This window comes from Gossypium raimondii, chromosome 2, assembly GCF_025698545.1.
Source record: "Gossypium raimondii isolate GPD5lz chromosome 2, ASM2569854v1, whole genome shotgun sequence".
Taxonomy (NCBI): domain Eukaryota; kingdom Viridiplantae; phylum Streptophyta; class Magnoliopsida; order Malvales; family Malvaceae; genus Gossypium; species Gossypium raimondii.
The window spans coordinates 8,489,103-8,559,819 of record NC_068566.1 but is presented as its reverse complement, the minus strand read 5'-3'; the positions used below and the strand labels follow the sequence as shown (position 1 = coordinate 8,559,819).

General features: G+C 35.9%; 1 protein-coding gene, 1 long non-coding RNA gene, 3 other non-coding genes and 1 pseudogene across 5 annotated transcripts; 5 read left to right on the top strand and 1 right to left on the bottom strand.

The window, feature by feature from the left end:
• The first annotated feature begins 6,711 nt into the window (after positions 1 to 6,711).
• TRNAG-UCC (transfer RNA glycine (anticodon UCC)) lies at positions 6,712 to 6,783 on the top strand. Its single transcript has one exon. It is a non-coding gene; the product is annotated as a tRNA-Gly (tRNA).
• A 3,479-nt stretch (positions 6,784 to 10,262) lies between these two features.
• Positions 10,263 to 13,017, top strand: LOC128035556 (uncharacterized). Its single transcript, XR_008192007.1, has 3 exons — positions 10,263 to 10,360; positions 10,830 to 10,896; positions 12,721 to 13,017. It is a non-coding gene; the product is annotated as an uncharacterized LOC128035556 (long non-coding RNA).
• Positions 13,018 to 31,556: 18,539 nt separating this feature from the next.
• On the top strand, positions 31,557 to 36,110 carry LOC105787956 (receptor-like protein EIX2). The gene has a single exon (XM_012614589.2). It carries the CDS (start codon positions 31,717 to 31,719, stop codon positions 34,843 to 34,845), a length of 3,129 nt encoding a protein of 1,042 aa, XP_012470043.1. The 5' UTR covers positions 31,557 to 31,716; the 3' UTR covers positions 34,846 to 36,110.
• A 6,321-nt stretch (positions 36,111 to 42,431) lies between these two features.
• LOC128039300 (5.8S ribosomal RNA) lies at positions 42,432 to 42,587 on the top strand (annotated as a pseudogene).
• A 231-nt stretch (positions 42,588 to 42,818) lies between these two features.
• LOC128039515 (28S ribosomal RNA) lies at positions 42,819 to 46,131 on the top strand. The gene has a single exon (XR_008194016.1). It is a non-coding gene; the product is annotated as a 28S ribosomal RNA (ribosomal RNA).
• A 22,099-nt stretch (positions 46,132 to 68,230) lies between these two features.
• Positions 68,231 to 68,337, bottom strand: LOC128039539 (small nucleolar RNA R71). Its single transcript, XR_008194039.1, has one exon. It is a non-coding gene; the product is annotated as a small nucleolar RNA R71 (small nucleolar RNA).
• Positions 68,338 to 70,717: the final 2,380 nt, after the last annotated feature.

The following is a 70,717-nucleotide window of genomic DNA, read 5'->3' as shown; positions in this document are numbered from 1 at the left end:
ATTTTTCTAACTTTTTCCTCAATGTTTCAAATGTTTCTGATTTAGTCTCAAATTGTTTCTAAAGTGTTTCTAGGGCCTGGAAGGCTCTATTAAGGGATAGTATACATTTGTATGAATGGACTTTGCTATGTTTAATGGAATGATTGGAAATGTATGTTTTTTTTATGTTACTGTTTTGCGGTAATGGTCTGTAACCTTATTCTAGCGATAGATATGGGTTAGGGGTGTTTCAATGTTACTTATGATGATGTCTAGTTGAAATGGCACATTTTAATTGATAAGCTTGAAATGTGTATGGGTTAGAAATGGTATGAAAGGAGATGGTAAGGCATGTGAACAAGGCAAGTTGAAATGTGCTTGTGACATGTGGTTTATTTTTTGATAGCTAATTGTTATGTTTAATGTTTAAAAGCAATATATATGTATATATGTTCATAAGTGGTCATAATGTAAGGAAATGGCATGTTCCAAAATGATTTGTCATGAGTAAGAACTAGTATATGAATGGTTATTTAGTTGGCTTGGATTGGCATATGAATGGATGTATTGTAATGGAATATTTTGTATTAGGTTGAGTTCATAAGGAATTGGTTTGACCATAAATTACTAAATGGGTTTTTTTTTTGCATGTCTTAGTTTTTTTTTGAATCATTTGAGTTTGGTATTTGGTATACAAATTGGTTAGTTTGTTTAGAAACTTAAAATAGGTACCAAATGGCTTAAATTTTACCAAGTATAGATTCCTCGTCCTAACGAGCATCTTTCCTCGTCGCAATGTCGACTGATAGTAAGTGACGTCATGACGTCGATTGGCTTAACATCATGACATGACATACTGTTTTGAGTACGTTCCGACTTAGAATTGATGATGTCACGATGTTGACCTTAAACTTTTAAAACTTTAGAATTTGGTCACATTTCGTGCTCGGATCAAGAAAAGAGCTTTCGTAAGCTTAATTAATACTTGGTTTTGATTATTTAACCATAAATAAATATGATTGGCATTGAATTATATGTGCATGTGAATATTTTGCTGTAAATTGATTGTAGTTGCTCCGGTAACGAATGTAGCATACTGGCGCACGAAGCGCATATCTGGCACACGAGGTGCATCCTGGCATGTGAGGTGCATCCTAGCGCATAAGCGTATCCTCTCGTACATAAACCAATCCTATGGCATGCCAACTATATTCGACACAGCTCGACAACTAATAAGGTACCAATATTCAATTCATTTACAATTTAGTACATATATAATTTCTCAATTATATTCACTATCACAATCCATTATATCATCAAATCACATATATTCCATGAAATTCAATATATTTCCACTCAATTCTATAGCACGCATCATTTTTCAAAATAATTCATGCAACTCTACATTATATTCATTTTAGTCATCTATTTCAGCAATTCATATTCAAGCTCAATCCAAGGGTTCATATTATCACTATCTACTCACCTTGACACTTTCAAATGCAATTAATATGTTTATGCAATAATCAGAATGATCCCAAATCATAAATGTACAATTTGTGGTCTTGCGTCACTTGTTGACAACTCTGACTTTTCCTTTCCCTCTCAAAGGTTCTACGTCGACGTTAGCTACAAATAGTCATAAAACATAACACATTATCAATTACTAGTCAATTCACAACCAAATATCAATTTATACATATTTTTATTAATTTAATCCCTAAATCCGAGACAAGCATAACTTTCAATCTTGAGCTTTGGATTAAAATTTGATTTCTATATATTCATTAGGGACCCTCTATTTTCTATTCCTACCAAAATTTCATAACAATTTTGTATTTTATTCTATTTGGTCCTTAATGTACGAAACCAACTAAGCTTTACAATTTAATCATTTTCTCAATCTAAGTTTAACTTTTAACAATTTCACACCTAAATCATTCAATTCTTAACAATGACAACTTTCAAAAACTCTAATAGTTTCACAAATATGGGCTAGCTAAATCAAGCTCCTATGACCTCAAATCTATAAAAAAAATTTTAAAAATGACTGGGGACTTACTTGAATTTTCTAGCCAAATTTAAACAAGGGTTTTAAAGATCCCTTAAATGGAGGATGACATAAAAAGGATGAAGATGATGATGCTTATCATCTTTTTCCACGAACTTTACATATATATACTTAAATTAATCTTAATTAAATTTATTTAATTAACGAAATTATGATTAATTAGACTTAATCTTTAATTAACTTAATATAACTATAATCAACATCACATCCCACTAAAGTTCATCTCAAGTTGGTTTATTTTCCATTTTGATCCTTTGGGTAATTGCTATCTAAGTCCCCAAGCATTTTCCTAATTAAAAATCTATAGCGATTAAACATTTACAATTTAGTCTTTAGGCCTTGACTAACCACATTTTCAATTAAATTTCTTAACCAAATCTCAATTCATCAATATAATAACTCCATAAATAGACTTGGTTTACGGAAACAGGGTCCCGAAACTGCATTTTTCGACAACACTAGAAACTAGGTCATTACAGAATCTCCTCAATCCACCAGACTTGGAAATATTTTTCATGTTTTATTTAAGTTAGTTAGAGTGCTTAGTTGGCATTTGAGTTGGCATTTGGTTGGCATGCTTATTTATGCCCTAGTTTTAAGCTTTGATGTTTATCCTTTAGGGGCTATATATAGATGGACGGCCACCCCTTTGTTATTCACTTCACTTTTGCTTATTAATAATAATCGTTGAATTTTTTTCTTTGAGAATTCTTTTAATTTTTTTAGAAGTTGTTTTAGCAATTTTTTAGATTGTGGGAATTATATTCAACTTCAACTTGCTAAGAACTCTTTCTTGGAAGAGAAATTAAAGCTTCTCGAAGGGAGTTGTGGAGTCAATCGAATCCAAAGCTTCTTAGGACACTATCTTTCATGCTATAACCAACTTTCCATTCTTTATTTCCTTAGTTTCTTTTGATGTTTCAATTTTCTTTATTTCTTATTCTAAATCTTTACTTGTTTAATTTCAAATCTTGTTCATCCATCAAGATCGCACAAAACGATAGGTCTGTCTTTATCTTTTCACCCGATTCTTTCTTTAAACAAGAAGATTGTTTTTGCTTCAATTTTAATCCTTCTAACAATTTATTTTTGTTTCTCAATTTTAGATTTGAATTTGCATTCCTTGGGGTACAAGATAGGTTTCTTTCAATTCAAGAAACTCTAGTTCTCCCTAATCTTGGACCTCCCATTAGCCGCCTCTTTCCCTTTGAAATCTTCATGTTCTTTTTTCATTATTTTAATCCGATTTCAAAAATATTTTGCTCATTTGTTTCAGATCTGGTTCGAAATCTCCCTTATGCATCAAGATTCGTTCTAGGGTTCATCAAAAGCCCTAAATCTAGAGTTCTACTTGTTGGCCGAATATCCCTACCCCTTTCTTGATCTTTTCGTTCATTTTTGTTGTTTATTTGACTGGTTCAGTCTCTAATAAATTGTTTCGTGTTTAGCAGCCTTGTTTGAAAAGAAAATATCAAGAATGAACTCTCATTTCAAAACTGAACCTTTTTCTTCAATATCCATCGACTTCTTTTGTTTATTCGTTCTTTCTTAGTTATTTACTTTGGTTTATTTGCTACCTTTAAATTTGATGCTGACTTGTGTGTTTTGGCGTTTCAGGTTGAGTTGAAGCACCAAGTTTCCTTTGAGCCATTGGTCAAATTCGCAATTTGGGAACATATGATCCTATCCCATGCGTTCTACTATCACAAAGTGTAATTATATTGTAGCTTTTTATATTGTATTTGGTAGTACAAATTGTAATTATATAATTACATATTTTAATTTTTTAATATTAATGACCATAAAAGTTATCAATAATTCTTGAGAATAAAATCAAAATAAGTGACAAAATTAAAATCAAATCATTGTTTGTTCTATGTTAGTCCAAGAAAGTAATTGACAATAGAATTACAAATAAAATAACAAGAAAAATAAACATCATTTGCAATTTTATCTAACTACTCTAACATTTCATATTCGTTAGGTTATTCCTTCTCTAACATTTAACATATACCCATTAATATTTTGGTCCTTGACCAATTTCATGTTTAAAATAAACATTTTATCTACTAAAAAGTACTTTTTGACAAAGAATGTTAAACACTCAAATTTTAAACTAAAATTTTAAAAGCACTTTCACACCGCACTTTTTAATAACACTTTACAAATGCAATGAGAAACTAATGGTATGTTTGATAAGTTGAAAATTTAAGTGTTGAAAATTAGGTACTCAATTTTTACTGCAAAATTTTATAAGTACTAAATTTACATTAGAAAACTGTTTGATAAATTAGTAAATATAAGTATTTAATATAATTATGTTGCTTAGTAAAAGTAAATATTTATTTTAAAAGATTATTTATTTTAATGTTAATCTTATTAATATAATATTTTATATTATTTTAATAGTTTTAGATGAAAATTTATAACAAAAAGATAATTTATTTTAATTTTAATAAAATAAAATCAACTTATTATTTTTTGCGTTGAATGATAAGTATTTATCTTATTCAACATTTTTTATTAAAATTTTATATTAAATAAAAATTAAAATGATTATCAAACACATTTAAAATATTAAATGTTGAAATTTTTTAATGATTTGCCAAGTCACCCTAAATTCTTGTTTAATATAAGTAAATATTTGAAAGATAAATTTCATAAGCAGAATTACCTTGTTTTGGGTGGTGAGTTTTTTATATTAGTGAGAGATTGTTTAGATGAGATGCAGACATCAGTGGCTTGAATACGTGATGCAATGATGTATGTTTCGAGCTCTAGAAGTGGTGCTGAAAAGTTCAAAAGGTGTATTATGAAGGAACGAAGTACTTCCAAGAGTTGTATTCGTTTAGATATTTAAACGAGATGGGGTTCAACATACTTTATGCTCAAGTCTGCACTGAACTTTCAGAGGGCATTTGAGATGCTGCAAGAGGATGATCCTGAATTTCTAGAAGATCTTGATGATGGGGCTCCCACTACTGATGATAGGAATAATGCACGAATTTTGGTCAAGTTTCTAGAGGTATTCTATAACACTTGTAAGTTACTTCTAGTTTGTACTTCAAGTAAGTTTGTTCCATCTTACTGGCTTTGGAAGAATGGACCAAGAGTTCAGAGCTGCATCTTCAGTCCATGGCCTTCAAAATAAAGGAAAGATTTGATAAATATTGGGGAACTAATTTGTTGCTGTTGGTCTCAATGGCATTAGATCCACGTTGTAAGGTGAGGTTTTGTTGAACTAAAGTCTATCCTACGTTGATAGTTTGGTTAATCAGGCCATGGATGTGTTGACTCAATAAGTCGAGATGAAACTACTAAAGGCACAAGATGATAAATTTAATGAGTCCGAAAAGCTTGACTTTGGTAAACATTTCTTCACCTTGAGCTGCTGATTTCAATTATTTTAATGATCTGTTAGTTCTGCAAGTTTCTATGTAAAATGGTTTCGAAAATGAAGGAAATTCTGCTTCCTGAGAATATCATTCAATTGTAGCATTCTTGCTTGTTGATGAAGGAATTGAGATTTTTAGTAAGATAAATAGAAAGGGTATTTTAAATCAACTTTAAAGAAGCAAGAATTGTCCTTTTATCTTTCAAAGTCCAGTCTTGAATCTGAATGTACAGTATAGGGGCAGTCCTCAGGCAGATAACTAGTTGGAAAGATGAAGCGTCAAGGCAATAGGATGAGAGCAGCATAAATTTGGTTCAAACCAACTGAATTGTGATTCATAGTGCTGGATGACAAGGATAAAAAGAGGTAACATTTGCTTGTTTGAGCTTAATTTAAATAGACCTTACCATTTAAAGTCCAAAAGTGCTTGTAGTCCAACGGTTAGGATAATTGCCTTCCGAGTAATAGACCCGGGTACGACTCTGGCAAACGCAGTTTCTCTCTCGTTTTAACTTTGTTTTTCAACTACTGAGAATGAGAAACTGCATTTCATGTCTCTTGTATGGTTTCAGGGAATTAATTATGCAATCATGAAGATCCATAATATCCCTGATCCTAGCAAAACATTCAGATTGTTTAGTAGTTTCTGAAAAATCCCATATTCGCCTTTGATTGTCGCATACCAACATCAGCCGTCACTTCTGCCCATATACCAAATATCAGTCTAAATGTTTCTCATTCAGAGGTTCTGGTATGGCAGTTGTGCATTTCCTCTCACCTGCTTAAGAGGGATCAAACCAAAACAATTCAACTCAAGACTGCTCCATTCCATATAAAGAGACCAAACCAATCTTTTTCAGTAAGCGGTGGCATGTGAAGTGGCAAAGGACTCCTTAGTTGTACATTTAGAAAGCATAACGGTGACAATGTTAAAGAGGTATGAGCAGATCACAAAGTTAGACTAGGATTGACTATGGATGATGGGGTCTTTATGATTCAGGAAAGGGCTTTGGCTGTTGAGTTTGTAACTGAAAATAATATATTTCAGTAGTTGACGATGGCTCAGGATTGACTAGGATTGACTATGGATGAACTTTGAGTTTGATGGAATCACAAAATCCTTTCTTCTTTTTGCTATGTGAGTGTTGTAATGACAGGAATAGGAAAAAAGAAATCGAAAGAAGTTTAAGGTGGGTGTGGAGAGAATGGAGGAAGAGTTGTAAAATTAAACTTTATAACTATAAATCTTTAAATAATGTTTCATTCAGCGTTTGTAGTCCAACGGTTAGGATAATTGCCTTCCAAGCAATAGACCCGGGTTCGACTCCCGGCAAACGCAGTTTGTTATGGATTTTTTGCGAGGCTTAGTTAATTTTCCAACTATTTAGAAACTGCATTTTAATTTTTTTTATAGAAATATTTGAACATTAAAATATTCTTTAAAAAATGAGTATGAACAAATAGAAGAGAAGTAGGAGTCCTTAGTAGCTAATTTTTCATTTTATATCCCCACCACCGCTTCAACCCGCTCTTCATTCCCTCCAACTGGGATTTTAAAATCACGAAGAAAAATATAAAATTTAGAGGGAATGAAAGCCAGGATTAGATGGATTGACTAACCATTCTTGACCGCTCAACTATTTGAGAAGTATCGTTACTATTTTGTGTAGGAAGCCATAAAACCAATCGGTGCTTAAGAAAAGGAAGAGAGACTAATGAAAAGATGGATTTGAACTTCAGCCATTTGAGAAGCTCTAATTAAATTTCAACCACTCCGAGTTTTTAGACACAAGATGTAGGGATTGACGAGAAGTTTCTTTTAATATTTTATAACTAGATTAATTTTAAATATAATTGATGATTAATTATGATTGATTTGTTTTATTTCTATCTTTTCGAGGATGATGAAAGATTTTATTTCAACATTGGTTTTGAATCTTAATCTTAGATTTATCGACCAAATTTTAGATTGGTAATGAGCTTGACATATTTTTTAATTAATGTATGATTATGATTATGATTATTTGCTTTAAATCGATTGAATTATTGCGATAAACTTTTAAGATATTGGTTCCTTTAAATAAAGAATATATTGAGACATTTAGAAGTTTATCCTACTAGAGTTGTCGCATTCCCTGAACTGAATGTAAGCATTAAGTGGTATAATAATAACCACTAAAAATTGAAACATAATAATACATAAGAGAACAATAAGAGTTCTCGAGATGACCTTTCAAAAGGTATAGATATGTTATCAATATGATACGAAAGATCATTGACTACATATCTGTTGAAATATTGAAACAAACTAGTGTTATTGCGATATTTGGTTGTACAAAACTAGTTGAAAGCTCTAAATGAGCTAATATATCGTACCTATTGTGGTATTGAAACAAACCAATATTATTGCAATATTTGGTTGTACAAGACTAGTTGAAAGCTCTAGAATAACTAATATATCAATATCTGAAAGAAGAAAATTTGTAATTGTTAATGCATTATTTATTCTACAGATATTCACCGTAATGGATCTCATATTGAAATGTGAATGAGAAAAAGGATTGTATTTTTATGAGAAAGATTCAATTATTGAATTATATCATGTATGATCCCTGAATGCTTAAAGATTTGATATGCATGTCAGAATGACAATTGCGACATTTCTTATATGAGAAATTTAACTGACTATGATCATTTGCCATGATCTTTTTTCGCCATCATCCCCACGAAGAGTTGAAAGTAGAATATTTAGTTGGAACACTTAACCATATAATATCTACTTAAATTGTGGAATAATTTTAAGAGAAAGATATGACCATCAGAATATGATAATCTTATTTAATGCTCGTTATGATTGGATGCACTTAAAGTTGCAAGATTTTAAAACTATGATTAGTATAATTCTGCGGTATTGAGTTCTCAATTAAAATTATCTAGGGATAGAGAAAATTTTCAATTTTTCATGCTTCAAATGTGTTATAAAATAATGAGCTATTAAATGAAAAATCATAAAATCAGTCATATTAGATTTGCTCCATTCCCTGAAGTGAATGTAGCAATATATAACGACGTAATTTTTTACATAGATGTAGTAAGCAGCTATATAATAATCCTAAAATGGATGGTCATATTAATTATCTTACCACCAAAAGTGAAAAAATAAAGATAAATAAGAGAATAACAAGAATTCCCGAGAGAGCCTCTTAAGGAGTGAAGATAACTTATGTTAGTGATGTGATATGAAAGACCATTGGTTGCATACCTATTGTACGCCTAAACATATTGCTACAAAATTAATTTAAGGCTCCAGAAGAGCTAATATATTGTTACCAATATCCTATGTTCAATGTGGTAATGGAATATGCTAATCTTTCATAGTACAAAATTAATTCAAGGCCCCGCAAGAGCTGATACATTGTTATCTGAAGAAACAAAGCGATAATTAATGCACTATATTCTAGTTAGTCTCAAATAAATTATTTTGTTTTAAAATGATATACTTTTAACATATATCATATTGAGACGTAGATGAGGAGATGATTAATTAAATCTACTACATAAGGTAAGAATTTTGTATTGAAAGCTATCGCATTTTTCGCTAGTTGGTACTATATATATTAGTATGATTAAATCACATAAGATGGTATAGTGAAAATTTATATTAGTATCATTAAATCACATGCATAGTAAACCGGAAGTTTACTCGTTCAAATATACTAATTAGTTGACATGATCTGTTAGATCATCCAAATCAATAATGATGCAACAAGATAACAATTAACATGGATAATTATTAAAGAACCTAAAGGTTTCTCATTTATCAAGTGTTGCTTGTTCTCAATGAAGATTTTTAAACCTCATTAGCAAAAGCTAAGATTGAATTTCTTATATTTTTAAAGAAACATGGGCTCGTTTATTAAACAAGTGAATGTTTTGATATAATTTTGGTAGGTGTATCTACAATTTAATCACATGTAAGTTATCAACTCGCAACCTATAGTTTGCTATATTACTTGTTTAATGATTTATTTAAGAATAATTTTTTAGATTATGCAATCGAGACAATTCTTGTTAATGTTGGTGAGTTTATTTCTCAGGCTTTCATTTATTATTGTATGATAGATTGTGAGTGTGAGTAAGTATCGCAAAGCCTATTTTTTATACATATAAAATGGTTTAGCAGAATTATGAATTAAATGTCTCTAGGTAGTGGCTAAACCATATCTTTTGAGAACAAAACTTGTGTTTATGTATAAGGATATTTTTTATATGAATCGGCACTTGTGCACATCATGCTAATAAGTTATGATAAATACTCCCTATTACAATTGGTTTTTGGTCAAGAGTCTAATACAACCCATTTTAGAATTTTTGAATGTGTGATATATGTTAAGTTGCTCCACCATAATGTACAAAATGGGTATTCGAAGAAAGTTGATAATATATTGTAACAGCCCAAAATAGGGCCTAGTCGGAACAGTAGTTTCAAGACCAAAAAAAAAAAACTCGAAGTAGAAATATTTAATTTATAATTATTTTAGAGTCTATGATATGTTTGGGTGATGGTGTGCAAATTTTGTTAAGAAATTTTATCGATTAAGTGCCCAATTTTATTATTGGGATCCAATTGTATTAATTTCAAAATATGAGTTCTAGAACATAAGTACTTGTTTTAAATGGGGGTTTAAATTAGAGGTCTTTAAATGACAAATAGACCATCATATTTCGTTATGGACAAAACTAGTCATGGAAGGGTAAAAAATTGAAGGTATAGTAAAAAGGGCATTTTTGTCATTTGGGTGTTTTAAGGCATAAAAGACAAAATTGAAACCCAAAAATCTGCTCATTCTCTTCTCCATGCTGCCGAAACTTTCAGCAAGCCATGTCTAGGGTTTCAAGCTTTTCAAAGTTCAATTGTAAGTGCATTTGAGCCCTGTTTTTAATGTTCTTCGTATTTTTGAGATCCTAGAAGCTTAACCTTTCTATTTTTACTATTTATTTGCATGAAAAATGAAGTTTAAAAATTGACCCATGCTAGATATTTGTGCATTTTGATGTTTAATGATAGAATAAGGGTGCACGAGGTTAGGAGAACGATTTTTGCTAAGTGATTTTCGTTGAAAATGGTTAAAACGGGTTAATTAGTAAAAGTTGTAAATGCTCCTAAAAGTTGTTAATAATAAGAATTTGAGGTTGCTTTAGAAGAGAAAAGGGTTTGGCTGACCTTGAATGTTATGGAAATTGAATAAAAATCATATTACGAGCCTAAGGGCAAAATTGTAATTATGAGAAAGTTTAGGGGCAAAATTGTAAATTTTCCGTAGTATGATTTTTGTATTAAAATGAGTAATGTGAGTGATAATTAAGTGAAATGTGACATTATAGATCAAAGAAATCGAGATTTGGACCAAATACGGGGAAATGTCAATCAAAATAATCGACTCGCGTTGAGGTAAGTTAAAGACGCGTTAATCATTGTTACAATTATGCTTTTAATGCTTTGTTATTTCATAAATTGTATACACGAGAATACAGTCACGTTTAACGATAAATCGGCTATGTTTAGCACTTAATATGGAATTCGAGATAGCTTCAGCTATTTATGGCACTTAGTGTGCGATTTGGAATAGCTTCGGCTATTTATGACACTTAGTGTGCGAGACTGAGATAGCTTCGGCTATGTAAGGCACTTAGTGTGCGAGATTATGATAGCTTCAGCTATACGATGGCAATTAGTGTATGAAACATTGAGTATTCGATAATGTTACGAGAATGTGTAAGTTCGTATAGTAAGTTTATAAGCAATTAGATGTTAAATTCTGAATGAATGTTAATTATATATATATGCTGAAATGAAATATGCAAATATATATATATAGCTAAATGCGTTTTAGTTCGGAAAGTAAAAATAGATGTGAATGCGATTTATCGATGTTTAGCACTAAGTGTGCGGGAATGAAATAGCTATGACTATATGAACGGCACTAAGTGTGCGAAATTAAAATAATGATGTTGGATAATGGGCACTAAGTGTGCGAAATTAAAATGATGATGTTGTATAGCGGGCACTAAGTGTGCGATACCGAGAGCAACTTGGTTAGATGAGAAAGAGCACTAATTGTGCAACTTCATTATGGCATCGGCTCGAGATGAGTTTTGAGTGCCAGTGTAAGACCACGTCTGGGACATGGCATCGGCACCGATATGTGATCCCATGTGAGACCATATCTGGGATATGGCATTGGTGTCCTACCAGGTGTACGAGATATCCCAAACATCCCTAATATTACAAGTAGTTCAACGGGAAATTCAAGGAGTATGCTCAAGATAAGTAAGAGTAGGATATGTGAGTATTATGACTAGGCACAGGTATGTATATGAGATTCATAAATAATGTGCTCAGATTATGATGCATTATTGATAAGGATGCAAACAAGTAAGATGTGTCTATGATCACTTGATTGTTGTGTGCCAAGATATAATATGCTTTGGTGTAAGTGTATATAAATGAAAGTGGACACAAAGAATTAATGAATGAGTGAAATTGACCTTAAAACAGTTGTGGGCAGCAGCATTAGTATAACTTTGAAAAATCACCAAAAATGGTGGAAATTGAATTAAAGTTTGAGTGAGATATGAAATTAAATATTAATGAGTCTATTTTTCCGTAAAAGAAATAGAGTAAGCAAAAGAAGTGTGAATTATGAGGTATTTGAATTTTAGTGAGACAGGGTCAGAATGAGTTTCGGAATTACCTGTTCCAACTTTGAAAAATCAGTAAAAATTGTACAAAAGTAAATATGGAGTATAATTTATATGTTTGAAATCCTTATTATGTCTATTTTCAAGTGAAATAAACGAGAACATCATATGAATTTTGTACGGGGAGAAAATTGATTCATTGTGAAGAAGTGTCAGAATTGTTGGACAGCGAAACAGGGGTAAATTTAATGAATAAACTGTATTAATTGGCTAGACCAAAAATTCTTAAATTTCTATGGTAAGAAATTATCTGAGTCTAGTTTCAGGGAAAATTTACGGTTCTTCATTTGGAGTTCTGTAGCTCGAGAAAGAAATAATTTAGTAACAGTGACTCAAGTAGACAGATTAATGTGAATATTAGTAATAAAGTGTAAGCATGTGATATAATGATTATATCATCATAAGAAATTATTGCGAGGATTTGTCCACACAAGTTTAATAATTTCTTATTATTTTCATATGAACTTACTAAGCATTTATGCTTACTTCCCTTCTCTTTTCCTTTGCCTTATAGTATCGCCAAGTTAGCTCGGGAATCGGTGGACGTCGGAGATTTGCTCACACTATCAATTAGAACACTTGGTATATCTAGATACATAAATTTTTGGGTTACGGCATGTATAGTAGGTTTGGTTGTTTTGTCATATATGTCATATTTCTTATGGCCTAAAATGTTGACCCTTATTTAATAAATGTTCTTTTTGATTAAGGCTATTTGGAGATGGCCAATACGCCTATGATATGGTTATTCATGTATGTGGTAATTGTATACTTGAATGTTGTGGAGGTGGTTTACAAATGATTTCATGAATGACAATGTGTATGGGAATGTGAATGTAAAATTGGATATTCGGATGTCCAATTATAGTGTGATACATGTTGACGAAATTTTATGACACGGTTTTAGATGTTCAAGAAATTTTAAGTCCGGTAACGCCTCGTACCCTGTTCCGGTATTGGATACGGGTAAGGGGTGTTACATATATATTAATTATGAGTCTCCTTGTATTATTAGATCCTTTTTTAAATGATTTGGAGACTCAATTATAAAATGATTTGTGATTACTATTTGATTTGGTAGTTTCCCCAGCATTAGGGGGAGAGAATTAATAGTTGAATAAATAAATTATTGTAAATGAATTATCATTATCTAGATCCTCATAAAAATTAGTTTGAACCAGGAGTTCAAAAGGATAACTCTCTTTATTGCAAGTTAACTACCAAATGTATTTACTGACCCGATGAGAATAACTAAGTGTTATACGCCAGCTTATGTTTTTATTTGAATAAAAGTCACATTAGTAAAATGTGTTAGAATAAATAATGCATGCCTCAAACATGGTAAATCGATTAGTTCCAAAGATGAAAATTCTCGTAAAAGAAAATAATAAGTCAAGATTGTCATATAGTGGAGACAGATGCTCCAAAAGAGACCTAAGACATAATTAATTATTAAAAATCCAGAAGAGATTCAAGTACTTGAATATGGAAATGATGAAAATAAAGAGATATCGATATGTCATGTTAATACAAGAAAATATGGAACCATGCATGAAAATAGAAAGTTGTCGACAACGGTTTTACATCAATAGTATTATTGAGATAATGAAACAAAAGAAGGATCTTGAATAAATTTTGTCAAGAAATATAATCATGAAATAGATTGACCAAAATGGAAAGACGCAATTCAAGTATAATTAAATTTGTGAAGTTTTAGGACTAGTAGCCCAAACATTTAAAGGTATAAAGCTAGCGGAGTACAAATAAGTAATTTTGTGAAAATGAAACAAGAAAATTAAGTATTTTGCTAAGTTATAACATTGATTGTGAGAAGATATGATATGATGTGATATTCTTTTGTTGTGGTCGTCTTTTGTTCAAAATAATAATAATAACAACAATTGCATTGTAATATATATATGCATTTATATAACATTGTTATTTTGCCCTAAATATTGATGTGCAATCCTATATATATAAATACTCCTTAAAATGTTATTTTTAAATTTTATATTCCAATTAATTTTTTACTAAAATATTATTACCTTTTATGGTAAATTTAAGATAATAATAATTTTAAAATTTTAAGAGCTAATAATAATTATTTTAAAATTTAAGAGATAATTATTATAATTTACTTTTTGTTCATTAGTTAAACTATTCACATTATTTAAACTATTTATTTTAGGGATTGATTAGCAGGATCTAAAGTACTTAGATAAATTTTATATTAAAAGTTACTTTTTTAAAGTTTACTCAAGAGTTATTATTGGTATAGTGGTAAAGATATTGTTTATAAATCCATTAAACATTGGTTTAATCCTTAGATATGTTAATTTTAGTTCTTTTATTTAAAAACTATATAAAAGTATGAAAAGATAAAAAATGTCATCAAAATAATAATAGTAGTCATTTAATAAAAGATATATTAGTCATTTTCTAACCGAGTTGGTACTCGACTAACCTATGATTCCAACTCCGTCGAGGTTTTATTAATAGTATAGATAAGAAGCATAAATTATATAAAATTCTACTCCTAATGAACATTAGTGTCTTAATGGATATCAAACTTCTTATTTTAATGGACATCCACTTCTATAATAATAAAATATTTACAACACTCTTATTGGATGTCTATTGATAAATAATGTGCCTCGTTAAAACCTTACTAAGATAAAATAACCAAGTGAAAAATTTCTTAGTGAAGGAAAAAGAGTGCATATATCTATAATATGCATAACATGTTGCCTTATTAAAAACCTTACCAAGAAAACTTATTGGGACAAAACCTCGTTAAAAGAAAAGAGTAGAACACATATTTACTCCCCTCATGACAACATATGGTATCTCATATTTTACATATTCAATCTTGAATACTAGATTTTCAAATGATCACTTGAACAATTTATTAATGTTTATATCATCATTCTTCTAAATATCATAGGTGAGGCATAATTTTGGGAAAATATATTTTGATCTCTTCAAGAGTTCCAACAATAATTATAACAAATTTTGATCTTAATCTTTCTATACATGCATGTTGGATTGTTGTATAATATTCCTCCAACTACTATTCATTGAGTTGAATTTACCACATATGTTCAAATCAATTTAATTCATATAAATATTTATTGTAATGAACAATTTCTTGAGAATTTCAGATGCTTCTAGCATTCTAAATCCTTTAAGGATTTGAATATAAACTTCACTATATAGTGCTTCATATAAAAGGTTGTAACAACAATTATTAGACGCATGTCAAATTTTCATGAGCTGCCAAACTAATAAGATATCTAAAGGTTATTGCATTCACCACAAAAGAGAATTTTTCATAAACAATGCTAAGACTTAGCAAAAGTTTCATTTTTCTTATTTCCTTTTCGCACAACTACTTCATTTGTACCTCACTGGCTTTATACCTTTAGATATTTGAACTATTAGTCCAAAAACTTCACGAATTTAGTTTTACTTGAGTTGCGTCTTTTTATTTTGACCAATCTATTCCATGCATATATTTCTTGAAAATTTTATTTAAGATACTCATTTTCTTTTATTACCTCAATAATATTATTCCATGAAAAATCGTTGTCAGCAACTTTCTATTTCCCATACTTCTATATTTTCTTGTACTGACACACCTTATCGAAATCTCTTTATTTTCATCATTTCCATATTCAGGTAGGGGTGAGCAAAACTAGATTCGATTCGGAAAAAAATTAAATTTTGAGTTAATCGAATCGAGTTATTCAAATTATTCGAGTAAATTTGAATAAGTAATTAGAGTTTCGAGTTTGAATCAAGTTAAATTTTACAATTCGAATAACTCGAATAATTCAAATAATAGATTGGTGCAAATACCTTTTTGGTTCCGGTCAAGTTTGAAAATGAGCAAATTGTTGGAATGCCGGTACCCCCATGGCACAGCAAAAATTAATAAAAAAATAATTCCGACAATTCAACCCATGGATCCATGTGTGAGGAACGAATCAGGATGAAATAATGGTTTCGAAATTATCGAAACTTCAATCTGAATAGATAGCGACGCCTCGGCAATGAGAATTATGATCTATTATCGAACCAAGTCGCAACCTTTTATGATTCTGACCTCTACGTAATCCACCCAGTCCGAAAATGAACGGAAGAAATTTCGAAAACTGTTTTTGGAGAATTCTTTGCTTGACGGCTGCTAGACCTCACAAGCAAAGTTTTTTTTTAGGGTTTTTTTTTAAACTAACTACACTCACCCTTTTATAATTGGTATATATATAATGAATCATAATTTGTAAAATTTTTATCCGAACATAATAATCATAATTAAAAATAAATAAATATAATAATTTTTTAACCGAAAATTATAATTACATTAATTATAACAAAGATTTCGGTAAACTATATTTATTTAAATTTATATACGAACCAAATTTATATATTAATAGAACTATGTTCTCCTTATGTGTACAACATCCTTGTACATATAATATGTTCGATATTTGATTGCCCAATTAAATTAATTCTATAATTAATTTAATTTATGTGACAACCAAACACAATACCAACTATGTTTTATTCCGTTCATTTCAACCATAGGGTGTGACCCTGTAGGTTCTTGTAACGTTACTAGTAATACTAGAACGTTCTAATGTTACAAACAATGAGTGACATCTAGCAATGTATCATTACTACCTAAGTTACAAGAAGTCATGATTCGACATAACCTTTTTGTGATTAACCTTTCATGCATTAATCCTTAAGTTCTTTATCTCTAGAATGGACACAAGTCATGGAATAGTCACACTTGCATAGTCCATATCATGTTCCTTGATATCTTGAGTAGACTATGATATATAAATAAGTATGACATCTCATATCAACTTATTTGAGCATGGCCATGCATTTCTAGTCTCACTCAATCAAGTGGCCTAAGATATTACTCCCATTATGTAGGAGAGACTTATCCTATATTGATCAACCATATCCCTCTACATAGGTTGTGGTATAGACAATATCAACCTTTATAGAACAACTAGTTACGGTGTACGTTTGACTGTATCAAAATATACAACTCACGATGTTGGGATAATGATGATCTCAAGTCTGAGGATCATATACATATTAATCACTATGAGTAATGTTGTGACAATTACATAATAATCCAAGAAACATACTCATAGCGAGTCAGTCCAATATGTTGTTCTCTAACACACATATTCATGCATTGATTTTGACACTCCATATCAATGACAACTCTTTATCATCAATCAACTACATGTTAATCTTAATGCATTATTGTTGTCCTAGTCAACAATAATACTTGACTAAGGATCTTTTAAGAATAATCATATTATTCTCGTGACATTATTATAAAACATTTTATATATACACACGAAATAATAATGGCGCCTTATATTAATAAATATGGTAAATCAAGTATGTTATTACAACCATATCATGATTGATCTTTGGGAATACTCTTACACAAATTGGTCTCTTTCTCAACAAAAATTACAAAATGATTCAAAATAAATTTCAAAAATTCAAAATATTTATAGAAAATTTCAAAATGTATATTTTTAAAAATTATAAATGTTTTAAAATTTTTAAAATATATATAAAGAAAGTTAAAATTAAAAATTTCTATAATAATAATATTGGGGACCTAAATAAGTGAATTAATGACTCAAGTTTATCATACTAAAGTATTTTATTATTATTAGTTTGCTTTGAATTTGTTTTTCAAATATATATTGTTTTAAATTTATGTGCTCTAACATGAAATTAGTTATACTGTAATAAGATTTTAATTTTACATGTTTAATTTTTTAATTTAACTCAAATAATTTCACTCGATTCGACTCAACTCGATTTTCATTTCACTCGACTCGATTCAAAAAAAATTTAAATCGAGTTAGGATGATAAAATAGAACTTGTCAACTTGATTAACTCAAAAAAATTTCACTCAATTCGACTCGATTCCATCGAACGCTCACCCTATATTCAGGCACCTAAATCTTTTTTGAAGTTTGAATAATTAATTATGTCTTAAGTCTTTTCAGGAAAATCATCTCCACTATCTGAACATCTCGATTTATTATTTTCTTTTACGAGAATTTTCATATTTGAAACAAATGGATCTACCATACTTCAAACATGCATTACTTTCAATTGTTTCTAACAGGTTGTCCTACTTGCACTTTAAATACGTTGGCTTGTATATAAGACTCGGTTATTCTTATTAGGTCAGTAAATGCATCTGACAATTAACTTACAATAAAGTGAATTATCTTTTAAACTTTCGGTTCAAATTACTTTCTGTGAGGATCTAGATAATGATAATTCATCCAAGAAATTATTTCATCCAACTATTATTTCTCTCTCCCCTAATGTTGGGAAAATTGTCAAATCAAAACAATAATCACCAAATTCATATCATAATTGAATCACTAATTCGATCAAAACATTTAGTAATAAAAGGAGACTCATAATTAAAACATTTCCCAAATTTCTTTAAATACTCATTTTGTGTATTGTGGTGGAACAACTTGAACATATATTGCGCATTAAAAAATTCTAAAATGAATTGTATTTGTATAACGACCCAAATTTCAATGGTGTTAGAAAATACGATTTTAGAATCCTATTTTCGTAAACTAAGACCATAAATATAAAATAGGAATATTTACGAAGTTAATATAAAAATAATAAATTTCAGTTAAGAAATTTAATCGAGAAAGTAGTTAATTAAAACTCGGAGACTAAATTATAAAAGTTCAATTTCTATTGAGTTTTAAATTAGAAAAGACTTAAGGACTTAGATAGTAATTATTTAAAGGAGAAAACAAAAATAAACCAATATTAAATAGTAGATAGTGGATGATGATGGTGGATACCATCAACTTTAATTAATATATTATCAATGTATGTTAAACCATAATTATACAAGATTAACTATAACCTAATCTAAGTATAAAAGCTAAAGCAAGTGGAGACAGATGATAATTCATTTTCTTAACCATGATAATTCATTTTCTTCACTGCCCACTTGAAGAGAATAAAGAAAACTCCATTTTTGGAGGTTAAGCTTTTGGCTAAACAATTACTATGTGTGTGAAACTAACTCGATTTATCTATTGAAACTCGAGAAAAATGGGAAATAGTGGCTATTTTCAAAACTGCCCAATGCCACACGACTATGTGAGATTTTGCAAACCATGTGGGTAGGCCGTGTGGACCACATGGGCTAGCTTTTTGGGCCCTGTGAGCCTTTTGGCCAATTTTTGAGCCCGATTAAGGGTCACTTAAGGGACTCAAAACTTGGGTCTGTAGGCATCATATGGGGTCGGAAAAGCGTAAGTTTAAGTACGTAAAAATACATGGGTAAGCTTAGGAGGTATGTTAAGTAAGATATGTTACAATTAAACCATACGCTATGCTTTGATCTGTATGAAAATATAAGTGTATGCATGCCATACGATTTATGATATGTGTATGTATGATATATGATTACGATATGCTTGTGTTTTGGGTGGGCTATGATGTGATGGAGGAAGTGTTATGTAACACCCTTAACCCGTCTTCATTATCAAATTAGGGTTACAGAGCATTACAGTATAAAACAAAACCTTTAACTTCAAAATAGAAAAATAATAGAATTTCATATTAACTTCTAATAACAAAATACAATCATAGAAAAAAAAATACATCATTGGGCCTTAAATCAAGCCTAAGGGGACTTAAAAATAGTTTGGAGACATTCAAGGATCAATTCAAAACAAATTAGAAAGTTTTGGGAAAAATTAAGAATTTAGGGAAATAGGGGTCACACGACCGTGTGACATTGCCCAAGCTATGTGGGGATTCAAATTATGGGACACACGATCGTGTCCCAACCTGTGTGTCTACATATATAACTTATTAACTTAGGTCACACGGCCGTGTGCCAGGCCCTGTGTGTATTCGAACCATGGTCACATGGCTATGTCGCAGACAGTGTGCCTGGCCTTTTAGAACTACACCAGAAATTAAGATGACACACGGCCATGTGGGGTGGCATTGTGTGGCACGCGGTCGTGTGAGAACCCATGTCCCATGCCATGTGCAATCCAAATTACCCCTAAAATAAGCCGTTTCAAATATCATTTCTTAACCATCAAGCCATATCATCAATAGCTACTTTCACATACTTAAATCACATTCAAAATCACCTAAAACATGTCAAGAATTAATCCATCCTATGTCTAATCAATATGCCTTTCAAAGGTACCACATTTCACACTTCAAATTTAGTCCCATTCAACATCTCAAAGTCCTAATTAGAACCTATTCCAACCATGCAAAAATAATCATTCCCAAAACATGCCATAATACCATGTAATATCTACTATCTATAGAATATGCATAAGGGTTCATCCATTCATATTTGCACCTATTATTAACATGCTATTATTTAACATCATTAACCACACCAAGCTTGGCACAACTCAAAACAAGCAAATTCACTTGAATAATCTTTTAACCCTATCACATGCCATTTATAACCATTAACCAAAACTACCAATATGACGAATGGATAGTTTGACAATGCTCTGATGAAATTGCAACCAATTGAGCTTTCCGATAATATACAAAACAGAGGAAACAACTACGTAAGCAATTAGTGCTTAGTAAGTTCGTACTTAGGAACTTAACTTACCATATGTATTAAATCAAACAATAAAAATAGATTCCTTTTTATTATAGGCCATATGTCCTTTCCTATACACAACTACTCACAAAGTTAGTTAGTGAGACATTGCACTTATAAAGCAACCAAAGCATGGCATAAGACATATCAATATTTCAAATTCATCAAACATCATTCATTCATATACCATGTTCTTACATTTTCTTTAGGTTTTACATAACAACTTTCCATGTCACACATTCATTAGTATAGCTCTTTATGTAAATGTATTTTTTTTCCATTCAAATTTTAATTACCCGTTAAACCATAAAGAATAACATGGACTACTCGAAAAATACTCCTATATCTATTTAATTCACTAAACACCTTATTAGTTAACTTATTTATAGACATATGTAGCATATAATCACACCAAGGCATAAATATTCATTACAACCTAAACTAGTCAAAACATTCATCTCAAATTCAAACTTATGATACATAACTCACCTGAAACATGTTACCTGAATACCAAATGATTGAAGGATGCCATAGTGTCTTTCAACCATGGTCATATTCATTCTCGTCTTGATGCCATAGTGTCTTTCAACCATGGTCTTATACATTTTTACATCATATTTCCATAGTGTCTTTCAACCATGGTCTTATTCATTTAATTCATGATTTCATAGCATCTTTCAGCTATGATCTTATTCGTTTCCGGTATGATGCCATATTGTCTCTCAACTATAGTCTTATTTAGTTTCGATATAGTGCCATAGTATCTTTCAACTATGGTCTTATTTGTTTCCTTCAAGCCAAAAAATTTGATTCACATATCTAGGAAAATAGATAATAATTTATCGAAATAGTAATTGATTGTATTAACCAAGTTACAAACTTACCTGAACTCATAAATGACTTCTAGCACGAATTGACCACTATTCCACAAATTTGAATTTTCCACGATTTATGTTCGTTCGAGTTGTTTGTTGATCATGAATGGTGAAACAAAGCTTAATCAAACCCAAGATTAGCCATCCATGGAAGAATCGATTGTCTAAAAATGTGAAAGAAGATGATAGCCACTCATCTTTTGTTTATGTTTTATTTTAATTATCAAATTACCTTTTTACCTTTATGATTTTAATTTAAAATTAACAAAACATGTCCATAATTGTCCGCTATCAATATGCATGGTATATTTACCATATAAGTCCATTAATTCATCTTTTCATAGCCATTTGACCCATTTCACTAATAGAGATCAACTTTTGCAGCTTTTATAATTTAGTCATTTTGAATTAATTAACTATTTAAATGTTAAAATTTCTTAACCAAATTTTAATATAACCCTAATAACACTATTAAATATTTACAGGCTCAGTTTATAGAAACGAGGTCCTGATACCTCATTTTCTAAAATCACTTGACTTTAAGGATTTACCACTTGAACCTAGTTATTCATTCAAATAACATAAATTATCAAATAAAAATTTAATATTACTATATTTGACTCGTAAATGTTAAATAATAATATTTACAAACTCACTCATCAGATTTGTGGCCCCAAAATCACTATTTCTGACACCACTGAAAAATGGGTTGTTACATGTTATATGATAATTTTTGTTGCAATTAAAGTGGCTAGATCGCAAATTTTTGTTTGGTAGCTCAACTAAATATATATATATATATAAGTAACACACTGCCATATATTGGTGTGATTGGATGGATGGACTCTTGTAGCCTTTATATGGTGTGATTGTCTGGTCAGAGATAGTGTGTAGCCGATGAGGGTAGGACATGATATGACATACTGTGTTATGATTCGATTTGATATGATGTGTTATGATACGTAAGATATGATAAGATATGATATGTATGGCATCTGATACAATATGAAATATTAAAAGATATGCTATAATTTGGATTCTAGTATGTTATGACACATTTTGATGAATATATATATTTGTACTGAAAGTGTGGGCCAAATCACACACTTGGCTTAAAGCTCAGATCTTGTTTCTTTCATTTCAAGTAATCCTTCAACATAGGATTGGATTGCGACATTAGTGCTCGGGTTTCAGACTTTTTGGGTTTTGTATGTTACATACTTTTCTCTATTTATGGACTTTTTTTAAGGACTTAAGACATTTTAATTTTGTTTGGGACATTTGATTTTATTTCGGTAATTCTTTTGATAAAGTTTTTGTTTTTAACCAGAGTTTAAAACAAGACGACTAACTATAAACTAAAGGTAATAAAGACTAAATTGTTATAATGTGTCTGCTGCCAAAATTTTGTCGAAAATCGCTAAAGTGATTTATCACGCAAACGTTTTCAGTAAATTGGATTTTTTTTAGTAAAATTGTTTAAGATGTGTTTTCAAAAATTAATATGTTTTTCAAAAAGTTATTCAAATTGATTTTCTCTTCGTTGAAAGTTGGTTTTCATCAAAATTGGATATCAATTTTTTTCACATGCGATGTAATCTCCATAATCCGACTGTAATGTTTAGGCCAGGTAGGGATGTTACATTTGGTAGTATCAGAGTCAGGTTGAAACACTCGGGCTGTGTATTTTGGGTCCACAATATTTTAAGAAATAAACTTTTTTTAAACTAGAATTTTACTGAAATGATCTTCGAATTTTTGGATAAGTGAAACCGAGACTCCGACACCTATCCAAGTAAGAACTCTAAACTTTAGTTATGCTTTAAAGATACCTTGCATGTGATACTTTAGTGTAAGAAATGACCTTTAGAGACTGTAGTTTAGTAAAACACTCTCTAAACACTAATAAGTATTCCGATAAAACTTTATGATTAAGGTTTAAAATTTAAACTGGTTCATAAAATTTTGAAAAATTATATATAAGATAATGAGCACTCGTGGATCTCGAGGACGTGGTCCTCATGGGCGTAGTGGTCACCGTCGGGGGGCTCAAGTTGAGCCTTCTACGATGGGAAGTATACCCCAATTAGATATGAGTGAGACTGTAAGAACTCTGATTGCTGGGACTAAGTCTGAGGCTTAGACTGTCAGGGACAACGTACTGTCCCAGACAATGTTGAGGGTTTTGGAGAGGGTCGCTGGGACCCATATTAGATCTAAGAGCTAAGGGTCAGTAACTAAATGACTCCAGTCCAATAGAGTTTAATTATTTAGGGGCATCACTAGAGTCACTCTGACTGTGGCTGAATATTGGTTAGGGGCTAGAGAAAGAATAATGAATGACTTAGACTGCACCCCGAGTTGAAATTGAAGGGTGCAGTATCATTGCTTCACGACGAAGCATATCAGTGGTGGTTGACTGTGTACAGGAGGGCACTCAGCCTGAGCAGCTGACATGGGATTATTTTTGGAGTGCTTTCCAAAATAAGTATGTGGCGGCAAGCAATGTGGAGGCCCGTCGATGCAAGTCTCTAGGGCTAACTCAGGGGGATAGATCAGTGGTCGAGTATGAGGTTGGGCACTTCAGATTGAGTAGGTATGATCATGGTTTGGTGGCTACTAGCTACGACAAGAGTATCCATTTTGAGGAGGGTCAGAGGTATGACATTAAGGTTTTGATAGCTCCCCAAAGAGAACAGGTCTTTGCAATCTTGATTGACAAGGCAAAAATTATAGAAGAGGTTAAGCACATTAAGCGCGATAAGAGAGAGAGAGAGAGAAGAATCAAAATAATAAAAAGAGGGATGCATGTCCTTGTAGTTTTTCTCAATAGCTTGTGAAACGGGCCAGGTATGAAAAACCTTTGTAGGCAAAGCCAATTTGTAGAGTTAAGCCTGCTGTTAAAGTTAAGCAAGCTCCAATTTGTGGGTATTGTAATAGAAACCACCCAGGTGAATTTTGGAGGAGGACTGGGGCCTGCTTTAGGTGTGGGTCAACTAGGCACAAGGTCAGAGAGTGTCCCCCTTATGGTTGAGCCGGGGCGGGCTCTGGGTTAGGGTCAGATTCTGCTTTAGAGGGTTAGTCAGTAGCCTGCTAGGGGCCATGGTCAGATGAGGGGCTAACAATGGTGGACGCGGATAGAAAGCACTAGGCAAAGGTGCAGGTCAGGTTGAGGCTAGGCAGCTAGCCTTAGTTTACGTAGCGAGGCGTCATGAGGATAGAGATGCTGCTGATGTGATTGTTGGTACGTTTACTATTTATTATTTATCTTATTTTGCATTAATTGATTGTGGCTCTACACACTCCTATATATCTAGTAGTGTAGTGGGAAATTTGGGGATTTTGGCCGAGGACACTAGTTGTGAACTTTCTATGATTAGTCATTTGGGTCAATCTGTACGAGTTAGTAAAGTGTATAGGAGGAGTCTGCTTGAGGTTCAGGGGTTTGTGTTTCTGGCTGATTTGATAGAGTTACTGTATGGGGAGTTTGATTTGATTTTGGGTATGGATTGGTTGGTGGAGCATCGGGTTGGATTGAGTTGTGAATCTAAGAGAGTGACCTTTAGGGTTAGAGATGATGTGGAGGTTATGATGGTTGGCGAGCATCGAGATTATCTCTATAATGTGATATCCACTCTGGTAGCTGAAAAGCTAATCCGTAAAGGTTGTTATGCATATTTGGTATATGTGCATGATACGAGTAGTGTGGGTTCGACTGTGGAAGATATTCGCACTGTTAAGGATTTTTCGAACGTCTTTCCTGAGGAGTTGTTGGGATTACCTCTAGATAGGAAGATTGAGTTTGGAATTGAGTTATTGTCAAAGCTAGCTTCGGTGTCCATCGCTCCATATCAAATGGCAGGAAGGAGGTGAAGGAACTTAAGTAGCAACTTCAGGAACTTTTGGACAGAGGATTCATTCGACCTAGTGTGTCTCCGTAGAGAGCACCGATTCTCTTTGTTAAGAAAAATGATGGTTTTATGAAGATGTATATGGATTATCATCAGTTGAACAAATTGATGATAAAGAATAAGTACCCATTTCCGAGGATTTATGATCTATTTGATTAGTTTTGTGGGGCATCTATGTTTTCAAAAATTGATCTTTACTCTGGGTATCATCAGTTGAAGGTTAGGGACGCCGATACGCGTAAGACTACCTTTTGGACTCGTTACAGTCATTATAAGTTCATTGTCATGTCCTTTACTTTGACTAATGCTCCGGTGGTGTTCATGGATATCATGAACTAGGTTTTTCAGCCATATCTGGACCAGTTCATCATAGTGTTTATCGACGACATTTTGGTATATTCTAAGACTAAGGACGAGCATGATAGGCATTTTCGAACAGTTCTTCAGATTCTTCGTGAAAAGGAATTGAATGCCAAGTTGAGTAAATGTGAGTTATAATTAGGTGAGGTTATGTTTAGGGCATGTGGTTTCTCCTAAGGGTATCCGAGTGGATCCTAAGAAGATAAAGGCTATTCTAGATTGGAATCAGCCTAGAAATGTGACTGAACTTCAGAGTTTCCTAGGTTTGGTAGAATATTATCGAAGATTTGTTGTGGGGTTCTCTTTGACAATAGCTCCTTTGACTAAGTTGCTACGTAAGAATGTTCTATTTGTTTGGGTTGTTGAGCAACAATTGAGCTTTGAAAAGCTCAAATCGATTCTGACTCAGACACTTGTTTTGATTCAGCCTAAACCTGGAAAGAGTTTGTTGTTTATATAATGTGTTACATACTAGTTTGGGTTGTGTACTGATGCAAGAAGGTAAAGTGATTGCTTATGCGTCTAGACAACTTAAGCAGTATGAGGGTAATTATCTGACTCATGACATCGAGCTTGTTATATTTTTTTGCACTTTAGATTTAGAGGCACTATTTATATGGTGAGAGATGCATCATTTACACCGATCATCAAAGTCTTAAGTACCTCTTCACTCAAAAGGAGTTGAATCTTAGGCAGCGTTGTTAGATCGAGTTGCTTAAGGACTATGATTATTTTATTGAATATTATCCTAGTAAGGCCAATGTGGTGGATGATGCTCTTAGTCGAAGATTTATGACTGCTTTGAAGGCGATGTTTGCTTGCCTAAGTTTGTTTTATGATGGTGGGATTCTGGCCGAGTTACAAGTTAAGCCGTCTTGGTTGGATGAGATTAAGAGTAAGTAAATTTTGGATAAGTCTTATATTAGTCGGGTTCAGTAGATGAATGAGGGTAATACTACGGATTTTGGGTATAATAATGATGGTATTTTGTATTTTTAAGGTCTTATTTGTGTGCCTAAGATGTATATCTGAGACAGTCTATTCTGCAAGAAGTACATAGTAGCTCTTATGCTATGTATCCCGGTGGTAATAAGATGTATCATGACCTCCATGACTTGTATTGGTGGCCTAGGCTGAAACATGAGGTGACCGATTTTGTGTCCCATTGTTTGATGTACCAGTAAGTTATGGCTGAGCATCAACTTCCTTCTAGACTGCTTCAACCTGTTAAGATTCCATTATGGAAATGGGAACTAGTAACTATGGATTTCGTTAGTGGTTTGCCTTTAACACCCACTGAGAAGGATTTAGTTTGGGTTATTGTGGACCGGTGAACTAAGTCTGCTCACTTCATTCTGGTTAGAACTGACTACTCTTTGCAAAAGTTGGAGAAGCTTTATGTCTCCAAGATTGTCAAACTTTATGGGGTTTCAATATCTATTATTTCAGACCGAGATCCTCATTTTACTTCTAGTTTTTTGTAGAAGTTACATGAGACTTTGGGTACTCAACTGGATTTTACTACGACATTTCATCCTCAAACTGATGGTCAGTTTGAGAGGGTAATTCAGATTTTGGAGGATGTGCTTTGGAGCTGTGTGATTGATTTTCAAGGTACCTGGGAGAAATTTCTACCGCTGGCTGAATTTTCTTATGATAATAGCTTTCAGTCTAGCATTCAGGTGGCGCCTTAAGAGGCTTTATATGGCAAGAATTGTCACACTCTACTTTTTTGGACTGAGTTAGGAGAGAGGAAAGTTTTGGGTCCTGAGTTAGTGGCGAAGATTGAAGATAAAGTCCATTTGATTCAAGATCGACTTAAGGCCACTTCTGATAAACAGAAGTCTTACGCGGACCTTAAGAGACGAGATATTAAATATGATGTGGGGGGCCGTGTTTTCCTTAAAGTGTCTCATTGGAAGAAAGTCCTCAGGTTTGGTCATAAGGGAAAGTTGACCCCTAAATTCATTGAGCCGTATCGGGTTTTGACACGAGTTTGGCCAGTTGCTTATAAGTTTGAGTTACCTTTGGAGTTGGATCGCATCGATGACATCTTTCACGTGTCTATGTTGAGATGTTATCGATTTGATCCTTCGCATGTGGTTCCAGTGGAGGAGATTGAAATAAGGCTAGACTTATATTTTAAAGTGGAATTGGTACAGATTCTAGATCGTGAGGTTAAGGTCTTGAGGAGGAAGACCATCCTTTTGGTTAAAGTGTTGTGGCGGAATCATGTTTCCAATGACGCCAATTGGGAGCTTGAGGACTTGATGCGTCAACAATATCCTTATCTTTTTTAGTCAAGTAAACTTTTAGGCCGAAATTTCTTTAAGGAGGGGAGAATTGTAACGCTCCAATTTTTTTATGTTTAAATTGTTAAAGTCTTATCAAGTGATTTGGTTTGGTTTGGAGGTTGGGCACTTTGTATATATGTTTAAGGTTCTGTGTTTGAGTCCCCGTATGCTTAATGGAAATTTTTCTTTTGTTATTTTATCTGTTGTATCACCCATGGTAGTAGTTTGTTGGTGGGATTCAAACTCTAGTGGCTGGATAAATATAGGGTATTAAAATTGGTTGGATTTTAGTTAGTTAGAATAATAACCTTTTCCTTTTTTTTCATTTTATTTTATTTTAAATACTTTCTCTCTTAAAACCACTCCCCCACTACTGTCCATTATTCTGTTTGTGTTATTATTTTTATTCCCTTTCTTTTCAACGCATGTTTCTTTCTCTTTTGTTACCTTTTTCCCTTTGTTCTTTTTGTTTCTTTTTTCTGCTTTATTTTGCTTTTCAATTTCATCTGTCATTATCTTTAGTTTGGGTTGCGTTATTTCTTTTGTTGCTACAGTGACGTGTTTGAAAGAGTTGTGTTGTTGACTCGGTTTAGGTAAGTAGGTGTGTTTTTCAACAATAAGTTTAATAGATTTTATGTTATGAACATGTTGGAAGATTTTGGGTATTTTTTTATTTTTTTCCAATGTTAATCGTATGCATTTTGGATAGGTGAAGGATGTGAGGTTCACGACCTTCTTCTAGCGAACTAGGTGTTGTAGGATTGTTGTTTTCCGTGGTACATACTTGAATGTCGTTTGTTTTAGGAAATTTTTTAAATGCAAAGCTTCAAAAATTATGCTTCAGATTTGTAGTTGGTATTAATTTAATCTTAATTTTGTATGATGTGTTCAGGATTTTTCCTTGTTGCATTGGTGTATTTGTTCCAATAGTATCAGGTGTGCGAAACTAACCTGATTTATCACTTGAAACTTAAGAAAAATGTGAAATAAGGGTTGTTTTCAAAACTGCCTAGTGCCACACAGTCGTGTGTGTTTTTGTAGGCCGTGTGGGGCACACGACTGTGTGAGATTTTGCAGACCGTATAAGTAGGCTGTGTGGACCACACGGGCTAGCTTTTTAGGCCATGTGGGCTTTTTTGGCCAATTCTTGGACTCGATTAGGGGCCTTTTTGAGGGACTCGAAACCTGGGTCCGTGGGCATCATTTGGGGCCAGAAAAGTGTAAGTTTTAGTACATAAAAATACATGAGTAGGCTTAGGAGGTATGTAGAGTAGGATATGTTACAATTAAACCATACGTTATGCTCTGATTTGTATAAAAATATAAGTGTATGCATGTCATACGATTTATGATATATGTATGTATGATATATGATTACGACATGCTTGTGTTTTGGGGTGGGTTATGATGTGATGGATGAAGTGTTATATGACAGTTTTTACTACAATTACGGCAATTAGACCGCAAAATTTTGTCTAGCAGCTCAGCTGCATATAAATGAGTGGCACATTGCCACATATTGGTGTGATTAGATGGATGGACTCTTGTAGTCCTATATGGTGTGATTGGTTGGTTGGAGATGGTGTGTAGCTAATGGGGTTAGGACATGATATGACATGTGTTATGATTCAATATGATATGATATGATAAGGTATGATCAGTATGGAATCTAATACGATATGAAATATTAAAAGATATACTCTGATTTGAATTCTAATATGTTATGACACGTTCTGATGTATATATATTTGTACTGAAAGTGTGGGCCAAATCACACACTCGGCTTAAAGCTCACATTTTGTTTGTTTCATTTCAGGTGATCCTCCAACATAGGATTGGACAGCGACATCAGAGCTCGGGTTTCAGAATTTTTGGGTTTTGTATGTTACGTATTTTTCTTTATTTATGGACTTTTTTAAGGACCTAAGATATTTTAATTTTGTTTAGGACATTTGAATTTATTTCAGTAATTGTTTTGTTAAAGTTTTTGTTTTTAACCGATGTTTAAAACAAGGTGGCTAGCTAAAAACTAAAGGTAATAAAGACCAAATTGTTATAATGTGTCTGCTGCCAAAATTTTGTTGAAAATCACTAAAGTGTTTTATCACGCAAATGTTTTGAGTAAATTGGATTTGTTTTAGTAAAATTGTTTAGGATGTGTTTTCAGAAATTAGTATGTTTTTCGAAAAAGTTATTCAAATTGATTTTCTCTTCATTGAAAGTTGGTTTTCATCAAAATTAGATATCAATTTTTTAATTTCTTTTTTCATGTACTATGTAACCCTCATAATTCGACTATAATGTCTAGGCAGGGTATGGAGTGTTACAGATGAGAAATACAATATTGATATGATCCAATGATATGAACTAAAAAAAGAATGAACTCTTTCGACATTAGAAAGACTGATATGGCATGAATAGATTTTGCATTGTTGAGTAAGATTTGGTAGAATTGTTATGAAAATAAAATATTAAAATAATTTTTAATTGAATTTTGTCTTCAAACCATTTTAAATTAACATTGGATAGCAAAATTTCTATCAAAACACTAACTTTAGTAACAAAATTCAGTCAAATAAAAGTAAAATGTAAAATTCACTATAAAATTAAAGTGTAGTGGTAAATTTATCTTTACCTCAATATCAATCAAAATAAAATATAGTGATATAATTTCAAATTTAACCTAAACAATAGTGGTAAATTTATACATTAACCATTTTTTAATTAAAGTCTAATAATTTCCGTGGATTGCAAGTATATATTAAACAATAATTTTGTTGTCACATTAAATTATCCTTATAATATTTACGACAAATAACGACTCAAAAAAGGTAACAAACTAATAACGTATCATAAGGTAATAACGTACCATGCATGATAACTAACTAAAAAAGTTTGTTTACTCCTATTTATTTTTTAAAATAGTTTAACGTTGTCCCAAATATCCCCAGATCGTGCAACCGATCGTGGAATAACTTGACATCCAATTTTTGTTCTTTAAGAACGTTTTGTGTGCCTTTACAAAATCAGATTTTCTTCTTTTTTTTTTAAGTTCTTTCTTCTCGTAACACCTGAACTAATTGCTTTACATCTGGCTGCCGGCCTTCAATTTTCAACGTTCTTCAGAGTTTTTTAAAGTTCTCCTATCCAATATTTTATTTTTTTTATATACATGGTTATCTTATCTTTTAGTATATAGTCTATAGATATAGATCTTTGACTTTTGTATTTAAAAAGGGTTTTCATGTTTCCTAGTTATTCTTTCCTGGAAATTTCGATGAATGGAAAATCTTTTATTTTACTTGCATATCAAGAAAGGTGCAGACCTTATATAGAAGAGTTGATGGTTCATATTTACTGTGTTTACAGCTAGAGACTTGTGATTGAAAATGTATAAATTCACTGTTCTTGGCCTTCTGTTGGCTGTTGTATGTGTCATAACAGGAGAATATGTTTGTAATGGTGATTCCCACTTGGGAAATTGCTCCAAATCAGACCTTGAAACACTTTCTGACTTCAAAAATGGCCTTAATGATCCTGAAAACAGGCTCTCCTCATGGCAAGGAAGCGGCTGTTGTCAATGGCATGGAATTGGGTGCAACAATAGCACTGGAGCTGTCATCATGATTGATCTTCACAACCCTTATCCTATAACTTCTGAATCTTCAAGCGGCGGGTATGGTTTTTGGAACTTGAGTGGTGATATCAGTCCTTCATTGCCAAACCTCAAGTCCTTGGAGTACTTGGATTTGAGTTTGAACACCTTCAATGACATCTCAATTCCTGAATTCCTGGGATCATTGAAGAATTTGAGGTATCTGAACCTATCAAAAGCTGGATTCAGTGGTCTAATTCCAGCAAGTCTTGGGAACATTTCTAGCCTGCAATTTCTTGATGTTTCTACTGAATTTGCGAGCTTAAGCTCAGATAGTCTTCAATGGGTGGCTAGTCTTGTTTCTTTGAAACATCTTGCCATGAATGAAGTTGACCTTTCCATGATAGATTCAGGATTTCTTGGGACAATGAATAGGCTTTCATTTCTGAATGAGCTGCACCTCTCAGGATGTCAGCTCTCCGGTTCCATTTTGTCTCTCAACTCTGTTAACTTAACTTCCCTTTCTGTTCTGGACCTTAGTTTCAACTCTTTCGGTCCTGGTTTCCCTGTCTGGCTAGTAAATATTAGCAGCCTTACTTATGTTGATCTAAGCAATAATGATCTGTCTGGAAGAATTCCACTGGATCTTGGTGAAGTACCAAATCTGCAATATCTGAATCTTGCTGGAAACTCTAATCTATCTGTCAGCTGCTATCAACTATTGAGGAGAAGTTGGAAGAAGATACAAGTTCTGAATTTAGCGTCAAATAAAGTTCATGGCAAGCTCCCTGCTTCCATTGGAAACATGACATCTCTCACAACTTTTGATCTGTCAAATAATGAAGTTAAGGGTGGAATCCCAAGCTCCATCGGTAAACTTTGTAGTTTGAAATCATTTGATTTGTCAAGCAATAATTTGACTGGTAGTTTGCCTCAATTTCTTGAAGGAACACAGGATTGTGTTCCCAATAGGCCATTTCCTAGTTTGATGTATTTGAGACTGAGCAACAACCGTTTAGTAGGCACACTGCCTGAATGGATGGGACTACTTCGAAATCTATTGGAACTCAATCTCAACTACAATTTGATTGAAGGTGCAATTCCTGCTTCTTTAGGCCAACTGTCAAACCTCACTAATGTTGGCCTGGGAAGCAATGAACTAAATGGGACTCTTCCTGATTCTTTTGGACAGCTATCTGGTTTGTCTACCTTTGATGTTTCATCAAACCATTTGACAGGTTTTATATCTGAAGCTCATTTTGCAAAGCTAAGTAAGCTGAAGATATTACATCTGTCTGCTAATTCTTTCATTGTTAATCTAAGTTCCAATTGGATCCCACCATTCCAAGTCCGGAATCTTGATATGGGTTCTTGCTATTTAGGCCCTTCATTTCCAAAGTGGCTTAGATATCAGAAGGAGGTCCGATATCTAGATTTCTCAAATGCTAGCATTTCAGGTTCCATTCCAGACTGGTTCTGGGATATTTCTGGCAACCTATCACTATTGAATGTTTCCTTCAATGAGTTAGAAGGTCAACTACCAAACCCTTTAAATGTTGCTCCCTTTGCAGATGTTGATTTCAGCTCAAACCTTCTTGAAGGCCCCATTCCTCTTCCAGTTGTAGAGATTGAATTGCTTGATCTCTCTAACAATCAAATCTCTGGTTCTATCCCACAAAATATGAGTCAATCCATGCCAAACTTGATATTTCTCTCCCTTTCAAACAACCAATTAACAGGAGGAATCCCAAACTCCATTGGTGAGATGTTATCTCTCCAAGCCATTGATCTTTCAAGGAACAAATTAACTGGAAGCATTCCATCAAGCATTGAGAATTGTTCTTACCTGAAGGTTTTAGACCTTGGGAACAACAACCTCTCAGGTGTAATTCCTGATGCTTTGGGACAGTTACTACAACTTCAGTCACTACACTTGAACAACAACAACCTCAAAGGAAGCATCCCTCCCTCTTTTAAGAACTTGTCAAGCTTGGAAACCTTAGATCTTGGAAATAACAGCTTGTCAGGCAACATTCCCTTGTGGATAGGAGATGGCTTTCCAGCTCTCAGAATTATTAGTTTAAGATCAAATGCATTTTCAGGTGAAATCCCCTCCAAGTTGTCAAATTTGAGTTCACTGCAAATCCTGGACCTGGCAGAAAACAATTTTACAGGCACCATACCAGCAAGCCTGGGTGATCTTAAAGCAATGGCAAATGAGCAAAAAATAATCCAGTACCTGCTCTATGGGAAGTACAGGGGTCTATATTATGAAGAAAGCTTGATTATCACTCTAAAAGACCAAAGTCTAAAGTTCAACAAGACACTTTCCCTAGTTACAAGCATTGATCTTTCTGGAAATAACTTAAATGGGGATATTCCAGAATCATTAACCAAACTGTCAGGTTTGCTTGTTTTGAATCTATCAAGAAACCATATCACTGGCGGCATTCCTGGAAATATCTCAAATTTACATCAATTATCATCTCTTGACCTCTCCAGAAATAACCTCACAGGTGAAATCCCTTCAAGATTATCTTCACTGTCCTTTCTGTCTTACTTGAACCTATCCAACAATAATTTCTCAGGAGCCATACCTTATTCCGGGCAGCTGACAACATTTGATGCATCATCTTTCGATGGAAATCCAGGTCTTTGTGGAGGTCCACTGAACATTAAGTGTGAAAATGATGGTGTTGACAGTGGGGGGAGAGTTGAAGGTGGGAAAAGTAATGAAGGAATCATTGATAAGTGGTTTTATTTAAGTGTAGGAGTGGGGTTTGCAGCTGGGATTTTGGTGCCTGTGCTTGTTATATCAGCTAGAAGCTCTTGGGTTGATTCCTACTTTGGTATGGTTGAGAAATTTATTGACAAATCAGGGTTCAGAAATTTAGCAGATAGACATGGAAGGAACAAGGGTTGAGAAATTTACAGATATTAAATAATAATCCCTTCCTGTTGATTTTCTACTGTATAACTGATGCTTATTACCATCTATAGGATATTAAGCTATTTGTGTGTTGCATGGCCAACCATATCCTAGTCAAGCCACTTCACTGAATATCCATCAAATATCTTCCATTTGTATTGCAGAGGAAGCAATGAATTTCCTCTTATTTTAAAGGTAAAAGCATGTCTGTTTAACTGATGAAATGAACTTACTGAGTGCTTATTAAAGATAAAACAGTACCATGGTTCGTTGAAGCACTGGGTGAGTTGTGCCAAAAAGATTGTTTTGATCTTTATATGGAGCTGTCCAAGTTTAGTTGAACTTTTTTTGTTTGATCCCTTTAAAGCACGTGAGAGGAAATGCAGAGAATCAGGGTGAATAATTTTCCCCATAAGTTTCTCCATTTAATGATCTGGACTGATATTTGGTATAGGGGTTGTCAAATATTGGTGGTGCAAATCAAAGGTGAATAAGGCTGTGTTTGTTTACCTGTAAAATATTTTACGGAAAATATTTTTATCCTTTTTCACGGTTTGTTTGGTGGAAAATGATTCCCATTGTAAAAGCTTCTCCAAAACAAGGGAAAAGAACGCTTTATTTTAGGAAAATGTCTTACCATTTTCATTTGGTAAGACATTTTCCAAAATTTTTCTCTTCAGCAGTAAACTTAACCCAAAGCCTCTTCCCCTTCCCCCTTCCTTCCCACCTTGATCTAGTGCTTGCCGCCAGCCAACAACAGTTCCCAACACCAATGGCCGGCATTCATTTTTGATTTTCTTCCTTTCTGCCTTTCGTTGTCAAATCTGCACTGCACCAATCGACGATGGCGTTCATCTTCCTCTCTTGAAGCTATGAATGAAAGGGAAGAAATATGTGGTTGTTTTTTAGCAGCAACATGTTGTTTTGGCCCAATTGGTTGCTGGTTAATCCCCCTTTTTTTATGGTTTTTGTTATTTTTACGTTTCATCTTCTTTGAACTATGCAAGTTGGATTTTTGTTGGCGGTAATGGAATAATTCGGATATGGTGGTGGTGGTGGCGGCCGAGACACAACTAATGAGCAAAAATTCAAAGTCTTTAAGTTCACACGTTATTTGTTCAAATGGGATTAGTGGGCATAATTTTGTTTTGCTTTCTTTAAATTTTCTTCCAATAGAAATCAATTTTGTTTTACCCTTTTTCTTGGGGGTAAAAAAGAACATTTTTTTCTAATATATATCATTGATTAGCTCGAATTTTTATCCATTATGGTACGTTTTCTCTATTTACCCTTCTCTAATAATTGATCTAATGAATCAATTGCATGATTTTTCTTCTCTTTTAGTATTTCATTTCGATGAATTATTGTTAAATACAAACAATTATAATGGAACAGAATGTTAAAAATGCTCTTTTTGAATGTTTATTTGGATGCTTTTAGTTTTCTTGTAAACTTTTGAATGCTTATTTGGATGCTTTTAGTTTGCTTGTAAACTTTTAGGTAATTCAGATTCGTCATGCAACAATAATTTGGTTAGTAATTTCCTGGTAATCTGCTGCAGAAGTTATGGATGTTATTGTCTTGGACATAATAATCTTGTTTCAAGTTAAAATGATCTGGTTCAACTTTTTGCTCTCTTCTAGTATAAATATGAATTTATATTTTTTTTATTTTGCAAGCGAGTAATGTAATCTAAATCGAAAGGGTACGTCAATTTACAGGGTGTAGTCGAGCTCAAAACATTCGAAACTCGATTTGAAATGCAAGGCTCGAAGCTCAACTTGAATTTGATTGAATTTTGTTTTTATAGCTGAAGGAATTTGAGATAATACTCGAATTGGATGAGCCTCAATTAAAATGAAATATAAACTCAATTTTTATACTCAAGTTTGGATTCAAATTGAAACAATAGTAATTAAAAAGAAAAAAAATCAATTAAGCTCTTAAACTACTTGACTCAAATACTCAATGTCAGCTCTTTCACTAGGTCGAGCTTTGATTTGACGATAGTCAAGATAAATTCAAGTTTTTTCAAGCTGAAGCCAAATAGCTTTTGTAATACAAGTGTTTCTTTTGCTCTCTCAGATCTACTAAAGTTGGAGGTTAGTTTTTAATGCTTTTAAAACCCAAAACTTAAGTGGTTTTGCTTGTTGTGTTTGTCACTTCTTGCTTCAATGTCTCTATCTTTCTTTCTTTTCTTAATTTTGATGTTATGGGACCATTGGGGGATGGAAGGCATCAAGGGTGAGTCGGTGTGTCGGTCTCCTTTTAAAGATGATGAGAGAAAAGTCAAAGATCTCTGGGACCACAGAAATAAGCGGCCGAAAAGGGAGAGGGTTATTAAGATCTATGGTAATTATTTGGGGGACTGTATTTGAATTTAACCATTTCCCCTAATGGAGTCAAAGACACAAGGACGTGGTTACAAAACCCACTTGGGGTCTACATGACCAAGTTGGCTTATTCCTGGATGATCCTTAAGAAAGTTAGTTTCGGCCCCCACAGATTTTTTTGGCGCGCTATATGGAAACATAAGATGCTCCCTAAGATCAAAATTTTCAGTTGGAGGATCGGTCATAATATTCTGCTAACTTTTGACAATATTGCTCGTATTCGCCAAGGGTTCAATAATACCTGCCCGAGATGCAAAAGCAGTGAAGAAACGCTGATTCATGTAATGAAAGACTGCCCAAAGGCTCGTGAAATCCTTGTTGCTGGAGGTTTAAATAACATAATGCTTGATGGGAACTACAACAACTGTATCGACTGGATTGAGGATTTTTTTGTGAGCTTGACAATAAGGCTGCTGCTGATTTTTTAACGCTCCTCTGGAATAATTGGAATGATAAAAACAATATGGTGTTTAAAGGGAAGATGGGCGCTGCGGTGATGATCTGGGAAAGGGCGCAAACCTTAAGCAAAGATTTTAGAATCTTTAACCTTACTGAGCCTTCGATTATTTCTCCGAATCAGGTAAAAAAAGGATGGACAAAACCCCTTACTGGCTATGTCAAAGTGAACGTAGATGCCTCTGTTTCGAATGGGTGCAGAGTAGTTAGGGTTGTTGCAAGAGACCATGATGGCTTTGTCATTCGGGGCTACTATAATTTCAAGGAAAATTCTATGGATGTTATTTGGGCAGAGTTGGAAGCGTTTCAAGAAGGCTTAAAGTTGGCTGAAAAGTTAAAAGTAGCCCAGCTAATTGTGGAGTCTGACAGTGCTACGCTGGTCAACACGGTCAAAAAGAGAATGAAGGACATCATTATTATGGGCCAGCGCATTAGACAAGAGTGTAAAGCCTTTAACAATTTTGATTCGGTCCAAGTTAAGTGGATTAACCATAATAGCAATAACGTAGCAGATTCTCTTTGTAACTTAGCCATTAGGAATAAAAGTGATTTGTATTTTGATATGAATTATCCATTGGATATCCATAACATTATTATTCATGAGGCAATAAATTAAGGTAGACCTAAGTGTCGTTTTTGTTTGAAAAAAAAAAAGAATGTCACTTGGTAGTGCAGTGATAAACTTTTTTTAGCTCTTTAAGGGGGAAGTGATATTGAGCACGCAGGGGTTGTCCAGGGCACTGCTCACGCCTACCGCATGCCCGGACTTCGGTGCCCCCAACCGCCAGTTAAGTTTTTGGCAGCGCTCTACTGAGCCATCCCGGAATGTAAAAAATGACGCAACGAGTCATCTCAGTCCCTCCCCTTTTGGAACAAGAGCCTCCGGCACCTTGGGCCCTTGGTCGTGCGGTAGCCTCGTACACCATCGACACTATAGGCCCTTGGTTGTGCTAGAGCATCGGGTACCATCGGCACATTGGTGCTTGAATGTGTGAAAGCCTTGGACACCATCCGTAGCCTAAGACGTTAGTGGTGTGAGAGCCTTGAGCACCATCGGCAACTTAATGCTAGGATGTGCAGAAGCCTCAGACACCATCGATAACCTAGGCCCTTGGTCGTGCGGGAGCCTCGAGTAGCATCGACACCTTGGTGCTTGGATGTGCGGGAGCCTCGGGCAGCATCGGTACCTTGGTGCTTAGATGTACGGGAGCCTCGGACACCATCGGTAACCTGGAGCAGTGCTGGCACCCTAGAGCCTCAGATTTGCGGGCTAAAGAAAAGTGTCCCCTTTTTAGACATATGAATGTTGCCTAGTAGCACATTGACGAAGTTTTTTTAGCTCTTTAAGGGGTAGAAATCTGCTGCCCCCCGATGTGTCCCCTCTCGAGGTGGGGTGCGTCCCTATCCCCCATAGAGATTGGGTTGGTCCGCAACAACTCATTAACGGTGGTGAGTTGATTGCCGACACTAGTGGTCGGAGTGATGATTTTTCGGTCAGTCAAGCCCAGGCCCATAGAAATGCAACCAATAACTCTAGGACCAAGTTCTCTATATCGGGAAAAAATCTTTTGGGTTTGCTTATGCATTGCTATGGGCTCGAGCTTGGCCTGCCCATCCACCCCTGTCATGTTTAAGGACACCTTGTGCCTCCCAAGTCCCTGCGGATAGGTCTTGCAGATGCTCACGCAATTTGATTTCTGCCTAGTGCTCTGAATGTCAAAGTGAAGAAATTCAACCAAACGCGGGTAAACGGAAGGAGTAACTATGACTCTCTTAAGGTAGTCATCTAATTAGTGGCGCGCATGAATGGATTAACGAGATTCCCACTGTCCCTATCTGCTATCCACCGAAACCACAACCAAGGGAATGGACTTGGTAGAACCAGCGGGGAAAGAAGACCCTGTTGAGCTTAACTCTAGTCCAACTTTGTGAAATGACTTGAGAGGTGTAGGCACGACCCTTATTTTTTGACCCAAGGTTAGCTTCGGCTTGCCGATTAGGATGGAAGACATTTTTAGATGGGGAGTTTGGCTGGGGTGGAACATTTGTTAAAATATAGTGTAGGTGTCCTAAGATGAGCTCAACGAAAATAGAAATCTTGTGTTGAACAAAAGGGTAAAAGCTCGTTTAATTCTGATTTCCAGTACGAATAAGAATTGTGAAAGTGTGGCCTATCGATCCTTTAGATCTTCAGAATTTGAAGCTAGAGGTGTCAGAAAAGTTACCACAGGGATAACTGGTTTGTGGCAGCCAAGCGTTCATAGCAACGTTGCTTTTTGATTATTCGGTGTTGGCTCTTCCTATCATTGTGAAGAAGAATTCACCAAGTGTTCGATTGCTCACCTACCAATAGGGAACGTGAGATGGGTTTAGACCGTCGTGAGACAGGTTAGTTTTACCCTACTGATGACCGCATCGTAATAGTAATTCAACCTAGTACGAGAGGAACCATTGATTCACACAATTGGTCAGCGCACTTGGTTGAGAATCGAGTGGCACGAAGCTACCGTTCACTTGATTATATCTGAACGCCTCTAAGTTAGAATTCGGGCTAGAAGAAACACACACACCCGTTGCCCGATTATCGACCCGCAGTATGGGCCTTTGGCCCCCCAAGGGCACGTGTCGTAGCTGTAGAGACCACGACGGACAAGTCATGAGCACCTCCTTGGAGCGTAATTTCCACTGAACGGCGGGTAGAATCCTTTGTAGATGACTTAAATATGCGACAGGGTATTACAAGTGGTAGAGTGGCCTTGCTGCCACGATCCACTGAGATTCAACCCTTTGTCACTTCGATTTGTCCCTCCCCTATCGCCGATCTGATCTCTCCTTGCTGCCACGATCCACTGAGATTTATCCTGTTGCTCTGATGATTCATGATAACTTGACAGATCGCACGGCCTTTGTAACAGTGATGCATCATTCAAATTTCTGCCCTATCAACTTTCGATGGTAGGATAGTTGCCTATTATGGTGGTGGCAGGTGACAGAAAATTAGGGTTTGATTCCGGAGCGAGAGCCTGAGAAACGGCTACCACATTCAAGGAAGGCAGCATGCGCGCAAATTACCCAATCCTGACATAGGAAGGTAGTGATAATAAATAACAATACTGGGCTCTATGAGTCTTGTAATTGGAATGAGTACAATCTAAATCTTTTAACGAGGATCTATTGGATGGCAAGTCTGGTGCCAGCAGTTGCGGTAATTCCAGCTCCAATAGCGTATATTTAAGTTTTTGCAGTTAAAAAGCTCGTAGTTAGACTTAGGGGTGAGTCGGTCGGTCCGTTTCACGTGAGCACCGGTCTGCTTGTCCTTCTTGCCGGCAATGCGCTCCTAGCTTTAATTGGTCAAGTCGTTCCTCTGACGTTGTTACTTTGAAAAAATTAGAGTTTTCAAAGCAAGCCTACACTTGTATACATTAGCATGGGATAACATCATAGAATTTCGATCCTATTGTGTTGGCCTTCAAGATCTGAATAATAATTAACAGGGATAGTGGGGGCATTTGTATTTCATAGTCAGAGGTGAAATTCTTGGATTTATGAAATATAAACAACTGCAAAAGCATTTGCCAATGATGTTTTCATTAATCAAGAATAAAAGTTGGGCACTCGAAGACGATCAGATACCGTCCTAGTCTCAACCGTAAAGGATGTCGACTAGGGATTAGTGGATGTTACTTTTAGGACTCCGCCGGTACCTTATGAGAAATTAAAGTCTTTAGGTTTCGGGGGGAGTATGGTCGCAAGGCTGAAACTTAATGGAATTGATGAAAGGGCACCACTGGGAGTGGAGCTTACGGCTTAATTTGACTCAACACGAGGAAACATACTAGGTCTAGACATAGTAAGGATGGACAGACTGAGAGCTCTTTCTTGATTTTATGGGTGGTGACGCATGGCCGTTTTTAGTTGGTGGAGGGATTTGTCTAGTTAATTTTATTAAGGAATGAGACCTCAGCCTACTAAGTAGCTACACGGAGGTGATCCTCCGTGGCTAGCTTCTTAAAGGGACTATGGCCATTTAGGCCAAGGAAGTTTGAGGCAATAACAGGTCTGTGATGCCCTTAGATGTTCTGGGTCGTACGCGCGCTACACTAATGCATTCAACGAGTCTATAGCCATGGCTGACAGGCCCGAGTAATCTTCGAAATTTCATTGTGATGGGGATAGATCATTGCAATTGTTAGTATTCAATGAGGAATTCCTAGTAAGCGCGAGTCATCAGCTCATGTTTACTACGTCCCTGCCCTTTGTACACACCGTCCGTCGCTCCTACCGATTGAATGGTCTGATGAAGTGTTCAAATCGAGATAACGTGGGCGGTTCATTGCCTGCGACATCGTGAGAAGTCCACTAAATCTTATCATTCAAAGGAAGAAGAAGTTGTAACAAGGTTTTATGTAGGTAAACTTGCGGAAGGATCATTGTCGAAAGCTGCCTAGCAGAATGACACGTGAACTCATTGTAAACAACATCAGAGGTGGTGCGGGTGCATCATCGCCTCTCGCTACCCCCATGTGTCGGAGTAACTGGTCTTGTCATCCCTTTTCCCATTAGGTGGGGTGAGATGTCAGGATCGACCTCTTCGATGCAAAATAAACAAACCCTCAGCGCGAATCGTACCAAGGAATCGAAATGAAAAAAGAGACACGTCTTCTGTCACCGCACCATTTGCGGTGTCAGTGCTTTAGTGATGTTTTGCTTTTGTCGCAAAACATATAAAATGACTCTCGACAACGGGTATCTTGGCTGTCGCATCGATAAAGAACATAGCGAAATACGATAATAGGTGTGAATTACAGAATCCCGTGAACCGTTGAGTCTTTAAGCGTAAGTTGCGCCTCAAGCCATTAGGCCGAGAGCACGTCTGCCTGGGTGTCACGCATCATCACCCCCATCCAACCCTAAGCCCTCGGGCCTCAGTTGGACTGCGGGCAAAAATTAGCCTTCCGTGCGCTCACAGCCAGCGGATGGCCTAAATTTGAGTGCTAGACGACATCATCATCTCGATGATCAGTGGTGATGCTATAAGTAACCTCATCCGGAGTCATGCGCATTCGTTGATCGATACCCTTGAACCCTTGCGGCATCACAAGGACGGTGCTCGCATCGCGACCTCAGGTCAGACGGGATTACCTACTGAGTTTAAGCATATCAGTAAATGGAGGAAAAGAAACGTGCTAGGATTCCCCTAATAATGACGAGCGAACTAGGAAAAACCAAGCATGAGAATTAGGCACCATTGGCAGATGAATTGTAGTCTAAAGAAGCGTCATCTACGGCGGACTGGGCTTAAGTCCCTTGGAAAAGGGCGCTGGAGAGGGTGAGAGCTCGTCGTGCCCGGACCCTATTGTACCACGAGGTGCTATTTAAGAGTCGAGTTGTTTGGAAATGTAGCCCTAATTGGGCAGTAAATTTCGTCTAAGGCTAAATACGGGCGAGAGACCGATAGTAAACAAGTACCTCGAGGGAAAGATGAAAAGTACTTTGAAATGAGAGTTAAAGAGTGCTTTAAATTAATGGGTAGGAAGTGAATGGGGGCCGGCGATGCATCCCGGTCAGATGTAGAACAGCGAGAACTGATCCGCCGTGTGGCTCGAGGCGAGGATCGACACGGGTCGTGGCAACGGCCCAAGCTCGGTCTTTTGATATGTCCGAGAAGATATCGTCGCCTTGGTCGTGGGATTCAGCACACACCGTCTGAGCATGCTTGGCACTTGCGGGCTCCCCATTTGGCTTGTCTTGAAACACGGACCAAGGGCTAGAAAACTCGTAAGGCGTAAGGAAATTAATTGGTGGGATCCCTCACGGGTGCACCACTGATCAATCTTGATCTTTTGAGAAGGGTTCGAGTGAGAGCATGCTTGTCGGGACTTGAAAGATGGTGAAATATACCTGAGCAGGGTGAAGCCGGAGGAAACTCTGGTGGAGGCCCGCAGCAATACTAACGTACAAATCGTTTATTTAACTTGGGTATAGATGAGAAAGACTAATCGAACCATCTAGTAGTTGGTTCCCTCCAAAGTTTCCCTCAGGATAGCTGGAGCTCTTAGCGAGTTCTATAGGGTAAAGCCAATGATTAGAGGCACCGGGGACGCAACGTCCTCGACCTATTCTCAAACTTTAAATAGGTAGGATGGTGCGGTTGCTTCATTGAGCTGCGCCATGAAATCGAGAGCTCTAAGTGGGCCATTTTTGGTAAGCAGAACTGGCGATACGGGATGAACATGAAGTCAGGTTACGGTGCCCAACTGTGTGTTAACCTAGAACCTACAAAGGGTGTTAGTTGATTAAGACAATAGAACAGTGGTCATGAAAGTTGAAATTCGCTAAAGAGTGTGTAACAACTCACCTACCAATCAACTAGCATCGAAAATGGATGGAGCTTAAGCACGTGACCTATACCCGGCCGTCGGGGCAAGGGCCAAGCCACGATGAGTAAAAGGGCGCGGCGATCATCGTAAAACCCGGGCCACGATCCCGGGTAGAGTGGCCGTCGGTGCAGATCTTAGTGGTAGCAGCAGAACTTTGAAGGCCGAAGAGGGGAAAGGTTCCATGTGAACAGAACTTGCACATGGGTTAGTCGATCCTAAGAGACTGGGAAAGCCCGTCCGATATCACGTCCAACCTGAGCTTCGAAAGAGAATCAGGTTGAAATTTTTGCACCGGGATGTGGCGGCTAACAGCAACATTAGAGAGTCCAGAAATGTCAGTGTCGACCTCAGGAAGAGTTATCTTTTCTGTTTAACGGCTTGTCCACCCTGGAAATTGCTCAGCTAGAGGTAGGGTCCAACGGTCAGAAGAGCACCACACATCGTGCAGTGTTTGGTGTGCCATTGGCGGCCCTTGAAAATTTAGAAGACCGAGTGTCGTCCACGTCCGGTCGTACTCATAACCACATCAGGTCTCTAAGGTGAATAGCCTCTGGTCAATGGAACAATGTAGGCAAGAGAAGTCGGTAAAATAGATCCATAACCTCGGGAAAAGGATTGGCTCTTAGGGTTGGGCACGAGGGTCCCAGTCCCGAACTTATTGGATGTCATTGCACTACTCGAGCTGCACCCAAGGCGAGAGCAGTTCACCATGTGCCGGTCGGGGGATAGATAGGGAACAGCTCTATCGGGGGCTTTCCCCAGATGACGAACAGTCGACTCAGAATTGGAACAGATAAGGGGAATATGATTGTTTTAGTAAAACAAAGCATTGCGATGGTCCTTGCGGATGCTCAGGCAATGTAATTTCTGCCCAGTGTTCTGAATGTCAAAGTGAAGAAATTCAACCTAGCGCAGGTAAACGGTGGGACTAACTATGACTCTCTTAAGGTAGCCAAATGCCTCGTCATCTAATTAATGATGTATATGAATAGATTAACGAGATTTTCACTATCCCTATCTACTATCCAGCAAAACCACGACCAAAGGAATAGGCTTGGCAGAATCAGTGGGGAAAGAAGACCCTGTTGAGCTTAACTTTAGTCTGACTTTGTGAAATGACTTGAGAGGTGTGGGATAAGTTGGAGCTCTCGGGCGAAATTGAAATACCACTACTTTTAATGTTATTTTACATAATCCTTGAATCGAGGCAGGGTACGACCCCTTTTTTTCGACCCAAGGCCGGCTTCGGCCGATTGATCTGAGTGAAAGACATTGTCAGGTTGGGAGTTTGGCTGGGGCGGCACATCTGTTAAAAGATAAAGTAGGGTCCTAAGATGAGCTTAACGAGAAAAGAAATTGTGTGTGGAACAAAAGGGTAAAAAACCGTTTCATTCTGATTTCCAGTACGAATAGAAACTATGAAAGCATGGCTTATCGATCCTTTAAACCTTCGGAATTTGAAGCTAGAGGTGTCAAAAAAGTTACCACAGGGATAACTGGCTTGTGGCGGCCAAGCGTTCATAGCGATGTTGCTTTTTGATCCTTCGATGCCGGCTTTTCCTATTATTGTGAAGCAGAATTCACCAAGTGTTGGATTGCTTGCCCACTAATAGAGAACGTGTTTTGGGTTTAGACCATCATGAGACAGGTTAGTTTTACCCTACTGATGGCCACGTCGCAATCAACCTAGTACAAGAGGAACCGTTGATTCGCACAATTGGTAATCGCGCTTGGTTGAAAAGTCAGTGGCTTGAAGCTACCGTACGCTAGATTATGACTTAACGCCTCGAGTCGAATCTGGCTAGAATCGACGCACGCCTTTGTCGTCGATTTGCATCTGCGCAAGAGGGCCTCTAGCCACCAAGGGCACATGTCGTAGGTGCAGCAACTGCCGCGGACAAGTCGCGAGTGCCTCCTTGGAGCGTAATTCCACCGAACGATGGGTAGAATCCTTTGCAGATGACTTAAATACACGACGGGTTATTGTAACTGGTAGAGTGGCCTTGCTGCTACGATCCACTGAGATTCAACCCTTTGTCGCCTCGATTCAACCCTTCCGTATCATCGATCTGATCCTCCCTCATTCTTTTACATGACCCGACTCTGGGGTCCCTAGGTGAGGGACTTGGTGTGCAAATTAGTTAAATAGTTGCCCGTGCCGCCCCCTCGAAAAACATGGCACAATGGGGGCCTTAGTGGTGCGGGTGCAAGCTCCCCACTATTGGTGACTCCGGGTACTTGTTTAATTTTCTACCGTGCCATGCCATATTTTATGGACCATTGCGAACTCATGCCATTTCTCCAATCGGGGATTAGGCTTATTGTATTTGTTTTGGGCTAACAGTAAAATTTTTCGTCAAAAATACTAAGTGGCGTAAAATAAACTGTCTCCATTTCAGACATGTGCGAGATCCTAGAGCACCATTGGCAACGTAGGCCATCCGGTGGTGCGAGATCATTGGGCAGCATCGGCACCTTGGTGCCTCAGATGTACAGAAGCATCGAACACCATCAGTAATGTGGGCCCTTGTTGGTGCAGAAGCATTGGGCTAAAAAAATGTCCCTATTTCAGACATATGAAACCTAAAAAAAGTCTCTGTTCTAGATATATGAATGTCGCCCAATATCGCATTGATAAAGTTTTTTTAGCTCTTTGGGGGGGAAGTGATGTTGAGCGACCAGGGGTTATCTAGGGCACTGCCCATGCCCATCGTATGCCCGAACATCGGTGCCCCACACCGTCGGTTAGGTTCTCGACAGTGCTTTGACAATCCATTCAGGCGGTGCTCTGGAGAACATCCAGTGAGACATCCCAGAATATACAAAATGATACAACGAGTCCATCCCCAATTACATGTGACGTACCCAACAATGAATGAATTTTCCTGGTCCCTCCCTAATTCCAAAGGTAGAATTCAAATATCGTTACATGTAACTTACCTAACAATGAATGAATCAACTCGGTCCCTCCCCTTTTGCAATAAGAGCCTCCGACACCTTGGGCCCTCGATCGTGCGGTAGCCTCGACACCATCAACAGTGTAGGCCATCCCGTGGTGCGGGGTAATCGAGTGCCATCGGCACTTTCAATGCGCAGGAGCATCGGGAAACATTGGCACTTTGGAAATGGCCACTGGAAAGACTTAATGATACAAATGGCCACTGGAAAGAAAACACAAAAGACATATGCAAGGCGATCAGGGAGTATTTTAAACTTTTATTCAAATCCAACTTAAGTTCTAATAATGCGCTTAACCTTGATTATATTGATTGTTATATTACAGGGGAGATGAACGACAGATTATTGAGGGAGTTTACTGAGAGCGAAATCAGGGAGGCCTTTAACCAAATGGACCTTAGAAAAGCTCCGGGAATCGACGGATTATCCAGAAATTTTTATAAGGAGAATTGGGAGGTGGTTGGGGAGGATATTATTAAATTGTGTCAAAATATTCTTAGGGGGGATAAAAATGTGGACTGTTTAAACGAAACTATTATTGTTTTAATCCCTGAAATTAAAGAACCAGTGGACATGACTAATTTTAGACCCATTAGTCTGTGCAGGGTGGTGTACAAGATTGTTGCTAAAGTGCTTGCCAACCGCCTGAAGGAAACTCTCCCTGTATGCATTAGCCAAAATCAAAGCGCCTTCGTTCCGGGGAGGATGATTCACGACAACATTCTAATTGCCCATGACTTGGTCCATTATCTCCAAAGCGCTAAGAATGGGCCGAACAAAGGTTTCGTTATTAAGCTTGACATGAGCAAAGCTTGCGATAGGGTGGAGTGGACTTTCATTGAAGAGGTGATGAAAAAAATGGGTTACGCAACTGAGTGGGTGACAAAAATTATGAGATACGTCAGATTGGTCCGATACGTGGTCAAATGTAACTCTGTTCTTTCCGAAACGATTGTGCCGGAAAGAGGCCTAAGACAGGGGATCCTCTTTCTCCTTATCTCTTTTTATTTTGCATGGAAGCTTTCTCTAAGTTGTTAAGTCGGGCTCAAAATAATAATATGATTAAGGGATTCGTGCTAGCAGAAATGGACCCCGTGTTAACCACCTTTTTTTTACTGATGATGCGCTCTTTTTTATTCGAAATAAAAAAGGGACGTGGAGGAGATTATTAATATTATTGCTAAATTTACTTGTGATTCGGGTCAAGAGATTAAAGGATAAATCCATGATAATGTTTAGCCCAAAAACCCCGGAACCCCAAAAGCACATGTTTAGTTATATGCTTGGAATGCGTACTGTTGATAAACTTGATTGTTATCTGGGATTACCTTTACCCGTTAGTATGAAAAAATCTGAGGCCTTTTCTAACATTATTAATAGGTGTACGTGCAGAGCAAAGAGTTGGTCAAAGCTTTTACTTTCCTATGGGGGGAAAGAAGTTTTCATCAAGGCTATTATGCAGGCCATTCCGACTTACGTTTTCTCAGTTTTCTTGGCCCCAAAAGGCATTATTGGGGACCTCCAATCGCAAATGGGTAAGATGTGGTGGGCTAATAAAGAGAAAAATCATGGATGGGCTATGATGGCTTGGGAAAAACTATGTTATCCTAAGGGTATGGGAGGGCTTGGCTTTCGGGACTTATACCTCTTCAATTTGGCTTTATTGGGCAGACAGGTTTGGAGGCTCATGACTCATAAGGATACCCTGTGCTTCAAAGTGTTAAGCGCCAAGTATTTTCCGGAGGGAGACGTGTTCAGATACAAGCAGGGGGACAAACCTTCATTCACCTGGTCGAGTATAGCAAAAGCGGTGGATGAGCTAAAGGACGGTTTCATTTGGCAGGTGGGCGATGGCGAAACCATTGATATTAGACGGGACCATTGGGGTATGGAAGGCATCATGGGGGAGGCAGTGTGTCAGACCCCTTTAATAGACAATGAAAGAAAAGTCAAGGATTTGTGGGACAACAGAAATGGGCGGTGGAAAAGAGAGGGTAAAAGAGATTTATGGTGAGTCTTTGGGGGACTGCATTTGTAATTTGACCATTCTTCATAATGGAGTCAGAGACACCAGAACGTGGCTACAAAACCCGCATGGGATCTACACTACCAAGTCGGCTTACTCATGGATGATTCTTAAGAAAGTCGGCTTTGGCCCCCATAGATTCTTCTGGTGCACTATCTGGAAACTCAAAATCTTCAATCTTATAGAGCCTGCGGTCTTGTCTAATAATCTGGTGAAAAAGAATTGGAAAAAACCCCCTGTTGGTTGTATTAAAATTAATGTGGATGCTACTGTTTTAAATGGGTGCAGAGGAGTGGGAGCGGTAGCAAGAGATCACGACGACTTTGTGATAGGGGGCTGCTATAATTTCAAGGAAAAGGCTATGGATGTTATCTGGGCAGAGTTAGATACGTTTAAAGAAGGTTTAAAGGTGGCAGATCGGTTAAAGGTTGGCAGATTAATTGTGGAGTCAGACCGTGCTACGCTGGTCAACGCAGTTAAAAATAGAAGGATAGATATTACTATTTTGGGCCAGTGCATTAGAAGAGAATGTGAATATTTTTGCAAGTTTGAATCGGTCCAAGTAATTTGGACTAATCGTGATAGCAACTACGCGGCAGACTCTTTGTGTAAATTAGCTATTAGGAATAAAAATGATTTGTATTTTGATATAGACTATCTGGTAGATATCTATAACATTATTATTCATGATGCTATTAATTGAGGTTGACCCTTTGGGTCGTTTTTGTTCAAAAAAAAGAATGTCGCCTGGTAGCGCATTGATAAAAAATTTTTAGCTCTTTAGGGGGGAAGTGATATTGAGCGAGCAGGGGTTGTTCAAGGCACTGCCCACGCCCACCACATCCCGGATGTTAGTCCCCCCACCACCGATTAGGTTCTCAGTGGTGCTCCGGTGAGCCATTTTGGTAGTGCTCTAGCGAGCCATCCTGGAATGTAAAAACTGATGCAACGAGTCGTTTCGGTCCCTCCACTTTTGGAACAAGAGCCTCTAGCACCTTGGGCCCTTGGTTGTGCGGTAGCCCCTTACTCCACTGGCACCATAGGCCCTTGGTCGTTCTAGAGAATTGGGCACCATTGAACCTTGGTGCTTTGATGTGTGGAAGCCTTGGACACCATCGAAAACCTAGGACATTGGTGGTACAGAAGCCTCGAGCACCATCAGCACCTTGGTGCTTGGATGTGCGGGAGCCTTGGACACCATCAGCAACATAGGCCCTTGGTCGTGTAGGAGCCTTGGGTAGCATCGACAACTTGGTGCTTGGATGTGCGGGAGCCTTGAACACCATCGATAACCTAGGCCCTTGGTCGTACGGGAGCTTCGGGCACTATCGGTACCTTGGTGCTTGGATATACGGGACCTAGGACACCGTCGGTAACCTAAGCCCTTGGTCATGCTGGAAACTCGGGCACCATTAGCAGCCTAAGACGTTGGATGTGCGAGTGCCTTGAGCAGCATCAGAACCCTAGTGCTTCAGATGTGGGGGAGCCTCGGACACCATCGGCAACCTAGGACGTTGGATGTACGAGTGCCTCGAGTAGCATCGGTACCTTGGTGCCTCAGATGTGCGGGCTAAAGAAAAGTGTCCTCGTTTCAAACATACGAATGTTGCCTGGTAGCTCATTGACAAAGTTTTTTTAGCTCTTTAAGAGGTAGAGATCTGTTGCTCATACGAAATCATCCAAGGGCTCAACCGAGTCCGTTCGTGATCCAATCGAGCTACCAACTGGTCACATTACTCGAGCTCAAGCCAAGAAGTTAAAAAGGCAATCTTGGCCTTAGTTGAACAAATTTGGGGAGAGTCTTCAACCGATCGAGCTCGGGAGTGCTCGTCAAGTTTACTCCAAACCAATTTGCAACTTAGCTATCTAATCTAGTTGCTGAATAAGACTTAAACATTCTTAGTTATTTCATTTATTTTAATTATGTTTTAATTCCATACAACATTAATACATGTCCAATTGCTTTTGTTGTTTAATTCTATTAATTGTGTTCTTGTTTTTTTAGGATTTATATATGTCTTAGTATCTTAATTTGATTTATGTCTATTAAGTATGTTCTAATTCAGACAGCATCAATGCAGGTTTTAAGTCAGACCTATTAACTATGCTCTAGTTCAAACAGTATCAATGCATGTTATTAAGTTAGACTTCTTAATTGTGTCTTAGCTTATTACACATTAAATTGGTGATTTTAGATTGTCTTAATAATGTACTTGACCGAGTTTAATTTGTCTTACCAGGATATTCAATCATTTGGCTGGACATTCATGCACTCCAGAAGAGGCTTGTACGGTTTAAATGTCACACATTCAATCCACAAGATACATGCTTCAAGTTCATGAACAAGCAACTCATTAATTCAGCCTTCGGCAGTTTGTCAGTGCGTAGATCTCGAAAAGTTATTCGAAATAAAAAAATCATCTCAATCGGACATCCGAGCGAAAAGTTATGGCCTTTTAAAGTTTTCGAAGCTAAAAAACATAAACTGTTGATGAATTACTAATTCAAACCTGACCATTTCGTTTCAATTGATTTCACCACGCACCGTTTCAATTGTTTCCACCACGCACCGTTTTAATTGATTTCACAGATCCCACCACTAATCCTCCCAAAATTTAACATCCCTCCCCACTCTACAACGATTCAAAATGCTTTCCTTTTTCTTTTATTCTTCCGGTAGGATTTGTTACATTTGTTCATTCCTTTCTGTTTGTCAATTTCCATTTTAGGATTTATGTTACGTTATTTGTGCTATTTCATTCCTTTTAAACTGTCTCTTTATGAAATTCTCTTAGTATTAATAAGTTTTTCATTCTTGGAATTTTTCCGAGTGATTCGGTTCTCTCCTACGATTGCTATAGGATCCGTCTGCCCAATTTGCACTGCAATCAGTCCATTGATCAAACAACCTTAGAACTTAAATTTTCATATTCTTCTTACATACACTTGTGAGATTTATCTCTATTCTTTTGCTCAAGTGTATCTCATTATATTTGTGCTTCAATTTGCAAACAATTTTATCTTGTAATGATTGTTTCTTTGTTTGCTCATTTGTATATCTTTGAAAGGGTTTGAAACTTAATATTTGGGGTAGAAATCTTAAAGAGTTGTAAGGTTAAACCTTTTCCTCAAAGGTTGAACAAATTAGTGAATTTGGAAAAATCCTTAGTGGTGGAAAACTAAGGTAGTGGAGTAGAAATTGAGGCTGAACCACTCAAAATCTTTGTGTTTTTTGTTTCATTCTTGCCTTTGCTTCACCAATTTTTTTAATGGCCAATTCCCCCCACTTGGAATTTTTGGTTTGCTTCATCGAGCTATCAGAGACCAAAATTCTAAGCCCTACTTTGGTAAGTTACAACTCCCCTCGCTTAAGGCATTTCATCCTCGAAATATTTTTTTTCAAACAATTGAGGAGACTGTTGCTTCATTACTTCTTTTGCTTCCCATATAGCTTCACTTGTTTTATGGTTTCTCCATAACACTTTAACCAAAGGAATCTTCTTATTTAGTAAGAATTTCACCTTGCGAACCATAATTTTCACTGGTTCTTCCTCGTAAGTTAAGTCTGGTCGCACTTCAATGTCATTTGCTGACACTACATGGGATGGTTTTGCACGATATTTCCTTAGCATGGATACATGAAACACATCATGGATTCGATTAAGTTTGTAGGGTAACTTGAGTCAATATGTTACAAGATTGATTCTCCCCCCACTTCATAAGGACCAATGAATCTTGGGTTTAGCCTTCTTTTATGCCCAAACCTTAGGACTTTCTTCCATGACAATACCTTAAGAAACTCATGTCCGTTCACTTGGTATTCAACATCTTATCATTTCAAGTCAGCATAGGACTTTTGTCTGTTTGAAGTAGCTTTTAGCCTTTCACATATCATCTTCACCTTATCTTCAGTCTCGTGAACCAACTCAAGTCCAACCATTTTCTTTTAATCCAATTCAGCCCAACACAGAGGTGTTCGACACCTCCTTCCATATAATACTTTAAAAGGTGCCATCTAAATGCTTACTTGCTAACTATTGTTATAAGCAAACTCTGCCAAAGGTAAATAATGTTTCTAACTTCTTATGAACTCCAATATACAGCTTCGCAACATGTCTTCCAACATTTGTACCACTCTTTCAGATTAGCCATCTATTTGAGGATGATAAGCAATACTGAATTTAAGCTTTGAACCTAAAGCTTCTTTCAAAATCTCAAAGTGAATTGAGGATCTTGATCGAAAGTAATAGAAACTGGCATGCCATGAGGTCTCATTATCTCAACAATGTAAATCTCTATGAGCCTTTGTAAAGAATAACTTGCGTAAACAACTAGAAAGTATGAACTCTTTGTAAGGCGATATACAATCACCCATATAACATTCTTCTTGGCCGTAGTTATGTGCAATTCTGTCATGAAATCCATAGTGATCATTTCTCACTTCCACTTTGGAATCTTGAGTGGCTGAAGCAGTCCTAAAGGATACTGATGCTCTGCTTTAACATTCTCGCAAATTAAGCATTTCGCCACAAAGTTTTTAATAGCTCACTTCAAACCAGGCCACCAATAGAGTTCACGAAGGTCGTGGCACATCTTATTCCTGTCAGAGTGCATTGCGTAAGGACTATTGTGGGCTTTATTAAGGATAACACGTTGCAACTCCTGCTAGTTTGGTTCACAAAGTCTTCCACTAAAACAGAGTAACCATTTTTCATTTAGTGCAAAATCCCCTCGCGTTCCTTATTCCACTTGGCGAACCCTCTTTGCCAACACTTCATCTAAGGCTTACTTTTTCTTGATTCGCTGCGACAAAGCTGGTCTTACTTGTAATTTTGTGAGATATCCCCAATCACTTGTCCCACTTAGTTGCATGAACAGAGGTCGCAACTCATTCATAGACATTCTACTTAGTGCATTTGCTACCATATTAGTCTTGCCAGGGTGATACTCTATCACATAGTCGTAGTCCTTCAACAACTCAATCCACCTTCTATGTTGTAGATTCAATTCCTTTTGTAAAAACGAGTACTTGAGACTCATGTGGTCTATAAAGATAGTACACTTCTCACCATACAAGTAGTGTCACCAAATTTTAAGTGCGAACACTACTGCTACTAACTCCAAATCATGGGTTCAGTAGTTTCACTCATGAACCTTCATCTGCCTAGAAGCATAAGTTACCACTTTCCTTTCTAGCATTAGCATGCATCCTAGCCCTATAACAACCCATTTTCAGTGATGTTGAAAATAGTGGTTTTGGGACCACGATTTTGATAAGTGAATTAGTATTTTAATATTTATTTAATTTCTACAAGATTATACTAAGGTTGTATTAAAATTTTGTTAAAAAATTTTGATGATTAAATGGTTAATTAGGTAAAAAGGACTAAAATGTAAAAGGTGAAAAAGTCAAGTTTTATTAGTTAAAGGGGTCAAATAGCTATGAAAATTAAATTTAATGGACTTGAGTGATAAATATACCAATTAAAGAGTTAGTAGATGTTTATGGATAGGTTTTAATGAAATTTTTGGTTAATAATAAGGTTAAAATGGAAATTTAGAAATTAAATTTAAAACAAAAGAAATTAAAGCATGTATCATCTTTTATTTTTCATCTTTAACCGATTTTAAGGGGAAAAGAACACCATTGTTGAACTCTTGGTTCGGTTAAGCTTGTTTTAGTGCACGGTAAGTGTTTTTCAACTCGTTTTTCATGATTTTTATATTTTTTAGTTCGTTTTAGCTTAATCTAGCTAGCCCGAGGGTTAATTTGAAAAATTTTTATAGGTTGAGGGACTTGTCAATGATTTTTTTGAATGAGTTTTGATGTTAGTTGATAGATTATTAATCTTGGTTGCAAAATAAACATGTTTTGTTTAGTGATTTTTGTTGAATTTTAGAAATAGGGATTAAATGGTTAAAAGTATAAATTCATGGGTTTTGTTGTGAGTTATTGGAAATGATCAATTATTTTAAGGTCCCTCGTAACATTGGTTAAGTTGGTTTTAGGCTAAAATGAGTTATATTCAAGTTATGAGCTTAAGGACTAAATTATGAAAAGATAAGATGTTGGGCAAATTCATAATTTTGCATAAATATGAAAAATGGGTTAAATTGAAAACTAGAAGGCTTAATTGATTGAAATTATCTATTTAGATCAAGATAAACCACATTCAGAGTTAAATCAAGGAAAAGCTAAAGCTTCGAATTAGTGTTCGACTATAATTCTACGCCCTAGTTATCATGGTAAGTTCGTATGAATTATGATTGTTTTAATGTTAGCTAAATTGACTAATTGCTATGTTATTTTAATATAAATGTATCCATGTTATTATGAATTAGCGTATAACGAATCCCGGTTGAACCCTAAGAATTCTTAGGATACGAATGACATGTCATTAGGGATTTCATGTTTCGGATGCTGGTCTTGAATGTCCTACCGATGGTTGAGGTCCTGCATTTGTTGCAAATTATCCACAGCTCATGTGAGCAGATCTATTTTACAGCTTATGTAAGCATTGATGTAAAGGAAAGGTTACGATTATATGTTAAGACACACTATGTGTGACCTTTCCTGAGTATCTGATGTAATTTTAGATGGTTCAACGGGTCAGAAAAAGGAAATGAAATGGTAAGCATTCAAATGGAATGAATCATGATCTTATGAAAAGATTTATGAGCTAAATGATGTATTTACATTTGGAAATGTACTTATCTTATGGTTGTTTCATTTGTATCATGGACAACTGTACTAACTTGAGAGCTTGATGATGTTGTATAGGCTTTTACTAAGCTTATGGAATTGGTAATGATTTATGCTTAATCTATGAATTGTATAAATGACATGATAAGTTATGTTTAGGTTTTTACGAGCTTACTAAGCACTCGTTTCTTACTTATTTACTTTCATTTGTTTTATAGATTATCGAAAGCTCGATCAGCTGGAAGCTCGTTGGAGACCTATCACACTATCTAGCAACTATTTTGGTAGATTTTATGGCATGTATAGGTCTTTTGTACTGGTAATTCATGGATGTTTAATGAATGTGTCTGTATGTTTAAGCTTTTGGAAGTTATGTTGGTTTGACGCACTTTGATGCCTTACTAAGTTATGTCATACTTTTAAATGCTTTTAAATAAGGGTCTTTTGGTATGTTTTGGAGGCTTGCAAATGGTCATGTGTGGTAATTAAATGAACTAGGTTTGCATGCTTGGAATATGGAAATATTAGCTTATTTTAGTAAATGATGTTTGATACAATTGTGGCTTCTTTGAATGACATATTGGTTACTTGATTTAGGATGTCTGGAATGGCATGTTTATGTGTGTTTGAATGATGTTTGAATCCCTTGAATGTGTGCCCAAATGGTTTGAATGGTTAGGTATGAATTGGACATGAAATGACTTGATTTTAGGTAAAATTTTGGGTTCACATAGGCTGTTGCACGACCATGTGACACACGCGATAAGGCGACATGACCATGTGTTATTTGAAATTTCTTAGTATTTCAAGTCAGTGAGTTACACGGCCTGGCACACGGGCGTGTGTGTCAACTCAGAGAGTTACACGGCCTGGGCTATGTCACATGGCTTGGGTTATGTCACACGGCTGTGTCACCCCTGTTTTCACATTTTTTTATTTTTTTCTTAAAACCTCAATTTTGTTTCGATTTAGTCTCGAATCATTTATAAATTAATTTTAGGGTCTCGAAGGATCGATTTAGGGAAAAATGCATATGAATGAATGGTTTATAATAAATTTTATTTATTTTATGTTAATAACGTTAAATGATTTTTGGTTGAACTGTAATACTCTATAACCATAATTTGGTGATAGATATGGGTTAGAGGTGTTACATTTAGTGGTATCAGAGCTACAGTTTAGTTGGTACTCAGACTGAACGTAGCATGTCTGGAGTCTAGAAATACATGCCATTATATAACCTGTGATAGTGTGATAACTCCTGACTCAAAATGAATTATGTTTTTATATAGATAAAAGATGTAATCCAACCGAGCCTATTTTGATGAGCTTGAGAGTAACACGTAAGCCTCCGTTCATGGAATAGCTAGCAGTGGGCCCGTAGCTGAGGGCTGAGGAAGTAAGGCGAAAGAAGCCTTCTTCCAAATGATGTTAGAGTGGTTCTCTGAGTTCATGAGAATGAACCTTATGGCTCAACAACCTCCACCCCCTCCTATACCCTAACCTGTTCCTATTATTCTTCAAGGTTTGGAACAGGTACGCATAAACAAGCCTCCGATTGATAACATACGTAAATATAGGGCTGAAGAGTTTCGTGGTACAGCTGAAGACGATCCTAAAAAAGCTGAGTTTTGGTTAGAGAATACTGTAGGGGTTTTTTATGAATTGTCATGTACTCCAATTGAATGTTTAAAATGTGTTGTATCTTTGTTGAAAAACTCAACGTATCAGTGGTGGAATACTTTGATTGCTGTGGTACCGAAAGATCATGAGAACTGGGATTTCTTTCAGATAGATTTCAGGAAGAAATATGTTAGGTAACGGTATCTTTACAAGAAACAGAAAGAGTTTCTTGAATTGAAAGAGAATTCATGAGACTCAATAGGTTTGCTCGGGAATGTATACCATCAGAGGCTGTTATGTGTACACGATTTGAAGACAGTTTAAATGAATATATCAAATTGTTAGTCGGGATTCTAGAATTGAAAGAATTCATGGTTTTACTAGATTGAGCACATAAAGCCGAAGAACTCAATAAAGCTAAAAGAAAAGCAGATTTTGAGGCTTGTGACATGGGTAAACGACCTATGGGAAAGTGATTTTCATCTCCATCAAAGAAGTCAAAGGAATTTCACTATCGTACATCATCTTTAGTAGGATTCTCGGGAAGAGATAAAAGGAAGCAACATTTGAGTTCGAGGCCTCAGGCTACATCTGTAGCTAGTGTGGGTAGTGTCTGAAATACCAAACATGAATGTCAACAATGCAATAGATGACATTTCGAAGAGTGCAGATTGAGAGAGAGGTCGTGTTTCAAATGTGGTTCTTACGATCATTTCCTTAGAGACTATCCTGAAAGATCTGATAAAGAGAAAGCTCAGAATACTTGTTCGAGTAACACGGCTGCCAGTGGGAGACCATCTAGAAATAGTGTAAATACAGGTAACAGTCGAAGTGGAATGAAAGATTCTACGATTAGATTTGAGGCTTGGGTACCAGCTAGGGCTTATGGAATTCGAGCTCGTGAGGAAGCTCCGACACCTGATGTAATTACCGGTACATTTTCTATCTTTGATACTAATATTATTGCTTTGATTTACTTGGGATCAACACGCTCATATGTATGCACAACTTTAGTGTCCGAAAAGAAAATACCTTTTGAGTCAACTAAATTTGTGATCAAAGTAGTCTCCTCGTAGTAAGAAGAAATAGGAAAAATGTGCGTAGATTTTCTCCAAGATTGGTGCGATTCCTTTCTTGTTTTGTTTTGGGTGTCTGCCTTTACTCTTTATTGAATAATTGGGTAGTGTTCTTTCATAAGCATTAATTGCTAGATAGTACTTTTGACTTTTCTACGTTCTTTTTTATGAAAGATATCTTCTTGAGTTTTTTTATAGAATTTGCATTTATTATGTGATTGCTTTCTGCCTGCATGTTTACACATTATTTTCAAGTACGTAGTCAATCTTATTACTTAGGATTTTAGCTGTTTGTTCCTTTATTTTGTTCCTTTCACTTTTCTTCCTTTTTTGGCTTTCTGATTGATGGATTTTTTTTCGATTCATTTCTACTGAGGTTAGGTTTCATTATTTAATCTCTCTTTGTAGGTTTCTTTAGTTTTATTTCCTTTGTTTTGTTTTTTAAGTGCTTTTTGTCGAGCCTAAAAATCCCGTGCATCTGGGCTTTGTTTTTGATTGTTTCTTTTCTTTTAACTCCAATTGTATTGTGGTTATTTCTAGTCATTTTCTTTTATTGCATTTTTTTTCTTCTTGGGTGGTTGCGTTGGTTTTCTTGGTTTTGTTAGAGTTTTCTCGTCCGTTGAAGGGTGTCGGGTTCCTTGGTGGTGTTGTAACCTTTTTGCTCAAAATGGTCGAAGACATAAACATCTTACTAGAAAGATTGAAGTTTTTTGAAGAAGAATCTTTAATAGTCATAAGTACTACCAACACTGAAACAAATATCCAGGGTTTTGAAGCTTGAGCGGTGGGAAAGATAATGGCAAAGGAGAAAATTTGGCAGCATAGAAGACAGAACAAGAATCTTCAACCTAATGACATGGTTGTTCGACCAATGTCTCTTTACGATGTTACCTTCATTAAGGGAAAAGAGATAGATACTTATGAGTTTAATTTTACTCCTTTTTGGCTAAGGATTTACAATATCCCATTGGAACACATGGATAGAAAAACTGCCATTGATGTTGGCAAGGCTATAAGAGAGGTGGTGGCTATAGATTAGAGAGATAGGAATAGAGGGTGGACAAATAGGAGGTCCCAACCACAAAAGAGGCATGTGGAGAAATGGGATTTCAATTTTGGAAAATTTGAGTTCCTCACATGATGTTAACAACGGGAGTAAGACCGGTACTAGGGAAGAGAATGAAACCATGATGCAAAAAGGGAAGGAAAAGACTGGAGATGAAGATTCAATTTCAAACTCACCTATGGAAAAGCGCATGTCTAAGTCTGTTCGTGAAGGAATGGGAAGAATTAAGTGTAAAAAGAAGAGATTAAAGGGAATCAATTGAGATAACACGGATGAGAGCCCTTCTAGATTGGTTCGAAGAAGGTTGATGGATAATTTATCACCTTGTAAGGCGGTGGCTGGCGACCAGCCCTGCCAAAAGTAATGAAACTCTTCTGTTGGAACTGTTGATGGCTTAGGAACCCTTCGGTAGTTTGTGAACTCAAGCAACTTCTTGTTGCTAATAATCCTAACGTGGTTTTTTTTAAGTGAAACAAATATGCAAGCTAATAATTTTACCTATATTTTTAATGTGTGTAGGGTGACGGGCTATTTGGTGGTGAGCTCGATTGGTCGTAGTGGTGGCCTGGTAATGCTTTGGAGAGAAGGAGCTGAGGTGGCCATTCAAAGCTACTCGAGCAATCATATTAACTCGATCATGAGGTTGGAAAATTAGAGAAACATTCGGTTCATTGGATTTTGTGGCCATGCGACGCGGCCAAATGTCCCCTGTAGGTTTCAAAAGGTTGCAAGTCAGGCAATTACACGACCTAGCACACGGTCTGACATACAGGCGTGTGAGGCCATTTAAAGAGGTACACGGCCTGACACACAGGCGTGTGGCTTGGCCGTGTGACCCAAGTCAGTGTGTTACACGAGCATAAACAAGGGCTGAGAAACGACTGTGTGTCCCTACTTCAAATGCCCACACGGCCTGAGATAGGGGCATGTGTCTCAGCCGTGTGAGCCACACGGCCTAGCCACACAACCGTGGGACCCTTACAGTATGAAAATTTTGTAATTTTTCCAAAAAATTCTATATGTTTCTGATTTAGTTTCGATTGATTTCTAATATGTTTTTAGGGCTTCGAGGGCTCGTATATGAGACCATATGTATGAGTTTGAATAATTTTGCTATGATTTATGTTACATTTTGAATATGTTGAATAATTATTCGTAGAGATGTGAACTTTCGGTAATGCTCCGTAGCCCTATTTTGGCAACAGATACGAGCTAGGGGTGTTACATTTATTGGTATCAGAGCTACAATTTAGCCGATTCTCAGACTGAACGTAGCGTGTGTGAGTCTAGAAATACATGTCATTCTATAACACGGGATAGTGTGATAACTCCTGACTCATTTTGAAATGTGTTTTCATATAGTTATAACTTCCGACCGAACTGACTCTGATGAAGTAGAAAGTAACGCGCATGCCTCTGTTCACGGAGCAGCATCGAGTGGTTCAAGGTTCGTATTTGAGGGCCGAGGAGAGAGGCTAAGGAAGCCTTCTTCTAGATGATGAGCGAATGGTTTACTAAGTTTGTACGAATGAAACTGTCTGCCTAACGAGCTCCACCCCTACCTATTCACCAACCGGTCCTCGTTACTCCTCTAGGTTTGGAACCTATGCGCATTAATAAGCTGCCTGTTGAGAAAATCTGCAAATAAGTGGCTGAAGAATTTAGAACTACAATTGAAGATGATCCGGAGAGAGTGAAATTCTGGTTAGAAAATACAATCAGAGTTTTTGACAAGCTATCTTGTTCACCGATAGAATGTGTTAAATGTGTTGCATCTCTATTGAAAGACTCAACTTACCAATGCTGGAGTACGTTGATTTCAGTTGTGTTGAGACGACGTATAAGTTGAGAATTTTTCCAAATCGAATTCAGAAAGAAATATATAAGTTAGAGGTTTCTTAATCAGAAATGCAAAGAGTTCCTTGAGCTTAAACAGGGTTGTATGTTACTGTCTGAATATGAAAAATAATTTGTCAGATTGAACAAGTATGCCCGAGAATGTATTCCAACCGAGGTTGCTATGTGTAAGCAGTTTGAAGATGGGTTAAACGAAGATATAAAGTTATTAGTTAGGATTCTCGAACTAAAAGAATTTGTTGTCCTAGTTGATCAAGCATCCAAAGCCAAAGAACTTAGCAAAGAAAAGAGAAAAGTGATTATGAAGCTCAGGATTTGAGAAAGAGATCTTTGGGAAAGTCGCTTTAGTCAATGTCAAAGAAGACGAAAGAACAACATAACCGTTCGACTGCTTCAGTGAGATATCCTAGTAGAGATCGAGACAAACAACATGTGATTTCTAAAGCTCAAGCTACGTCTGTAGCGAGTGTTGGTAGTGTCAAAACCAATAAGCTTGATTGTCAGTGATGTGGACGTCGACACTTTGGTGAGTGCGAGATGAAAGACGGGGCCTAGTTTAGATGTGGTTTGCATGAACACTTTATTCGAGATTGTCCTGAGTTACTTGAAAAAAAAAGATACATACTATCCAACCGAGTAATACAATTGCGAGAGGGAGACCGCCGAGAAACCCTAGAAATGTGGATAATAGTCGTAGTGGGACTAAAGACTCTGTTGTGAGATCTGAGGCACGAGCACTAGCTATAGCCTATGCGATCCGTGCGGGAGAGAAAGCTTCTGCTCTAGATGTTATTACAGGTACTTTTTCTATCTTTGACACTAATGTTACTACTTTGATTGATCCGGGATCAACTCATTCGTATGTATGCATGAATCTAATGTCAAGTAAGAATTTACCTATTAAGTCCACTGAATTTATGGTTAAAGTGTTGAACACCCTAGGTTAGTATGTGTTAGTTGATAAGGTCTGCAAGAACTGTCCTTTGATGATTCAGGGTTATAGATTTTAAACTTGTTTGATGCTATTGTCATGTGATGAGTTCGACGTGATTTTGGGCATGGATTGGTTGACTTTACATGATGCTACTGTGAATTGTAGATGAAAGCTTATTGTATTAAAATGTCAAAACGGTGAACAGATTCAAATTGAATCAGATAGTTTGAGTGTGTTGTGTAAACGGAAAAATATTTAAGATTTTTCTTATGTAATTTATCACCTTTTTACTTAAATCCACTGTTAAAACTAAGTAATTCTCTAATAAATTAATGAAATATGTGAAAATATGAAATTAGGACATAGAAATTATTAAAATGTGATTTTATGCTTTATTATATAGTTTTCATAAAATAAATGGCTTATTTTATATTAATTTGAATATATTATATTTTTAAGACATAAAGTGGGGCATGCATGACTAAATTAAATAATAAACTATAAAATTATTTTTAATAATTCATTTTAAAAAATTTCATTAATAATTTGGGTTTTAATTAATTAATTAAATTGGATAAATTTTATTCTTTGGTCCTCTAACTTGTTGATTTATCCTGGATAGGTCTAATAGATTTGCTGGATTACAAAACCGTCCAAATTGGAGACCTAGTCAACCCAATATTTGGCTACACATAGCTGTCCATTTAAACCATTCTTTGGTTTAATTACACAAGGTCCTTGCAGTGTTGAAGAAATTAGAGATTTGCCCGAAGATTTACGATTGATCGTGTCTCAGTCCTGAGTTGTGTGGCATCCAAAATTGCTTAAATATATTGTCAAAAGCCACTAAGCATGGCTGGCCACAATTTGAAGAGATTTGAAGAGGTTGACATCCACTATTTTTAGCAAACTATTCCCCTCTCCTCACTTATAAATAAAACCTTCTCATTCCTTCATTCATCATCCCTCAAGCATCCCTCAATCATTCCTCATCCATTCTCATCATTCATCATTCTCTCTTTTCTCCAAATTCTCTTAGTTTTTTTTATTCACACGCCTAACATCATCTCTTCATAGAGATTTTAGCAATCAAGCCTCTTAAAGAACCCTTGGTCGGTAAAGGTTAAAAGAAAATATGGGAACAATTCTTGTCGAAGAGAATACTTAAAACGGGTAGCAAAGGTATGGTTTTATTTCGTTCGCTACAGTTTTATGCCTATCTCACATAGTTCCACCATCTCGATGGAACGAATGCTTTTGTTATATGCAATTTTGATAGAAAAGTCCATTAATGTTGGGAAAATTATCCTCAAGGAGATTCACGATTGTGCTAAAAAGAAGGCAGGAAGTGCTTATATCTCATCATTAATCACTTCACTTTGCTTAAAGTCCCGTGTTAAAACACAAGCAAATCTGAAGGCATGATATGTTCAAGGATGCATTACAAATTATGATCTTGAAAGATTAGTAGAGAGGGTGCATGAACTGAATCAAGGTGAGGAAGAAGAGGCAATTGAGTCGGATACAGAGGAGTCAACAGATGGAACTGAAATTGAAGCTAATTCAGTCACAAACATTAAAGAGTAAGAATCTGATAAGGAACCAAACATTCCTGAACCAAGGGTTGAGCTAGAAGAAGAACCAGTCAAGCTAAGTGTTGAACCTGAATATACAACTCCCATGCCGACTGCTGCAAGTACTTCAAGGAAATTGGAGTTGTCAATTTTGATGGATATGTGCAAGTTCATGCATAATCAACAACAAACTTACTGGAAATATGCAAAAATTAGAGATGAATCAATTTAAAATACTTTTAAGAATATCTCTAATACTTTTATTCCTGAGTTCCCAGATGCTATCTTTGAGACATGGATGGAAGATACTGACGATGCAAGCGGAGATGGAGCTAAATAAGACCAAAGGAATAAGTAAGAAAAATATAAGGGGGATTCTTGTCTTGTTATTTATTTAATTATTTTTAGGTCTTTAGGAATTTACTTTTTTCATAATTAGGATTTAATTTCTGCAGAATAAAACATAGCAAGCATGAACAAACTTAACACTTCTTTAGAAAGAATAAGACTAAGTGATGTGGTAATGGGAATGAACATGTCTAGGATTGGGTTATTAGGGAAGACTTGGTATTTAAGTAGTCTTAATGACTCACCTCTCTTTCTTTACAACCCTACCTGGTGTTCAGTTTTCATTCATTACTTTGTTCTTGCAATGAGGACATTGCTTCTTTTTAAAAGGGGGTAAGGTAAATAAATTGTTCAAACTTTTAAATTTTTTTCAAGTACGCTTCAATTATTTCTTTCATAAGTATGTTTTAATAAATGAATGTTTAGAGATATTTTTTTTGTTACTGATATAGTTTGTATGCAAGTATGAATGATGATTTTATCTAAGTGAAAGTATGTTATCATGAAGAATGGAATGCTTGTATGATCTTAGCCTTAGTAATATTTGCCATGAAAACTTAGTTTCTTTTGAGATTAGACATGCATGAAGGTTTATATCTTTAGAATTGACTTAGTAACTTTCTTGAGGCGAAATCCTAGGGGATATAAAAATCTAAAATGATATATGTACTATTTCTTTGGACCGTTTGAGCCTTTTCAAGCCAACCCTATAATATTAGACCCTTGAAACTGTAATTTTGAGATTAAAGGCCTGTTTTTGCAATGAACCTACATTATAAGCCAGTTACCATCTTTTTAAAATTATCCTAATTTTGTGCACCTATCTTAACTAAAGTTGTCCTGGGAATCAACATTTGAGGAAATTTTCATAAAAATGTATGTGCTCATGCTTAAAAAAAAAAAGAGCGAAGAAAAGTTCGCCCAGTCTCCAAAAAGGAAAAATGTATGAGCTTGAGTTCAAAATAAGTTTGGGGGTGTTCCAAAGGTTCACTTAAAGAAAAAGGTTTTGTTACGAGAAAACCAAGACAAAGTTAAAGGTTAAGATTTTTAAAACCGAAATGTCCCATCTCTAAAAATCTCTACCTTTAACTGAGCCCCATTACAACCTTTTAAAAGGCCTATTGATTTAATGATTATGTCACCTACATTAGTGGAGAGGAAGTCCTAAGTTCAACATATGAAGATCATAAATAAGCCTTGTAAATGTTTGCTTGATTGATAGGAAATTAATTTGAATGAAGAATGTTATCTATGGTTGTGACATACATGCAAACTATGATTCATGTTGGCATATTTTGAAGCTTAGTTAATCTTAAGGAATGTTTGCATATGAATTACTTATTAATAAAGAAGATCGATAAGCATGAAGTTATCAATGCATGATTATGGGACAAAGATTGATGTTGCTTACACAATTAGCAATTTTTCCTTAGTAAGACCTTTTGTCGTGTATAAATATTACTCGGGACGAGTAATGATTTAAGTTTAAGGGTGTGAAAATGGAAAAATATATAGGATTTCTCCTATATAATTTATCACCTTTTTAATTAAATTTGTTGTTAAACTAAGTAATTGTCTAATAAAATAATGAAATATGTGAAAATATGAAATTAGGACATAGAAATTATTAAAATGTGATTTTATGCTTTATTATATAGTTTTCATGCAATAAATGACTTATTTTATATTGATTTGAATATATTATATTTTTAAGACATAAAGTGGGCCATGCATGATTAAATTAAAAAATAAAAAATAAAATTATATTTAATAATTCATTTTAAAAATTTCATTAATAATTTGGGTTTTCATTAATTAATTAAATTGGATAAATTTTATTCATTGGTCCTCTAACTTGTTGATTTATTCTAGATAGGTCTGATAGCTTTGTTGGATTACAAAACCGTCCAAATTGGAGACCAAGTCAACCCAATATTCGGCTACACATGGTTGTCCATTTAAAACATTCTTTGGTTTAATTATACAAGGTCCTTGCAGTGTTGAAGAAATTAGAGATTTACTCGAAGATTTAAGATTGGCCTCGTCTCAGTCTTGAGTTGTGTGGCATCCAAAATTGCTTAAAAATCAAGAAAAAAAATCAAGTCAAAAGCCACTAAGCATGGCCAACCACAATTTGAGGAGATTTTAAGAGGTTAACATCCACTATTTTTAGCAAACTATACCCCTTCATTCATCATCCCTCAAGCATCCCTCAATCATTCCTCATCCAGTCTCATCATTCATCATTCTCTTTGTTCTCTAAATTCTCTTAGTTTTTTTTATTCCCACGCCTATCATCATCTCTTCATAGAGATTTTAGCAATTAAGCCTCTTAAAGAACCCTTGGTCAGCCACCTTGGAGAGCCATCAATAGAGGAGCAAAGCAAAGGAACGAAGGAGCCTTGTCAGTTAGAGTTTTGGGTAACAGCCACTCTGAATTGGGTTTAATCTTCATTTTCTTTAATTTCATATAAATATGTTTGCTATGTGTTCTTTGTTCTTGTTTACAACAATGTTAGCTTAATTTTATTTAAGCTAAGATGATTGCTTTGATTAAATAATATTTATTTGATTCATGTTTATAATGTTTGTGCCTCAATCGATCATGTTTTCAATTAAAATCAAGTATGTATTTCTTTCATACGTGATTGAAATACACCTGAATTAGTTGAGCTAATGGACACATAATGAAATGTGCATGCTCAATTTAGATCCTGACCCGATTAAATTGTAGGTTGCATAACAACTCTGACCAAGCTCTGTTATCTGCATAGTTTTTATATTTGTGTAATTAAATTGTTTCAAACTTGACATGTCATTGTTACCTCACATGAATTCTAAGAAACCCTTAATAAATAAGGATCAGTAAAATACGTATTTACTAAGTAAAGGATTCCGAAATGACCTAATGTGGTTTCCAAACTCATGAAAGATCCAGTTGCCATGAAATGTTTTTCTGAATGTTATTAAGCATGTTGATAATATATTTAGTTTAATTAAAGTAATTGTCCTAGTTTATTTATGTTATAATTGTTGCAAATTGTGTTTAATTTTACTAAAATCTATTTACATTCATATAGTTTTCTTACTTAGGATAATTTGCATTAGATATCATTGCATTTAGTTTAATATATTTTAATCACCACTTCTCAACTATATTGTGTTTTTATTTACCAAATTGTTAATATAATTTTACAAATTAAGTGACTTAGCACAAATACAATCCCTGTCGAGATGATAACTCGATACTTACTTATTACTTGATAACGACTGTATACGTTTCAACAAACCTACGCGTTACAAGTTTTTGTCGGGGATTGTCAACTGTTGCCATAGTCATTTTTTTTCGTGAAATATTTATTTTCAATTTGATTTATTTCTAACATTACTAACTTATTCTTTTTAATTTTTGTGATTTTCTTTTCAGGTGTTTATGAGCATAGATTGAATTATGGATTTACTCCATGTAGACGCTGAAATTGAGTGAACTTTTAGACAAAGAAGATGTGAACGAACAACTCAAAGACAAATCAAGATGGACCTTGGGAATCAGAATCAAGACCAAGGTAATGAAGCCAATCATGTACGAAATCCTATCCTCATTGCCGATGATAGGAATTGATGCATCAGACAATATGCCGTGCCACTTGTCAGTGAGTTAAAGCCAGGAATTAGAAGACGAGATATTAAGGCAACCCAGTTTGAATTGAAACCAGTTATATTTCAAATGCTACAAACGGTAGGCCAATTTAGTGGTATGCCCATAGAAGATCCACATCTCCACATTTGATTGTTTATAGAGGTGAGTGATTCATTCAAGATAGCCGGTGTGACTGAAGACGCACTGAAGTTGAAGTTGTTTTCGTACTCGTTGCGAGATCGAGCACGAGCATGACTCAATTCATTGCCACCAAGTTCCATATCTACATGGAAAGAATTAGCAGAGAGATTTTTGGTTAAGTATTTCCCACCTAGCAAAAATGCTAAGTTGAGGAACGAGATCACAACTTTCCAACAATTGGATGAAGAGTCTTTGTATGAGGCTTGGGAGTGATTCAAGGAGTTACTTCGTAAGTGTCCTCATCATGGGATTCCTCACTGCATCCAGTTGGAGACATTCTATAATGGTCTCAATGCACATACAAGATTGATGGTAGATGCTTCCGCGAATGGTGCCATTTTGTCTAAGTCTTATAATTAGGCTTATGAGATCATTGAGAGGATCGCGAGTAAAAACTATCAATGGCCAACAAATCGAACAACTTCAGGAAGACGTGTAGCCGAAGTTCATGAAGTTGACCCCCTCACTTCATTATCAGCTCAGGTATCGTCTATTTCTTCTATGTTAAAATAGTTAACCGCTAATAGTATTAATAATTCTGTAGCTCAGATACCAAGTCCATTTGAAGTAGTTTCATGTGTGTACTGTGGGAAAGGTCATTCTTTTGAGAATTGTCCATCAAATCCGGAGTCAGTGTACTATGTGGGGAACCAATATCAAAATAAGAGTGAAAAAGGACCCCCAGTCCAACTTCTACAATCCTTCATGGTGTAATCATCCTAACTTTTCTTGGAGCAACCAAGGAAATGGATCGAACAACAACTTATTACAACAAAGACCCGACCAATCTCAAGGGTTTAATCAGCAAGCTCTAAAACCACCTCAAGTTAAGGCATCAAACAGTTTGGAGAACTTTTTGAAAGCGTACATGGCAAAGAATGATGCTTTGATCCAAAGCCAAGCAGCAACACTGAAAAATTTGGTAAAGAACATATCAAGGCAGTGGCATTGTGAAGTGGTAAAATTCTAGTACCCCGATTGATTGATGTCGAAGATAAGTCCATTGAGAAGAATCAACCAGCTGTTGAAGTTCTTACGCCAAAGGAATTAGAATCTGCAAAGTCTGACAAGGTAAACCCTGACTTAGTGAATTCAGATATTTTAACATCTTCTTTGAATACAGATTTACCTACTCAGAAAAGTTATCCTGTTCTACCGAAAGTTCCATCACCTTCCATATCCGCAAAGATTACAGCAACACAAGCAGAAACAGGAGGTGCAATTCAAGAAGTTTTTGGATGTTCTAAAGCAGTTACACATCAATATTCCGTTGGTAGAGGCTTTAGAACAAATGCCGAATTATGTGAAGTTTATGAAGGATATACTATCCAAGAAGAAACGACTGAGTGAGTATGAGACTGTTGCCTTGACAAAGGAGTGCAGTGCGTTCCTGTAAAAAAAACTACCACTGAAATTGAAAGATCCAGGAAGCTTTACTATACCCTGTAACATTGGTGAATCTTACTATGGTAAAGCTTTATGTGAATTAGAAGCGAGTATTAACTTGATGCCTAAGTCTATTTTCAAGATGTTAGGGATAGTTGAAGTAAGATCTACAACTGTGATGCTTCAGTTAGTGAATTGATCTTTAGCATATCCCGAAGGAAAGATCGATGATGTTTTGGTAAGAGTCGATAAATTTATTTTTCTTGCTGATTTCATTGTCATAGATTTTGAAGTAGACAAGGAAGTGTCGATCATCCTTGGGAGACCTTTCTTAGCCACGGGAAGAACGTTAATTGATGTGCAGAAAGGAGAACTCACCATACGAGTTCAAAACGATTAGATAACCATTAACATTCTTAAAGCGATGAAATTTCTCAATCCGGCAGAGGAGTGTTTAGTTATGGAAGAGATAGAAACCTTGGTTTCTATGGAAAGCAATTTTGAAGAAGATCCATTAGAAAAAGCCTTAGATCTTGACCCTTTGGAGGATAAAGAAGGTGAAGAAAACATGGCTTTGATGGAAGCCAATCCAGGAAATTTTATTCAATACACACAGTTTGAACAGTTGGAGTAGGAAGTCAGAGAATTTGTGCAACCCAAGTTGTCAATTGAAGAACAACCTAAAATTGAACTAAAGGTACTTCTTTCCCATTTGAAATACATTTATTTAGGTAATTTTTCTACTTTGCCTATGATTATTTCAGCGGAATTGACGAAAGATCAAGAGCAACAACTAATTGTTGTCCTAAAGAAATTTAAGAAAGCAATTGGTTGGACCATAACTAATATTTGAGGTATAAGCCCTTTTTTTTCATGCATAAAATCATTTTAGAATAAGGTGAAAGAGCTCGAATTGATGGGAAAAGGAGTCTCAATCCTATTATGAAAGAAGTTGTGAGAAAGGAAGTGATCAAATGGTTAGATGCAAGAACCATCTATCCTATTTCAGATAGTTCGTGGGTAAGTCCGGTGCAGTGTGTGCCAAAGAAAGGTGGAACCACGATTGTTGAAAATGAGCGTAACGAGTTAGTTCCAACAAGAATTGTTATCGGTTGGAGAATTTGTATTGATTATAGAAAGTTGAACAAAGCCACTCGGAAGGACCATTTTCTGTTGCCTTTTATGGATCAGATGTTAGATCGATTGGCAGGTAATGAATTCTATTATTTTTTAGATGAATATTCA

Coding starts and splice junctions, on each gene's coding strand:
- LOC105787956 (XM_012614589.2), top strand. CDS start 31,717: ATGTATAAATTCACTGTTCTTGGCCTTCTGTTGGCTGTTGTATGTGTC.